Consider the following 70,365-nt stretch of genomic DNA (forward strand, 5'->3'; position numbering starts at 1 on the left):
TTTTACAAGATTTTCTGTCCCTACTAAGTCTTTGAAATCTGATGTATACTTTATACTTAGAGCACGTCTCAATTCAGATCCTAAGTTTTCACTAGAAATACTTTAACCTGTATCTAGATTTCAAAACATTTACAGTTGAAAAAATTGATTTACATACCCAAATCATCCCAAATATACCTAAAAGATTTCAATGACTGAATTGAGTATCAGTTTAAGAACTTAAGCTAATTAAAATGAAATAAAATGAAGATTTGAGTTTCTCAGCTACACTGGCCACACTTCAGGTTCTCTGTGGCCACATGTGGCTGGTGGATCCCACGTGGCACAGCTCAGTTCTAAACCATAGGCTTCCTGAGGGTAGGGATTGTTTCTTTGCCTTCTCAGAGTCGTACATGGAGCCCAGCACATAGAGGTAACGAAATGTTTGTTGAATGAGTGACTAACAGAGTTGGGACTTCTAAGAAAGGTAAAAGCAAGAGGATAACAACGTATTTATAGATCAAAGCCTGCCTGGATCAGTTCAGTTCACCAGGGCATTTCTCTGGAATACAGCTCCTTCACCTAAATCCTTTTAGATTTTAGAGAACCTTCTCCCCACCACCAACCCAGCTCTTGTTTCCGCCCACTCATTTGGCTTCTAAGAGCTTCGAGAGCTTGGTTTTTCAGATCCCCAGGGCTGAGAGGTAGAAACAGATTTCACTTCTTCCCCAGATGTTTCCAGCTAGAGGCTCTGCATTTCCCAGGTCTCAGAGCACCTGGCAGGCCAGGTGGGCAGGAGTGGGTGGAGCCACCCTGGCAGCCCCTTGAAGGGCGGTCCAGGAGGAGTTCTGTGCTCCAGCTGCAGCTAAGGCCAGTGGAAGCATCCGTTCTGTCAACGATGGCCCTTAGGGACAAGGGAGCAGAGAAGACCAGGGGGACATGTCCTCCGAGTCAGTCTCTGTAGATGGGAGCCCAGTGGATGTTTAGGTCCTTTCTTCCAAGCCAGAAGGTGCTTCTTGGAAGGTGGGTGGAGGACAGCCAAAGACACGAAGACGGGAGGATTGTTCACTCCATCAAGGTCAGTGTGGGAGGAAGTAGCGTGAAGGTTTTAGTGTTAGAAGATGAGGTCACATTAATCTCTCCAGGTTCTGAGGGAATTATTAATCCCTGAATCCCCTGCTCATGTTACGCACCTGAGGGCCATCCTGTCTCAGAGACCAGGAGACAAAGTTACAGGAGCAAGTTAGGAAATTCGAGAGGGTCCCAAAACCAGGCTAAGGAATTTTAAATACTCTCTCCTCTAAAGAGGAGTAATTAGAGCCTGGCCCGGCACCTCCCTCATCAAGCTTTATCCAGTTTTGCTGAGTCATTCAGCATCTCCTGCAAGTTACACAGGCACCTTCTGAGCTCCTTTGTTCTCCTGGGGTGCCTCCTGAGTTTGCACCTTAGGGAAGCTGTGGGCCTCCTTCTGAAACAGAAGAATATTGTAGAGACAGAGTGAATGACGGGGCCTCCTGAGGGACAGGGGTGGTTGGGTGGCAGTGAGGGGAGTGCAGTAGAAAGAGCATAGACCTTCGGGAGAGCCAGGGCCAGGCTGCGTTCCAGCCTTTCCTAGCTATGTGAGCATGAGAGAGTTGCTTAACCTCAGTGTGCCTCAGTTTCCCCTTTTTGTTGCAAAGAAGTTGGAAGAAAAGCTGAGATTTAGTTCACAGATGCTGTCTTCTTTGTCATATTAACCCCACAGAGCACAGCTGTCACGGGCCTCCCTGGGCAGTCTGTGTGTTCAGTGCCTGTGCTCTGATGGATTCCAGACCTTGAGTCAGGCTCTTCTCCTTCCCCACACTCAGGGCCTAAAGGCGAATCTCTGCCTGCAGAAAGCCAGCTGCTCCTTCCAGCCCAGGGCAGAACTGACCCCGGAGCCCTGGAGAGTTCCAGGCGTCCTTTAAGGCCTCAGCTGCCCACTTCTCTTCAGTAAGTTTCCTTGCACTTGCCCCAGTTGGCTGTTCTCTTCTGCTGTCAGGGTCACTGAAGGGTAGTACCCTTGCCCAGTAAATGGGTCCCCAACTTAAGAGGGGAGTTGGGGCAAATCCTGTGATTACTTCTGCTTTGAAGAGCTCAACTAGACCTCTCACCTGCTATACCTAACCCTGAGGTTGCTCTCCACTGCCCTGCCAGCCTGGTATGGAGGCCTCATGGCCAGCTGGGCCCCTTACTGCTCTCAGCTGCAGCAGCTGGCCTGGTCCCAGCCCCAGATATGTCTGATTGCCAGGTAAAGGCTGGCCAACACCTGCTGTGTCTTGTCTTTTTCCCTCCTGGCTACCTGGACTCACCAACTGGCCCTGCTGCTGCCAGGAGATTTAAAGGGCCAGTGCCATGGTTTTTCTCTTCTCCATGTTTCACTTTTTCTCCTTTTGGGAACCAGATATTTGAGGTCTAGGACATTCAAAAGCAACCATATATATGGGGGAATTTAGAAAGGCACCACACAGACCTTACATGTACATCTCAGACTGATCCCTGACACAAAGACACCATATAGCAATTGAAACGCACACACACACACACACACACACACACACACACACATATATACACATATATATACACTACAGCAACTTCTGGAGAAGGGTGAGAATCTGATCTTTAGAGTTACCACATTATAAGATTCAAATATCCATTTTTTTAAAAAATCACAAGGCATACAAGAAACAGGAAAGTAAGGCCCATTCCAAGGGGAGGGGGGTGGTAAATCAGTGGAAACTATTTCTGAGAAAGACCAGATGATGGACTTACTAGACTTTAAGTCAACAGTCTTAAAGATGCTCGAAGAGCTAAAAGATGTGGACAAAGTTAGGAAAACAATGAGTGGAACTACCATATGACCCAGCAATCCTACTACTGGGCATATACCCTGAGAAAACCGTAATTCAAAAAGAGTCATGTACCACAATGTGCATTGCGGCACTATTTACAATAGCCAGGACATGGAAGAAACCTAAGTGTCTGTCGACAGATGAATGGATAAAGAAGATGTGGCACATATATACAATGGAATATTACTCAGCCATAAAAAGAAACGAAATTGAGTTATTTGTAGTGAGGTGGATGGACCTAGAGTCTGTCATACAGAGTGAAGTAAGTCAGAAAGAGGAAAACAAATACCATATGCCAACACATATATGTGAAATCTGAAAAAAATCGTTCTGAAGAACCTAGGGGCAGGACAGGAATAAAGACGCAGACGTAGAGAATGGACTTGAGGACACGGGGAGGGGGAAGGGTAAGCTGGGACGAAGTGAGAGAGTAGCATGGACATATATACACTACCAAATGTAAAATAGATAGCTAGTGGGAAGCAGCTGCATAGCACAAGGAGATAAGCTCAGTGCTTTGTGACTACCTAGAGGGGTGGGATAGGGAGTGTGGGAGGGAGACGCAAGAGAGAGGGGATATGGGGATATATATACATATAGCTGATTCACTTTGTTATACAGCAGAAACTAACACAACATTGTAAAGCAATTATACTCCAATAAAGATGTAAAAAAAAAAAAAAACAAGTGCACAAAATGGAAATATCAAAAAAGATATAGAAAACATAAAAAAGGAACCAAAAATAAATTTTAGAACTGAAAATTACAATAACTGAAATGAAAAATTCACTGGAAGGATTCAAAGGAAGGTTCAAGAAGGAAGAAGAAAGAGTCAGGGAATTCCAAGTAGGATAAATTCAAAGAGATACACACCAAGACACATTATAATCAGACTATTGAAAGACAAAGACAAAGAGAGATCTTAAAAGCAACAAGAAGGAAGTAATTCATCACATACAAGAGCTCTCTAAAAAGATTATTATCAGATTTCTCTTAGAAACCTTGGAAGCCAGAAGCAGTGGGTTGACATATTCAAAGTGATAAAGGAAAGAAAAACCTGTCAGCCAAGAATCCTATATCTGACAAAACTGTCCTTCAACTATTAAGTAGAAATTAAGACATTCCCAGATAAGTGAAAGCTGAGAGAGTTTTTTTATCACTAGACCTCCCCTACAAGAAATGCTAAAAGGAGTCCTTCAGGTTGCAATGAAGAGAGACTAGAGAGTTATGTGAAGCCATGTGAAGAAAAAAAGACTCCTGGAAAAGGTAAATACACGTGTAATGATAAAAGCTAGTACTATTATAACTTTGTTTTATAACTTTCTTTTTGTTTTATATATAATTTAAGAGATTAGTCCATTAGAAAATAATTATTAGTCTATGTTTTTTGACACACATGTATAAAGATGTAATTTTGTGACATCAATAATCAAAGAGAGGGGACAGAGCTGTATAAGAGCAAAGTATTTGAATGCTATTCGAATTAAGCTGGTAGATATTCAAATTAGAGTGTTGTAATTATAGGATGCTGAATATAATCCCCAATGGTAACTACAAGGAAAAATAGCTATAGAATATACACAAATAAAAATGAGAAGGAAAATGAAAAGTTTCATGACAAAACATCAACTACACATAAAAGATAGTCATGCAGGAAATGAGGGAGAAAAAACTCTAAGGCAAATAGAGGACAAATAGCAAAATGATAGAAGTAAGTCTCTCATCAATAATTTATTTAAATGTCAATGAATTAAACTCTGTAATCAAAGGCAGAGATAAGCAGAATGCCTTAAAAAAACATGATTGAACTACATGATATCTACAAGGGTCAGACTTTAGATCAAAAGCCTAGATAGGTTGAAAGTGAAAGGATGGAAAAAGATATTCCAAGCAAACAGTAACCAAAAGAGAGCAGGGCTATACTAATATCAGACAAAATAGACTTTAAATCAAAAAATGTTATAAGACAGAAATAAGAACATTATCTATTACAGAGTGTTCAATAAAAGCAAGAAGATATAAAAATTATAAACATTTACACACCTAATAACTGATCAGAAACTGACAGAATTGAAGAGAGAACTAGTTCTACAATAATAGTTGGAGACTTAAACACCATGCCACCATGCTTTCAATAAAGGATGGACAGGACAACCAGACAGAAGAAAAGTAAGGAAATAGAGGACCTGAACAACATAATAAATGAACTAGATTCAGCAGACATATTAGAACATTCGACCCAACAACAACAGTGTACACATTATTCTCAAGTGCACATGGCACAATCTCCAAGATATGTGGGGACACAAAGCATCAGGAATTTAAAAAATAGATATCATATCAACTATCTACTTCAACCACAATGGGATGAAGTTAGAAATCAATAACAGAAGGAAACTGGAAAATCCACAAATTTGTGCAAATTAAACAAAACATTTTAAATAATGAGTCAAATAAGAAATCACAGGGGAAATTAGAAAATACTTAGAGATGAGTGAAAATGAAAACACAGAATGCCAACACTAATGGAACACAGCAAAAGCACTGCTAAGGGGGAAATTTACAGCTAGAAATGCCCACATTAAAAATAAAAGGATCTCAAATAAACATCCTAACTTAATAAATTAAGGAACTAGGGAAAGAATTAAACCCAAATCTAGCAGAAGAAAGGAAATAATAAAGATTATGGCAGGGATAAATAAAAAAGGGAATAGAAAAACAGTAGAGAGTATCAATGAAAAGGTTCAGGAAATTTCTTTGAAATGTTTAACAAAATTGACACACCTTTAGCTAGACTGACTAAGAAAAAAGGGAGAAGATGCAAATTACTAAAATCAGAAATGAAAGATGGGACAGGACTACTGATTCTACAGAAGTAAAAATATCAAAGCAGAATACTACAAACAACCATATGTCAACAAATTGGATAATCTGAATAAAATAAATATGTTCCTAAAAACACAAAACCTAACAGGACTGAAACATGTAGAAATAGAATTCTACATGTTATTTATTTTAAATTTAATTGCTTTCTAAATTCTTGAAGGCTTGGTTTGTATTTATTTATTCTTAATACTATAGACATGTAGAAAATTTATTTTCTATATTCTACTATCACGGAAGCTAATAAATTATGATTTTTATTTTTTATTCAGATTAAAAAATATTCTTTACATCGTGGATTACCAAAGTTTACCCAGACAATATTTTGAAAACCTTTAAAAAAATTAGTATATTGTAGGACACATTTTAATACTACTGTTGGTATTTATTTAGTGTGTTGTTTTGTATTCTGTGGCTATTTTATACAGAATTTTTAATTTACTTTGAGAGTTCATAATGTCAGCAGTATAGCTGGAAGGATGGAATGCAGTGCAGAGTCAGACTAGAGACCAAATTCTCAACTGAATATTGGACACAACATGTTTTGATGTCCTGCACAGTGTTCTCTAAAATATTAGAACTTATCAACACGCTACAGTCAAGAGAGAGCACATGTAAATCCAGAAGATGTGGCCACATAGGCGCTGAATTTCAGCGAGGCAACCACTGGCTGCATCACGCCCTTCAGCCCACTCTCCGGTTTCCCAAGTCCCCACTGCTTGCTACTGCCTTTCTCACACCCACTGCACCTACGGGTGTGACCCCTGGGCCTGGGGGCTGAGTCTGACAGCCTACTCGGCCAGCCCTCCTCATCCTCCTGCAGAATTGTCCTCTTCCTCCTGAAGGGGCCACCTGTGCTCTGGGCCGTCCCTATGTCTGCAGTTCCTTGTCCTACCAGGCACTGCCTCTTTCTCCTGCCTTCAACCCCTCTCCCTCTTAGTCCCTCTCAGTGTTTGAACACTTAAAATCTCTTCCATATTTTAAAATCTGTCCTTGTATTTTCCAGCCTTAAAAAAAAAAAATGAATGGATGAATGCTAATGTAATAATATCTGTTCTACATATTTTAAATATTATGACTGTTTAATGTGAGTTTAAGAAAGTCGTTTTCTCAGTGGAATCTGGTCATGTTTCTTTTCCAAGCTCAAGATGTGTAAAACTCAGAATGACAACTTCTTTATATTGTGAAAAATATAACTATTGAGGGCCCGCACTTTTGTGTGTGCATGGCCACCATCGCCTCCCTGTGGGCAAACCGAACTAGGAATCCACCTGACCCTGAGCTGCATGCTGAGTGTGGATCTCAACCTGGAGCCCTGAGGACAGGCAAGGTCAGAATGGCTGGAAGCATCTGCCATGGGGACTGAGCTCTGCTGGTCTCTGGTGACACAGTCTCCCGGCTCCCCAACTTAGCAGAGATGTGCAGACTCTGACTCTGTGATTTAACAGGGATTAGATACAATAGATCTGCTTTCTTCAAACCCCCACTCCATACTCTATCTTGGTGGTCAGAAACTTTCATTGAATACTGGGTTCATACCTTTCTATCCTTGTAAAGTGTTAGCTAATTTTAAACTTATTTTTCTGTAGTGTACCAACCTTGCATTTTAACTTGTAAAATCCATTTGCTTTTAAAAGTTCTTCTCATCTCTTTTCATATATCCATTACCTTGTAATATACTTTAAACAAGGGAAAAGTGAACCCAGACCAACCTTGTCCTATTCCCCTCATTCTGAAATAACGTTCAAGCTTCAAAGAGGAAAGTTGGCAGGTAGGACATTGTTCTTGAGGAGGTTGTATCACAGAGCGTCATCAAAGGCCACCTGAGCCACCCTTTCCTACACAAAACCACACGTGGGTCAGGAGCCAAGGATCAGGGCAGGAATCCGTGGACCTGGGCAGCCAAGGTGTGCTGGGCCCACTCTGCCTGTGGTCCTGTGCCAGTCCTCCAGGCTCCTTGCTGGTCCCCCCTTCTGGCCCCCCTTGCAGCAGGAGAGGCTCCTAGCTGCTCAAAGGACAGCCCTCTCCCCCCCCACTCAGATCCCTCTGTGACCACCACAATCCAGGTCACTGACCCAGTCAACCCAGTCAACGTGAGGGTCATCCAGCTGGCTGTCGGGACATCTCTGGACTGCACCTGGATATCTTCTTTGCTGGGCCTGGTTCTGAATTTAGAGTCACTATTTAGGCCATAAAGCTACTCGATTAATTAACAGTTGGTCATTATCACTCTTAGGCATACGACTGAAGGGACGAGTCCTCCATAGTCCCTGAAAGGAAAGCACTGACCACATTTACTTTTTCTGTACCTTGTTGTGGGTGTTTCTTGTATACCATTGATAGTCTGTTCTAGAAGATATGCTGCTGTCAGGGATTATAAAGAGTCGGGGGAGCGTTAGGATTGCTTGGAGTCCTTATCTTCCTGTGCTAGTGGCTCGTTTAAAGTTTCGATATGAGGGACGCCACTCTTTGGACTTGACAGTCAGAGCCTCCCAGAGCCCGAGGGAACTCGGCAGCCCAGGAGCAAGCCTGAGCGATTCCTGGGAGGGCAGGGGAGGTGGAAGATTCGTGCTCTTGTGATTCAGGCTTGTTCCCCGAGCGCACTGCCAACTCCCCCGATTTACCTGAGATCTGACTGGGGACGGGAATCAGGCTGCCCTCAGCGTCCTGGCGTCCAGAGCTCGGCTCCCGAGTCCCCGCGCCTGGAGGGGGACACGAACTATTTCCACTGCTCTGGGTGCAGATACCGCGCTGAGGACCCCGGGTGCCCCGGGTCGCAGGAGGCCTCGGAGATTGGGTAGTAGTTGGGGGCGGGGCGGAGAGAGGCGGTGGGGCGTGGCCTCACTCAGGCCACACCCAGGCTTGATCCAGGCACCCGGATGAACTTCCACAGCGGTTCGGAGACGGTACCCCGATCCACGAACCCTGACCATGGCAATGATCCGGGGTTACTGGGAAATCCGCGGGGTGAGCGGGGGTCCACCAGGGCGGGCAGGGAAATGCTACGCAGCTGGGGACCGGTTCGCCGGAAACTTCGTTTGTGGGGCTCTCTGCAGCCGAGCCCCTTCCCTCCGCCTCTCCTTCCCAGGTCGGGGAGAGGGTTGGGAGTGTGGGAGGGGACGCGGAGCACAGAAAGTCGTGCGGTTAAACCTCATGTCTGTCCTTTGTCCCGGCTACCTCTCCCAGCTGGCTCACGCCATCCGCCTGCTCCTGGAGTACACAGACTCAAACTAGGAGGAGAAGAAGTACCCGCTGGGGGACGGTAATGGCATCCTTGTCATGTCCTGGCTTCTGCTCAATTCATGCTGATTTGGTACCAAGCAACCCATGTCCTGGCCCCTGTTATTTCTGTCTGCTGCCCTCCAGCAGCTGGAGAGAGGTCTAACCCTTCCCGAACTCTTTGAGTGTCCAGCTGGCCTCCAAGGCCGGCCATGAGAGCCGATGGCCGGGCCCCTGTATCAGCCATTGGCACGGGTTCCCTTTATTGCTTGCACTAACCCTTTGTAAACCTTACTCATGTGGGTTCCAGAGCCGTCTAATTGTGCTTTCCCCCAAAACTCCATGCTAGATTTAGAGGTTCAGATTCCAGATCCACCTGTTCAGGGGCTCTTGTCTCTGACTCCTTGGTAGGTCCCCCGGGAAGGAGGGTTGGACTCCGGGGCGGTTTGTTTCACTGCATCTACTTTACCACAGCTCCCTATGACAGAAGCCAGTAGCTGAATGAAAAATCCAAGCTGGGCCTGGACTTCCCCAATGTAGGTGCAGGGGCTGGGGTGCTCTGGAGGAAAGTGGATGGTGTCCCTGTCCATCTGCTTACCCAGCTTAGAGGTTTCAGGGTCCGGTGCCTTCTGCTCGGCCTCTCAGCTTCCTGGTTCTCTTCACTGCCTTTCCATAATGCTGTATGTCCCAGCTCATCCCTTCATTTTACAGTATATTATTTAGTGTCTACCATGGGCCAGGCTCTGTGAGTGCCAGGTTTCATCTCTGCCCTTGCTCAAGGGAGTGGGTGCAGGGGAGCCTGGTGGCCCAACCGACCTGGCCTGCTGTTCCTCCAGCTGCCCTACTTAATTGATGGGGCTCACAGGCTCACCCAGAGCAACACCATCCTTTGCTACATTGCTCGCATGTACAACATGTGTGAGTGGAGCTGTGGGTGGGGGAGGGGCACAGGTGGCCATGCCCTGGGCTTGTCTGGGGCGGGATCCTGAGGGTGAGTCCCTGTTGTGTGGCCACAGGTGGGGAGACAGAGGAATAGAAGATTCGCGTGGACGTATTGGAGAACCAGGTTATGGATGTCCGCTTGTGCATGGCCATGATCTGCTACAGCTCTGACTTTGTGAGTCCCCTCCCACCGGGCTGGACAGGGTTTGAAATGCTGGTCAGGGTCGCATCTACACTGGTCTTTTGCCTTTGAACTCCTTGGAGCTACTGATCCACCAAGACATTCCCTTGGAAACTCTTAGTTCCCACCAATCTTAGGATAGAGTCCAGACATCCTTGGGTGGAAATTCAGTTCCTAGACAGGGTGTTTTCCTCGTTAGCCCAGCACCTCCTCCTTGGCATCTCAGGCATAAACACATGTGCCCAGCAGGCAGCCTGGGGTCAGACTTTGTTCCTCTCCCTCCTTCCTTTCAGCCTCTCAGATTCTCCTCATCTGTTCAGAAACTGCATCGGCATTCACACCCTTTCTGTCACCCACGCTGGAACTTAGGACTTCTTTCCTGAGTCATTTGAGTGTTGATCTTCCTGAGGTCTGAGGCCTGCGCTCTGCCAGGTCTCACAACACTGCTGGTCTGACCCACGGCAGGTGTTTGGAGCTGAGTGGTGACAGGTTCATGTACAGTGTGGTTTTGCCCTTTGCCTTCCCATCTCCTCTCACAGATGGGAGGTGGTACCTGGTAGGAGTCTAATGAACACAAGTGGGTTAAATCGCAGCCTGGGCACTGACCCAGGTGTACTTGGCAGCTGGGATCAGGCACAGCCCTGGGAGGCCTGGTCTTTGCCCAGGGAGTCTGTATCTGAGGGCAGTGACAGCTGTTTTGTGCCTCAGGAGAAACTAAAGCCTGATTACTTGAAGGAGATCCCTAAAACGATGAAGCTCTTCTCAGATTTTCTGGGGAAGAGGCCCTGGTTTGCAGGGGACAAGGTAAGGGGGACGGCTTCGGGGGATGGAGAGTTGCCATTTTTCCCGCGTTCAGAGTTTGGTGCCCATTCACGCTTTGCCTTTCTGCAACTCACCTATGTGCATTTCCTGGTGTACGACATCCTTGACATGCACCGCACATTTGAGCCCAGGTGTCTGGATGAATTCCCAAACCTGAAAGACTTCACTTCCCATTTTGAGGTGATTCTCCTGACCCCTCTAGTATTTATATCTCTCTTCTCTTCCCTCTCTTCACTGATGCTTTCCTAGTTGGAACCCAAATGAAGAATAACACTTAATGAGGACTTGGTTTATGCCAGAATCTCTGCTCAGCATCTAACATATATTGTGTCAAATTTAATCTTTATAACATTCCTCCGTGGTAAAAGAATTATCCTCTTCATTTTACAGATAAGGAGTTAAGCTGAAAGGATAATTTCTGAAGGTCACAGGGCCAGTACAGGCTGTGCTGGGCTCCCAGTCAGAGCATCTGGCTTCTATGGGCAGCAGTCAGTGGCTCTCCCTTTCCTGTATGGAAAAGAAAGCTCAGGTCCTTTTCCTGTCTGGTTCACAGCTCTGGAAAGTGTGGAGGAAGCAGAACCTTCAGGAGTTTGCCTGCAGCTGGCATTAGTAGAGTTGAGACACCATAGGACTGATATCAAGTACTAAAAACAGACAATATCTTCTCTAGATCTCCAGAGGGGTCTGCACAAGTGAGTCGCCGCCAGTTGTATTGAGATTCTCAGGACTGTAGTTGGTGCTGGGATTTGAGTACATACATAGGTGTCCTTTGGAAGGATTTTATCTCGACACCTCTTATAGTGGGCACTTTCCTTCCCTCGTTTTCCTTCCTTCTTCCTTCCAGTTACTCAAGATTCCGATCTCAGAGGCGGGATGGTACATTTATTTTTAGTAACATTCACTGGTCTGACCCTCTTCTCTGTATGAGGCACTGTGTCAGGCACAGTGGGGATGAAGAAGTAACACAATCCTGGCGCCCACTTTCTGGGGCTCAGTGCAGCTGGAGAACTACAGGAACCCCGAGCTGTGTGGTGTGCGTGGAACCACTTGGTGCTGGAGGAGCACAGCCTGACCTCACCTCCCAGCTCATCATTGGTCACCCTCAGTCAACCAGTGGGAGAGCAACAAAGTCTGCTTTATGTCAGATTTGGGAATTTGAAGCTCTAATCCAATAGGTTTTTCAGTACAATCTGTTCTCTATTCCCACCCCCACTCCCCACCCGGCCCCATCATCAAATCTGCTTTCTTAGCTAGTTCTCATCAGCTCTGGTTCTGCTCCAGGCTTATTGGCCTTGAGAATTTTGCAAGAGCTGGGGATGACTTCCCGGCAGGGAGGATGGGGACAGATGTGGGCTGCAGTGTGTGGCCTGTTGGGGCCTGGGCTGTTGGGTACAGGCACCCCCAGGATCTTTGAATCCTTGGAACTTATTGGGCACTGTCTGTCTTGGGAAGACTGTGCACAGATACACCTGAGTCTCACTGCCTAGTTGGCTGCAGCAGTACTGGGGATGTGGTAGGTTGGGGCCCAGTGAGACTGGGCTCAAGTCCCAGGCCAGGCAGGTGGACTCTGTCCTTTAAGTGGAATAATTAGAGTCTGGCTTGGCCTGGCCTGTGCTCCACACCCTCATACTGATCTCGGGTGGCCTCGGCCGGCAGCGGCTTGAAGCAGGATCTTGGTTCCCAGCCAGAGACGGAGGTCGGGTCGCAGCGGTGAGAGCACCAAATCCTGGCCACTAGAACAGTGCAGTGACAAGGCCCTGGCCTTTGGCTTTGCAGAAAAGAATTCCCACGAAGATGGAAAGTAGTGAAACAAGTAAAGTGTTTATTAGGAGAAAAATAAGAGTACTGTACGTGTGGATAGACACCCGGGTGGGCTCAGAGAGAGAGTCGCGGCCTTGTGGTAGTTTGAATCACTTTTATGGCGCATTTCTTCCAGGTTTCCTTTGACCAGTCATCTTGCTTTGCCTGGTTCTGAGTCTGTATTTGATGTATCTCAGGGTCCTCCCCTATGTGCTTGCACATCTCTTAGCCAAGATGGATTCTAGCAAAGAGGCCTATGGGTAGTTGACATCACTTACTATGAGTTGGCACCCCCTCGCTTTTTGACCTCCAAGGAGCCTTTCTGCGCATTTGTAGTCAGGGAGGTCTCCTTGACTTCGAGAATGAGGAACATGTGGTCTTTTATCTCTTATCTGGGCAGGGCCCAGCCTCCCCCACCATCCTGCTTTTATGGAGTTTCTGCTATTATGGAGTTTTTGTCCACAGGGGACAAACTTCAGCTCTTTGGCCTGGGGCCCATCTATCTCCTGCCTCATACCCCGCCCTGAGAGACATGAACCCCAAGAAATCTTTATTGGGAGGACGAAAGGCAAAAGTCTGTCTTCTGTAGCTTCTTCAGGCTGTCAAGGGGCTCACAGACCCTACCTAGTTGGGGTCACAGAGCTCTCACCCTGACTCATTAAGTGACCCAGGGTGACATCTGCTGTTATTCTAGCAGGATCTGTTCCAAGGAGTGTCTGGAATCTCTGCATCACCGTCATCTTGTCTGGGAAACCGTTGTGTCCTTAGAAAGAACAAGCTAGGCTTCTTAATCTTAAGTAGATTTTTATTTATTTATCTTTGGCTGTGTTGGGTCTTTGTTGCTGCTCATGGGCTTTCTCTAGTTGCGGTGAGCAGGGGCTACTCTTCGTTGCGGTGAGCAGGGGCTACTCTTCGTTGCGGTGTGCAGGCTTCTCATTGCAGTGGCTTCTCTTGTTGCAGAGCACGGGCTCTAGGCACACGGGCTTCAGTAGTTGTTGCACGCAGGCTCAGTAGTTGTGGCGCATGAGGTTAGTTGCTTCACGGCGTGTGGGATCTTCCTGGACCAGGAATTGAACCTGTGTCCCCTACATTGGCAGGTGGATTCTTTTTTTTTAAACAACTTTATTGGAGTATAATTGCTTTACAATGGTTGTTAGTTTCTGCTTTATAACAAAGTGAATCAGTTATATATATATATATATATATATATATATATATATATATATATACACATATATGTCCCCATATCTCTTCCCTGTTGCGTTTCCCTCCCTCCCACCCTCCCTATCCCACCCCTCTAGGTGGTCACAAAGCACCGAGCTGATCTCCCTGTGCTATGCTGCTGCTTCCCACTAGCTATCTATTTTACGTTTGGTAGTGTATATATGTTCATGCCATTCTCTCACTTCGTCCCAGCTTACCCTTCCCCCTCCCCATATCCTCAAGTTCATTCTCTAGTAGGTCTGAATCTTTACTCCCATCTTGCCCCTAGGTTCTTCATGACCTTTTTTTTTTTTAGATTCCATATATATGTGTTAGCATACAGTATTTGTTTTTCTCTTTTACCTTGCTCTGTACGACAGACTCTAGGTCCATCCACCTCACTACAGATAACTCAGTTTCGTTCCTTTTTATGACTGAGTAATATTCCATTGTATATATGTGCCACATCTTCTTTATCCATTCATCTGTTGATGGACACTTAGGTTGCTTCCATGGTATCAATTTACATTCCCACCAACAGTGCAGGAGGGTTCCCTTTTCTCCACACCCTCTCCAGCATTTATTGTTTGTAGATTTTTTGATGATGGCCATTGTGACTGGTGTGAGATGATACCTCATTGTAGTTTTGATTTGCATTTCTCTAATGATTAATGATGTTGAGCATTCCTTCATGTGTTTGTTGGCAATCTGTATATCTTTTTTAGAGAAATGTCTATTTAGGTCTTCTGCCTATTTTTGGATTGGGTTGTTTGTTTTTTTGATATTGAGCTGCATGAGCTGCTTGTAAATTTTGGAGATTAATCCTTTTGTCAGTTGCTTCATTTGCAAATATTTTCTCCCATTCTGAGGGTTGTCTTTTCGTCTTGTTTATGGTTTCCTTTGCTGTGCAAAAGCTTTGAAGTTTCATTAGGTCCCATTTGTTTAGTTTTGTTTTTATTTCCATTTCTCTAGGAGGTGGGTCCAAAAGGATCTTGCTGTGATTTATGTCATAGAGTGTTCTGCCTATGTTTTCCTCTAAGAGTTTGATGGTGTCTGGCCTTACATTTAGGTCTTTAATCTATTTTGAGTTTATTTTTGTGTATGGTGTTAGGGAGTGTTCTAATTTCATTCTTTTACATGTAGCTGTCCAGTTTTCCTAGCACCACTTATTGAAGAGGCTGTCTTTTCTCCACTGTATATTCTTGCCTCCTTTATCAAAGATAAGGTGACCATATGTGCGTGGGTTTATCTCTGGGCTTTCTATTCTGTTCCATTGATCTATACTTCTGTTTCTGTGCCAGTACCATACTGTCTTGATTACTGTAGCTTTGTAGAAGTCAGGGAGCCTGATTCCTCCAGCCCTGTTTTTCTTTCTCAAGATTGCTTTGGCTATTCGGGGTCTTTTGTGTTTCCATACAAATTGTGCAATTTTTTGTTCTAGTTCTGTGAAAAATGCCAGTGGTAGTTTGATAGGGATTGCATTGAATCTGTAGATTGCTTTGGGTAGTAGAGTCATTTTCACAATGTTGATTCTTCCAGTCCAAGAACATGGTATATCTCTCCATCTATTTATGTCATCTTTAATTTCTTTCATCAGCATCTTATAATTTTCTGCATACAGGTCTTTTGTCTCCTTAGGTAGGTTTATTCCTAGATATTTTATTCTTTTTGTTGCAATGGTAAATGGGAGTGTTTTCTTAATTTCACTTTCAGATTTTTCATCATTAGTGTATAGGAATGCAAGAGATTTCTGTGCATTAATTTTGTATCCTGCTACTTTACCAGATTCATTGATTAGCTCTAGTAGTTTTCTGGTGGCATCTTTAGGATTCTCTATGTATAGTATCATGTCATCTGCAAACAGTGACAGCTTTACTTCTTCTTTTCTGGTTTGGATTCCTTTTATTTCTTTTTCTTCTCTGATTGCTGTGGCTAAAAGTTCGAAAACTATGTTGAATAATAGTGGTGAGAGTGGGCAACCTTTTCTTGTTCCTGATCTTGGTGGAAGTGGTTTCAGTTTTTCCCCATTGAGGACGTGTTGGCAGGTGGATTCTTAACCATTGTGCCACCAGGGAAGTCCCCCAATTCAAGTTTTGCACCAGCTTACTTTTAAAATTCATTTACTCAGTTAAATTTATTTTAAGCTTAGTCAATCCTGACCATTCTCAAAACTCTTTTCTTGGGGTTCACTTTCCACATAGCTTTTTGTCAGTTTCTATATCCATTACTTTACTTTTCCATCTAGAAACAGCCACCTTTAAGTCAGACCTACTTCTTTTTCCCTTAATAAAATGCAATTCCATTCCTCATATCTTCTTTACTAAAAACACACATCCTACTTTCTTTAAGCAACCATGAACTGTCCTTTGTATCAGCACTGTGTAGATTGGTAAACATAAATCCAAATAATAATTTCCTGAAAAATGTGCTTTCTTACAGAAAATATCTCAGTGTGGCACCAAACATATTTATTAATAGTTCTAGACCTTTTGTTTCTCTGTAAAAGGAAGCCAGTGTTCAGTAATGAATGTTTCAGTATCTTATTTTATTCCTAAAAAGTTCACCCGAAGCTCTTATCTCATTTGAAATATTTTCCTTAGAAGTTTCTTCACATTGAGTTACTTTCCTTGCTGACAAATTTACAATGGATATAACAAGATTTTATTTAGCTTATATTAAACCTAGATGCAATAGAAGTGTTATACTTAATGTTGATGACTCTAAAGACATGTCTATATTAATTAGATCACAAACTTAAACATTAATACCAGGTATTAATTTAATACTGAATATTTCCCAGTTCATGTGAACCTGAAATTCACTTAGCTTAATTTCTCTTGTATTTAGAATTGCCTGATTTGTAAGTGCTTACTTTCCTTTAAGCCAATTAAATAGAGCTCATTTACAAATTAACCTCAGCAATATTATCCGAAGACAAAGACATACACTGAGACATATATCCAGACAGATACAACGAGAGATCTAACTTCATTTTCTAAACTTAGTCATGAATTAGATATCACAATGTAAAACTCACTAGTTTATAAATAACAGTTGGAATAAGAAAAATATTAAAAGGCTTCATTCCAGTTTTTTTCCTCAGCTTCAGGAATTAGAGATGGTCTAGATAAGTGTTCCTGAGAGCCCTGGTCTCAAGGCACAGGGAGAGAAAATCAAGTTCTGCTAGTAGGACGTGTTCCTCAGTGTCAGAATTCTGGAAAAAGTAACAAGCTAGCTTTTTCTAATTGCACATGAAAAAAGAACCAGTTTTGGAATTTAAAAAAAAAAAAAAAGTTTTTTTTCTTAACCAGTTTTCTTCAGAGTCTAAAGAATATTGTGGCCACACTGTCAAAACTCATCTTTCTTTTTCCTTGGTCATAGTTTCATAGCTAAAATTTAGACCAATTTAATGCTCAGATTGGCCTGGATACAGGGGCAGACTGGCTGATAAAATGTTGTCCCTGCAGGGATTGTCCCTCCAGAGAGGTGGGGGTCTTAGTTTGATCAAAAGAATCTGAAGGAGTAAGGGAACTTGCAGGAGTGGGGGGAGCTTGGTTTCCCCCCTGAGAGTTGGGAGAAGTTAGAAGGGATCATTTAGAATGTCAGGAGAGTTTTCCCCAGTCCATTTTCCCATACTATGGCAGTAAAGATCTAATTGTAAGAGACCCATTTTCAGGCCATTTTTTTCCATCCCCCTACATAATTAAAGGCCAGGCAATGTTACAGCAGGACCTAAGCTTTCCTTTCTCAGCCCATCTGGCTTAACTGCACTCCTAGAAATGAAGTCCAGCATTCTGGAAACATTACTAGGAGGTACCTGAAGGAGATTCAGAGCGTCCTCTGAATTTCCTTCAAATCCTGTGCTTGGTGGGATTTTGAGTGTCCTCAACTCTCCCACTGATCCCTGACCAGACATCTCTGGTCTACCCAGTCCCTCGAGTGAGGGGTTCCTTGAACCACTGCTGGTGCATTGTCAGGGCTCTCCTTGAGCACTGCAGTCTGCTTGAAGGTGGCCAGCCCAATAGGCTGTCCGTTGCAGTGTATGGACTGCCAACGCCTGGAGTGAAGGGGGAACTCCGGAGGAATTGGAGTTGGCCGCAATGGAAAATGCCATGGGGGTCAGGACCTGAGGGCCTGAGGGGTGGGACTTGAAAAGAAAGTGAAGCAGAGAGCAAGAGAGAAGAGGGCAAGAGTGAAAGTCAGAGGCCCCAAGCCGCAGCTGGGCAAAGCCCGCAATTTACCTTAAATTCCCTGGTTTCGGCACCAAATAAGATCTCAGGTGGCCTCGGCCTGCAGCGGTTTGAAGCAGGGTTTTGGTTCCCGGCCAGAGACTGAGTTCGGCTCGTGGCGCTGAGAGCACCAAATCCTAGCTACTAGAACAGTGGTCAGTGACAAGGCCCTGGCCCTTTGGCTTTGCAGAAAAGAATTCCCACGAAGATGGAAAGGAGTGAAACAAATAAGGTGTCTATTAGGAGAAAAAAAAAGAGTACAGCACGTGTGGATAGACACCGGGTGGGCTCAGAGAGAGAGTCACGCCCTTGTGGTAGTTTGAATCACTTTTATGGGGCATTTCTTCCAGGTTTCCTTTGACCAGTCATCTTGCTTTGCCTGGTTCTGAGTCTGTATTTGATGTATCTCAGGGTCCTCCCCTATGTGCTTGCACATCTCTTAGCCAAGATGGATTCTAGCGAAGAGGCCTATGGGTAGTTGACATCACTTACTATGAAGTGGCGCCCCCTCCCTTTATGACCTCCAAGGAGGCTTTCTGTGCATGTGTAGTCGGGGAGGTCTCCTTGACTTCGAGAATGAGGAATATGTGGTCTTTTATCTCTTGTCTGGGCAGGGCCCAGCCTCCCCCATCATCCTGCTTTTATGGAGTTCCTGCTATTATGGAGTTTCTGTCCACAGGTGACAAACTTCAGTTGTTTGGCCTGGGTCCCATCTATCTCCTGCTTCACTATCACCTTTCATCCAGGTTTTGCTGAGTGAAATCTGGTTTCTTCTGCAAGTTGCTTGGGCACTTTCTGAGCCCCTTGTTTTGCTAGGCATCCATCCCTCTGTGGGCAAACCCTGGGAACCTAGAAGTCTTTTCTGAAAAAGAGAACGTTTTTGCAGAATGAGAAAAACAAGTACTCCCATAACAAGATGTTGACTGGAAAAAAAAAACCCTCAAACTTAAGAGCAGTGAGTTTCAGTTTTATTTGGGGACCTTACTGAGGACTGTAGCCCGGGAGACAGACTCTCAGAGAGCTCAGAGGAACTGCTCTCAAGACGTAAGGTAGGAGACAGTAGGTATATGAATTTTTGGCTGGGAAGTACGTGTAGTCAAGCATGCATCTTGGTAAGAGATTAGTGCTAATTATCGAAAAACAAATATCTCAAGTTAATGATTTTAGTTTTTTCTATGTGTAGGAAGATGCACGAATCTGGGGTGACTGAAATTCTTTGTTCGATATGCATCCTAACTCTTTAAGGTCCCCCATATCCAAAACACAGAATGTTTCATCCTGGTTTTCTCCATCCTGAATTCCCCTCAGGGCGCATTGCAGTGGGTTGCAGCTTACTCCTTTCTAAAGCCGATAATGAGGGAGACTCTTTAGGCTTTTTACTATTCGTGGAAAAGACTTAAGATTTACATTCATTCTTGACAAATGTTAAAAGAGGCTGTGAATTAGATTTTGGGTGAAGGAGGCTTTCTAACCATTTGAATTTAAAAAGGCCTCTTTTCCTTTATTTTTTCCCTTTGGTTTCAGGTTCTACCTTATTAAGTTAATCAGGCTCAGTCTCAGGTCATTGTGGGCTGTATTTACATTTCTGAAATGTGGGGATTCACAAGACAAACATAGTTGCTTTTATTTTTTTGTTTTTAAAAAATATTTATTTATTTGGTTGCACCAGGTCTTAGTTGTGGCAGGTGGGCTCCTTAGTTGTGGCATGCAAACTCTTAGTTGCAGCATGCATGTGGGATCTAATTCCCTGACCAGGGATTGAACCTGGGCCCCCTGCATTGGGAGCTTGGAGTCTTAACCACTGTACCACCAGGGAAGTCCCCACAGTTGGTTTTAATTCCCCAAAGAACTGGGCTGCCGCCTAAATGATACCAAAAGATTGATTTGCCCAACTACATTTTCTTTAATTTGTTTTCTTATATCAGAAGGAAAATTTCCAACTAAACTGGAAATCAAAAGATTTCCATATTCCAGAACTTTAGGGATTTGTGTATCATGCCTTCAAATGTTTGCAGAAGGTCCTCTTTCTGAGTGCACAAGTCAAACTCAGACCAATTTACCCTAGGGACAAACAAAGCAAAACAAACAAACAAAACCCCCAAACCAAACTCCATTATTGCTTTTGTTAGCCCCTGAATATTAGACCCCAGCTTTTACCTCATACTCTGGACTCATGTAACCCTATTGGTTTCCTTTATCATGTTTAATTAACATTGCCTGAGAGACAGATTATATACCCTGTCTTATAACAGGCAGGGGAGCCATATTGTACAGTGAGACATATTGTACATCCCCACAATATATCAGGTAAAAGAGATGAACCATCTTACATAAAGCCTGTTCAAAAACACCAATTTTTTGGGACTTCCCTTGTGGGCAGTGATTAAGAATCCGCTTGCCAATGCAGGGGACACGGGTTCGAGCCTTGGTCTGGGAAGATCCCATAGGTAGCGGAGCAGCTAAGCCTGTGCACTGCAGCTACTGAGCCTGTGCTCTAGAGCTCATGCTCCTCAACAAGAGAAGCCACCTCAATGAGAAGCCCGCGTACCGCAACGAAGAATAGCCCCCACTCGCTGCAACTAGAGAAAGGTTGAGCGCAGCAACAAGGACCCAATGCAGCCAAAAATAAATAAATAAATTTATTTAAAAAAACACAAATACACCAATTTTTAATAGACTTTCATCTCAACTCTATCAACTCTTATACCTTTAACTGTTGCCCTCATTAGGACCCTATTAACCAGTCTTGGTCTTATAAGGAGTCCCAGAAACTTTCCTTTTTATTCCCTGGCCATTTTACCCATTTCTGTATAAAAGGCTTTGGGGTCTCCAGTGAGGGGTTGAGCCAAGGGACCCAGGGCTTTTTGTCAATCTTTAACTTGATTGATTGGCATGTTGCCCCGAGCAATTGCTGGTCAAGTATCTGAATGTAATTTTTTTTACCTTTTTGCCTTTAAAATTTTTCTAAACTGGGGTAAATAGAGTGGACTTGTTTGGGGCCCTTTAACATTAGGAGGACCAATAAGGGGTTTTTTGGCCTCTCCAAAACATCCTTTTTGGTAGTGTTGTATCAAAACCGTTGTTTTAATGCTGTCGAAGTCTGTTTCATTTATCCCATCTCTTAATAACCATCTAAAGATTTCCATCCTATAAACTAAGGGAGTTCTTAAGGTTAGCCATTATATTTCTTTGCATCCACATTCTAGTTTGGCGTTTCCATAGATACCAATGAAACAACTGTTTACAATGAGAGGTCTCTAAAAATTTACCAATTTAGAAGTTTTTCCAATTTAAAGGATCAATTGTTAGGATTTTTAGTTGTGATTCAAACCAATAAGATGTAAGAGGCGTCCCCAAAAGAGAGTGCAAAGGATGTAGCCTTCACCAGAACCAGAAAGTTTACTCCCAAATATAGTCTAAGAAAGTAAAGGCCTTTGTTGTACAGGGACACAAGGAAGGTTGAGACAACAAAGGCGCTTTATGGACTGGGACCACTTATGACACATTTCGCTGAAGCTGGCATAGCTGGACAAAAAGGCTGCTTGGAATCCCAGTCTATGCAACTTTCTGCCAAATGTACACCATATGTGTACCTTCTCAATTGCAGAGACTAAGCTACCAAAACACAGTAGAAGATGCCTAAGATCAGGTAGAATATTTATATCTCAAAGGTATGGGGAGATGATGCACGTTCCTGCTAGAAGGGCATTTGTTTCCTTAAGGTCAGAATCTTGGGGAAAAAAAAGTTTTAAAAACTTTTTGGCCAAAATAATCACAATTTTACCAAGGCTTTTGAATTATTGTTGCTTTCTGTGGGTAATCAATTTTGGTGTTACAAAAACGAAGTTGAGAGAGAGACGAATAGCATGAAGGAGAGCATTGCAGTGGACACTTAGAGGAGCGGGGAGGAGCAAAGGAGAGCAGGTCCACCTTCAGAGGCCTTTTAAAAATTCGGATATAATTTCAAGCCATTTTTTGTTGCTTTTCTGCAAGAAGTTACTTTCTCATTTCCTCTTTTAGAAGCTTCTAAATACCAATCGAAATGAGCATTCCATTCAGTCTGTTTGATCTTATAGCCTGCTTTCTCTAGCTGTATACACCCAAAAAACCCAGTATTGGAACGTCCAAAGAACCCCGTTTTGGCCATTTTTAGGATGAGATCTCCTTTGGTATAGCTTCCCCAATTACGTATTTGCAAGTATAAGCTCCGTATGTAATGTACCTAAACCTGGCTGTGGTGTTAGTCATAGGTTAGCAATCTGTCACCCTTCTTTCTTTTGTTTAGAAAGCTTTGTTTCCCATTTCAGAGTCTGTTTTTCAGGATAAATTACTATTGAAACTGTATGTGGTGGGCCAGTGTGTTGCTTTTGAGCTGAACTCTCCTAGTTGTCACCCTAGAGTCATTTCAGGTCTTTTACACGTCTCAGTTTCTCCCTCAGACAGTCTAAAGCCTCGATGGGCACTGGGAACACTGGATGGCCAAATCTTTTTGTGTGTCCCCAGATGGGCCACTTTCTGTAAATTAAAGAATGGGTTTCCCTATGGGACTGCTGTATGGTATAAAGGACTGGCCTCCACCACTCCTGCAAGTTTCTCAGTTGCCTGAGAAAGCCATACCTGGCCAGGAAGAGCTCTGTCCCTTATCTTTGGAGTTAAGAGCTCTTATATGGTATCTACACTATATTCCAACTAATTCTGTTAAAGTAGTCAATTCGAGGAAAGATGCCAACCAGCCCCTTACCTACTCACCCAGCCTGAACCTTCCCAGTGGCTCTCGACTGGGTACTTTCTCAGTATCTCTGAACTGAGAAGTCAGGTACCTTTTTCATCTGCCACTGAATAAAACTCAGGATTGTCAGCCAAGATGGTAAAACTGAGATCAGGAGAGACTCACCCAAATTCGTATGGACATGTAGAGAGGTGGACCGGCACAAGGGGCCTTGCTGGTACCAAGGCTCCAGATCCTTGTAAAGTTCCGGTGAGGGGAAAAAGTCTCCTCTGGGCCCCTTTGTGGCCACTAAAACTGTCCACTGGGAAGTAAAACCCACACAACGTAAGAGCAGTGGGTTTCCCTTTTTTTGGGGAACTTACTGAGGACTATATCCCGGGAGACAGCCTCTCAGAGAGCTCTGAGGAACTGCTCTCAAGAAGTAGGGGAGGAGGTTTGGGAAATAAGAATAATCAACTCTAAGTCTTGGTAAACGATCACTGCTAATCACCAAAAAACAGGTACCTCAAGTTAGTGATTTTAGTGCTTTTCTGTGGATGGAGAGGTGCACACATCGGAGGTGATTCGAGTTTTTCCTTAGTTATGCATCTTATCTAGGGGCCAGGTATCCGAAATACAGAATGTTTCATCTTGTTTTTTTTCCATCCTGAATACCCCTCCAGGCACACTGTTGGTGAGCAACTGCCCTGAGTGGTGACTTAACTCTTTGTATAAGTGGATGACGAATGAACCTTGTTCTTTTTGTTTTCAGCTGCGAGGAAGGGAGTGCAGCGGAAAGAGCTCAGAATGGAGAGTGAGAGCGAGCCAGGCTGCATTCTAGACATATTACCTATGAGCTGTGTGACCAGGAGGGAGGTGCTTATCCTCTGTGTGCCTCAGTTTCCCTTCTGATAAATGGTGACAGTAGAACCTATCTTGTCAGGTAGTTGTGTAGAGATTCTAAACCTATATTATCATCTCTAGTGGATATACATTACCTCATACAGGGTAGAGTCTCCATATGTGATAAGTCTTATTAAGAAATCAAATGAATTACAGGAAATTGGAAGAGTCAACTTTCCAGAGCTGAGCATCCCAAAAGACTGTCTATTGCCCCAACATTTGACCCCACATGGAAGGGCTGTACCAGGGTACCAAACTTGGGGAGAGCTGCATGAGCCCCAGTGGGGCAGCAGACCTGAGGCCTGGCCTTCTTTTTCCCACCCTCAGGGCTTGAAGAAGATCTCTGCCTACATGAAGTCCAGTTGCTTCCTCCCAGGCCCTCTGTTTCTAAAGACTGCCATGTGGGGCAACAAATACTGCCCTGTAACCAGGAGATGGGAGTGAGGAGCCATTGTCCTGGAGACCAGGTGGACCTCCCTGTGCACAGAACCGTCTGTCTTTTTCTTTCTCCTTCTTTTCACTCTAGATGCCGTCTTGGCCCCCTTTATCTCCCTCCCAACCCCCTTTTCATCCATCCTTTATTCAGTTCCCCACTTTTCTTCAGCAAAGTTCCTCCCCCACCCCACATTATCCCTCCTGCACTAAAGCCAACTAGACTATCCTTCCCTTCCATGGTTGCTTCTGCTCTGAGGAGCCCAACCAGACCCCTGGTCCGCAGAGCTCTGCTCTGAGCTCCCAGCACTGCCCTGAAGATCAGAATTGGCCTGGTGTGCAGGTGCAGGCCCTGCCTCCCAGTGTGGTTCCTGCCCAGCCCTGTCTGATCCCCAGTAAAGCCTTAATGATACCTGCTGTGTCTTGTCTTATTCCCTCCTGGCTTCCTGGAGTCACGACTGACTGTTGGGTGTGTGTGGGTGTCCATTTTTCCTTCTGTTGTCCACTGCAGAGGCTCCGTGGATGGGCATGCATGTGTGTGTGTGTGGCGGGGGGTTGGGGACAGGTGGGATTATACTATTGCTTGCTCCTTTCTATTTCTACTTCATGTACCTCTGTTCTTTAGCATGGGGTCTTTACAGAAGGGGGGCCCTTCTGTGCCTGGCTCCCTCCTTAATTCAGCATTCATGGGAAGCCTCCTGTCAGCTTGTGGTACTCTGTGTCATGGTTCGGGGGGCTCTTGGGTGTGCTGGGGAAGGGGTTTGAGTAGTCTACTGATCGTGTGGGATCCTGGTGGCCTACCTTCTGTCACCGTTTCCTGGAGGCTTTCCCTGCTTTAGATACCCTTCATCTGTCTTCTTATATCTCAATAAAACATACCCCCACTGTATTATAATTGTTGTTTTACTTGTTTTGCTCTCCAACTCAACCATAAAGTCATTGAGGAGAGAATCCATGTCTTATTTGACTTTATACTTCTTATATCTATCATACTGCCTGGTGCACGATAAACATGTAATGAAATTTGGAAATTTGAAAGAATTGTCTCTAGTTAAAGCCCTGGTGAACTCTACAGCCATTATATGGATTTAGAGCCTCGGATATAGCTATCTCAGCCACCTGAGATAAAGAATACATTTCAGAAGGTTTAAAATCTACAGGTCTGGGGGAAAGCCATTAGCTCTCTCTAACTTAAGCATTTAGTAGGCTGTAGGTGCCCCTTGGATATCTTGATCCGAAATGGGCAGGCCTAGAGGGCTGGGTCAAGTGTAGCCACTCTGTGCAGTCAAGAGGTCGTGTGGCCATTTTACGTTAGGATACCTGCAAAGTGTAGGGCTCTTTAGAGTACCATCTTATTAGCAGGTTCCTCAAACAGTGGCTGGACAGTGGAGTTGGGCCATCTTAAGGCACGGCCTCAAGTCTTAGCTCAAAACAGGGAGTAGCTTTAGAGAAGTATCCTGTTGAACATTTGTCCAGATGACCATTTCTTGCAGTTATTACATAAACAGCAGTAAAAATAATGTTAAAGGTCTTTAAGAATTAAGTGATTAAAGATAAAAGTGGTATGCTAAAACAAAGTCCAATAAAGGAGAGCAGCCAAGATGGTGCAGTAGTAAGACTCTGAGTTCACCCTCTCTCATGAGCACACCAAAATCACAACGCTGCAGAAGAACCCATCAATCAAAGAGACTGGGACCTACCAGGAAAGATCTCCGATAACTAAAAGACACAAAGAAGGAACCACAGCAAGATGCGTAAGGGGGGAGGACTCCCGATATAATGAAATCCCATACCCTCTATGTGGATGACCCTTTTTTTTTCTACCAATACCAATACAATTTTATTGGAATATGGAATGTGAACAGATGTTTTCAAACAAACACTCTAACCTTATACAAATATATGGCATTATTAAATAGTTAATAAAGATCCTAAAATGTGACACAGTGGTAGACACTTTGAGCTCTAGCTCACCTAGCTGAGGTGTGTGAGGTCCCCAGAGCTGTGGCATGGCTCTGTAGCTGGGGTCAGGGAACTGCTTGCAAACCATGAGTGAGAGTTCTGAGCCCTGCATCAGGTTCCCCAGTCTGGGGGTTCAGCACTGGGAAGATGAGCCCCCAGAGCACCTGGCTTTGAAGGCCAGTGGGGATTAACTGAAGGGGGAAAGAGATTTCACTCTTAAAGGGTGCACATGAACTGGAGGGACCCCCCTGAAGTGCTGGCCTCAGCCAACTAAAGAGTTCGGGACCTGCACTATCACAGGCACCAAGCACCCTTAGACCAGAACGAGGGGCACAGTTAGGAGGTGGTCTGTGCTGTGTCAAGGGGCTCAGCTGCGCTACAAGAAGTTCTTGGCTTACCCCTGGATCCTGACCATCATGTGGCTGGAGAAATTGGGCATGTGGATCAGGCAAAAGGCTGATTGGCAGCAGGTAAAGTTGCTGCTGTGATCTCCTTCTGGTCGACCGTCCCTACTCAGCAGAGACCAGAGCTGCCCGTCATCTTTCAGCCCTGCTGCCCCCTGTGTTTTCTCAACACCACAGAAAGACAAGAAAGGCCTGAGCCTGTCAGAACCAAGGAAGCTGATAAGAGGGCGAACAGAGACCTCGGTGATCTCTGAGAAACAGTGAAAGGTGACACAGGGTGTGAAAATTTCACCTCTTTTGAAAGGAATCTCAAGAAAGAAATACAGAGCAGAAGCAAGAAGAGCTACAGTCCTGCAGCCTGTGGAATGGAAACCACAATCACGCAAAGTTAGACAAAATGAAATGGCAGAGGAATATGTCCCAGATGAAGGAACAAGATAAAACCCCAGAAAAACGACTAAGTGATGTAGAGATAGGCAACCTTCTGGAAAAAGAGTTCAGAATAATGATAGTGAAGATGATCCAGGATCTCAGAAAAAGAATGGAGGCAAGGATCGAGAAGCTGCAAGAAATGTTTAACAAAGACCTAGAAGAATTAAAGGGTGCACACAAAATATCACACATACGGGGATCCAGAGCAAATGCAGTAATTTGATAGGATCCTGAGTCAGACCTACCTGCTGGTCTTGTAGAGCCTCCTGGAGGTGGGTGGGTGGCTGTGGCTTACCCTGGGGACACAGATACTAGTGGCAGACATATTTAGGAAAATTCAACCTAAGTAAACACTCCTGTTGATTGCTACCATCTTAGCTCAGTAGTACCAAGCCCTGGGCCCCCACCAACAGCCTGTAGGCACCAGTGCTGGGATGCCTCAGTCCAAACAACTAACTAAGCAGGGGCAGTGTTCCGTCCATCAGCAGACAGGCTTCCTAAAGACTCCTGAACGCATAGCCACCTCTAGACACGCCCCTAGACGTGGCCCTGCCCAGCAGAAGGCCAAGACTCAGCTCCATCCACCAGTGGGCAGGCACCAGCCCTTCCTGCCAGGAAGTCTGCACTAGCCTCTAGACCAGCTCCAACTATCAGGGGGTAGACACCAGAATCAAGAAAACTATGATCTTGCATCCTGCACACAGAGTCCACCAATAGCAGCCCATACCCTACCTTGGGACCAGCTGGGCCCTGGCCCTGCCCACTAGCCAGACAATGCAACCTTCAGGACACTCTGGACCCCATACCCAACTGTATCAGGAACTGCTCCCGCCTCCACCCCAATGATCTGAAATGAGGTCTTGGACCCCTGGGCCCTGCAGGCAGGCTCCAGGAACCAGCTCTGCCTGCCAGTAGTATGGCACTAACCCCAGGATCTGGCAACAGTACTGGAGTCTTCAGAAACTTGGCTCTACCAACCAGTGAGACAGCACTAGCTCCTTGGCCCCTAGGCTTCTGTAACCAGCTGCCTCATGGCCAGGCTCTGCTAAACTGCAGTTGGAGCATCTGCATAAGGCAGGACCTGGCAACAAGCAAGCCTACCAGACCACCCACATAGCCTGACACAACAAAAGGACCCATGCAGCCCTCTTAGGGGGAACCCCTAGAGCATATAGTTTGGATGATGAGAGGGGAGTGCACTGCTGGGATGCATAGGACATCTCCTGCAGAAGGCCATTTTTCCAAGTTTGAGAAATGTAACTAACCTACCACATACATAAAAATACAAAGAGCAACTTAGACAAAATGAGGTGACACAGGGATATGTTACAGATGGAAGAATGAGATAAAACCTCAGAAGAACTAAGTAAAGATATCATTCTCTCCAGGAGGAGAATGGATGTACAGAGTGAGAAGTTAGAATTTGTTAACAAAGAGTTAGAAAATATAAAGGACAACCAAACAGAGACGAAGAATACCATAAATGAAATGAAAAATACACTAGAAGGAATCAATAGTAGTCTAAATGATACAGAAGAATGGATCAGTGAGCTGGAAGACAGAGTAGTGTAAATCACTGCCACTGAACACAAAAAAAGAAAGAAAGGAAATGAGGACAGTTTAAGAGACCTCTGGGACAACATCAAGCACACTAATATGTGCATTATAGGGGACCCAGAAGGAGAAGAGAGAGAGAGAAAGGACCTGAGAAAATATTTGAAGAGATAATAGCTGAAAACTTCCCTAACCTGGGAAAGGAAACATTCACCCAAGTCCAGGAAGCACAGGGAGTCCCATACAGGATTAAGCCAAAGACAAACATGCCAAGACACACTGTAATCAAAATGACAAAAATTAAAGATAAAGAGGGAATATTAAAAGCAGCAAGAGTAAAACTAACAGATAACATGCAAGGGAACTCCCATAAGCCTATCAGCTGATTTTTCAGCAGAAACTCTGCAGGCCAGAGGGAGTAGAATGATATATTTAAACTGATGAAAGGGAAAAACCTACAACCAAAAATACTCTACCCAGCAAGGCTCTTGTTCGGATTTGATGGAGAAATAAAAAGCTTTAAGACAAGCAAAAGCTAAAAGAATTCAGCACCACCAAACCAGCTTTAGAACAATTATTAAAGGAAACTTCTCTAGGTGAAAAAAGAAAGGCCATAAATAGAAACATGAAAATTATGAAGTGAAAAAGCTCACTGATAAAGGCAAACATACAGTAAAGGTAGGAAATCATCCACACACAAGGCTAGTAGGGAGGTTAAAGACAAAAATAATAAAATCATTTGTATCCAAAATAAGCAGTTAAGAGATACACAAAACAATTAGATGTAAAATATATGATATTGAAAACAGTAATTGTGAGGGGAGGAGAGTAAAATGCAGGGTTTTTTTCTACTAAACATTTATAGAAGACTTAACACCTATCCTTCTGAAACTATTCCAAAAAATAGCAGAGGAAGGAACCCTTCTGAACTCTTTCTATGAGGCCACCATAACCCTGATGCCAAAACCAAAAACATCACAAAAAAAGAAAATAACAGGCTAATATCACCGATGAACATAGATGCAAAAATTCTCAATAAAACACTATCAATCTGAATCCAATAATACATTAAAAGGGTCACACACCATGAAAAAGTGGGATTTACCCCAGGGATACAAGGATTTTTCAATATCTGCAAATCAATTAATGTGATACACCACATTAACAAACTGAAGGCCATATGACCATCTCAACAGATGAAGAAAAAGCTTTTGATAAAATTCAACATCCATTTATGGTAAAAGTTCTCCAGAAAAGTGGGCACAGAGGGAACATACCCCAACATAATAAAGGCCATATATGACAAACCCACAGCTAACATCATACTCACTGATGAAAAGCTGAAAGCATGCCCTCTAAGATCAGGAACAAGACAAGGATGCCCACTCTCGCCACGTTTATTCAACATAGTTTTGGAAGTCCTAACCACAGCAATCAGACAAGAAAAAGAAATAAAAGGAATCCAGATTGGAAAGGAAGTAAAACTTTCACTGTTTGCAGATTACATGATACTATACATAGAAAATCCTAAAGACACCACCAGAAAGCTAGTAGGGCTCATCAATGAATTTGGTAAAGTTGCAGGATACAAAATTCATACACAGAAATTGCTTGCATTTCTATACACTAACAACAATCAGAAAGAGAAATTAAGGAAACAATCTCACTTACCATCACAGAGAAGAGAATAAAATACCTAGGAATAAACCTGCCTAAGGAGGCAAAAGACCTGGACTCCAAAAACTATAAGACACTGATGAAAGAAATTGAAGATGACACAAATGGATGGAAAGATATGCCATGTTCTTCGATTGGAAGAATCAATACTGTTAAAATGATCATACTACCCATGGCAATCTACAGATTCAATGCAATCCCTATCAAATAATCAAGGGCACGTTGCACAGAACTGGAACAAAAATTTTTTTAATTGGTATGGAAACACAAAAGACCCCAAAAAGCCAAAACAATATTGAGAAAGAAGAATGGAGCTGGAGGAATCAGGCTCCCTGACTTCAGATTATACTACAAAGCTACAGTAATCAAAACAGTGTGGTACTGGCACAAAAACAGAAATACAGATCAATGGAACAGGATAGAGAGCCCAGAAATAAACCACTTATGGTCAATTAATCTATGACAAAGGAGGCAAGAATATACAAAGGAGAAAAGACAGTCTCTTCAATAAGTGGTGCTGGGAAAACTGGACAGCTCCATGTAAAAGAATAAAATTAGAACATTCTCTAACACTATATATAAAAATAAACTCAAAATGGATTAAAGACATAAATACAAAACCAGATATTATAAAACTCTTAGAAGAAAACACAGGCAGAACACTTTTTGACATAAATTGCAGCAATACTTTTTGGATCCATCTCCTAGAGTAAAAGAAACAAAAGAAAAAATAAACAAATAGGACCTAATTAAACTTAAAAGCTTTTGCACAGCAGAGGAAACCATAAACAAAACAAAAAGACAACCTATGGGAGGGGAGAAAATATTTGCAAATGATGAGACTGACAAGGGATTAATTTCCAAAATATACAAATAGCTCATACAGCTCAATATAAAAAAACAAACAACCCCATCAAAAAATGGGCAGAAGACCTAAGTAGATATTTCTCCAAAGAAGACATACAGATGGCCAATAGGCACATGAAAAAATGTTCAACATCACTAATTATTAGAGAAATGGAAATCAAAACTGCAATAAGGTATCATCTCACACCAGTCAGAATGCCCACTATCAAAAAAATCTACAAATATTAAGTGCTTGAGAGGGTGTGGAGAGAAGGAAACCCTCCTACACTGTTGTTGTGAATGTAAATTGGTGCAGCCTCTATGGAGAACGGTATGCAGGTTCCTTAAAAAACTAAAAATAGAGCTATCATATGATCCAGCAATCCCACTCCTGGGCATATATCCAGAAAAGATGAAAGCTCTAATTCGAAAAGATACATGCACCCCAATATTCATAGCGGCACTATTTACAACAGCCAAGATATGAAAGCAACTTAAATGTCCACCAACAGATGAATGGATAAAGAAGATGTGACACACACACACACACACACACACACAGGAATATTACTGAGCCATAAAATAGGAAATAATGTCATTTTCAGCAACGTGGATGGACCTAGAGATTATCATACTAAGTGAAGTAAGACAGGGAAAGATAAATACCACATATCACTTATATGTGGAATCTAAAAAATGATACAAATGAACTTATTTACAAAAGAGAAACAGATACGCAGGCATAGAAAACAAACTTATGGTTACCAAAGGGGTAAGGGTGGGGGCAGGGAGGGATAAATTAGGGAGTTTGGGATTAACAGATACACACTACGTATATAAAATAGATAAACAACAAGGACCTACTGTATAGCACAGAGAACTATATTCAATATCTTTTTATAACCTATAATGGAAAAGAATTGAAAAAAAAGAATGTGTGTTTGTGTATAATTGAATCACTTTGCTGTACACCTGAAACTAACACAACACCATAAGTCAACTATACTTCAATTTTTAAAAAAGACATGAGAGAGTGGGAAAAAATGCCCAGATCAAAAATAAATCTGACATGAAGAAAATAAAGTCTAGTAGAGCTAAAAGTTAATGAAACTGGTAAGATAAGTCAGTAAATGTTTTTGGCTTTGCGGGCCATATGGTCTCTGTGACAATTGGTCCCCTTAGCAGCCATAGACAATACATAAATGAATGGATGGAGCTGTATGCCAATAGAACTTCAAAAACAGGTGGCCTTAGTTTCCCTGCTCATGATTTAGAAGCTCAAGTTAAAATGGCATAGCTACGTTAAAGCTTAAATCTTAGATTTGAAATGTAAAAGGTGATTATCAAGGGAAAAAGGAGCAAAATAACTCAATCCTTAAAAAAAGAAGGAATATGTGATAATGAAGTCAGTTGCAAATGAAGTTCTTCTAATCATTGTGGTCAAAATTATAAAAGGTAAAGACATACATTTTAAAGTCTGGGGTAGAAGCAGTAGAATGTATGTACTTCAAACTGAGGCAAACAAAAAAGATGAATTTTCTTGTGGTTGGGATCTGGCAGAGTTCTTAAGACTTGGGATTCTTTGGCACCTCATGGTAGTGCTCCTACACCATTCAATGTGCACCTTTCCCTCTAGAACGAGAAAACAAGACACATTCTGAGAACATGGCTGCCTGCACTGGGGTCTCCTCCATTGACCTGTAATTATCTGCTGTTAATTACAAGTTCCATGCCTAGTATTCCTCCATTATCATTGTATCAGCAGAGAAAGATGAAGCTGATAGAGATCCCAAGCCAGCAGCCTACAGAAAATGGAAGTTTAGTCTTCCTTCATGTCCCATGGGGAATAGTCCAGGCTGTTGAGGCAGTTTTGCTCTATGAAGTTATTCAGGAACTCAGGCTCCTTCCATCCTGTGGCTCTGCCATTCGTAAGGCTGCTTCCTCATTTCCTTGGTTGCAGCTATATCATGAGTATGGGAAAGAAAATAGAGCAAACCCAAGGAAGCAACTTCCCATTATACAAGTGAGGCGGAAGTTGCAAACATCACAAGTGATCACATTCCATTTGTGATCAGTTGTGTGGCTTTACCTAGTCACAAGGGTAGACACATATTTCAACAGAAGAATAGATTTGGTGGACAGCTGCAGTCTCTCCCACACCCAGGAGACTGAGGATTAAAGGTTAAACTCAAGCAGAAACCTTGGGTTTAAGCCAGTGGTTTCAAGCAGGTAGGATAGAGACTAAGGTATTAAAGATAAGATGTTTATCTTCAGATAGACCTAAGGGGAGTGGCGTATCCTTTAGTGTTCCTTCTTGCTGAAACAGGAAAATAATTTTTTAGAGGTATCAGGTAGCTCCCTGAATCCCTGGGAGGGCCAAGGAGTTGGCATTGGAAGCTGGGTAGCTAGGAAGTGTGCCTAACCACAAGTGGGACTGTCCTAGAGACAACCCCACAGCCATTGCTGGGCACAGACACTGGGACTCCTAACCCTGACATGTGGCACTGGAGGCGAATGTGTCGCCACTGTTGCCCCCAAAATCCTGATCCCTCCACCACTACCCATGCCAGATAAATTCTCAGGGCCTGCCTCTTTGGAACTGAGGTCCTGTACCACCGTGTGCAGTTAACAGAGCCTGGGTCACAGGCCCATGCCTCAGCCACAAGGGAGGCTGGAAGAGCAAGTGAATTAGTTAGGGTTTTAAGTTCTGCTGTATATAACTAAATAATAACAGTGGCTTAAATAGGACAGAAGTTTATTTCTCATGTGAAAGAAGATCTGGAGGTAGATAGTTAAGCACTGAGAATGTTGGCTTCGTAGTAGGTTTAGTGACTTAGTTTCTTGACTTTATGCTTCATCATCTTCAGCAGGTGTTTTCCATTCTCTATGTCACCTCATAGACACAAAACGGCTGCTAAAGCCCTATCACATCTGTGTTCCCGACAGCAGGAGGGAGAAAGAGGAATGGGGCTTGCTCTTTCCCTCTTAAAGAAACTTCCTGATAGTAACATATAACACTTCTATTTATATCTCATTGGCTAGAACTTAATCATTTTGGAAATGATGTCTTCCTGGGAAGTAACATGCCCAGCAGAAGTGGAGATTCTGTGACAACAGAAGATGGGGAGATGGGATATCAAGTGTCAACTAGCAATCTTTTACCTTGGGGAGGTGAGACCCATAATGTGAGAAATTCCCCACCTATAAGAATGATGTTTAAAAGATGCAGAGGATAGATGCCTAACAGAAACATAACCTTTTCCACACGTGCATTTCCAAACAATCATCCCTACAGCCACCACAAGACACTCATGCAACCATCCCTGTACAAACAAAAACACATGCACCCTCTTTCACCCAAAACAGGAACCACCCAAAGTGTCATCAACTACTGCATCCAGTTCCAAGTTTGGCATCTCGGGGTGACATTCAGATTGATATTTTGAAAATGACAGACTAAAGCATAATGTCAGTGACTTCCAGTTCATCCCATATGAAATAGTAAGGGAATGGGAGGTGTAAAACAGGGAAATTAAGCGAGCTCTATAACTTAATAGAAAACAGCCTGCACTCAGATTTGCAGATAAGCTGTTTTGCATTTATCTACAATGCTTATAGGACGTCCTTCTTTGGTGAGAGGATTCCAAAGAGATGCTGCATAATAAGGCTTTTATACTAAACATTGATACCTGCAAACTAAAATTACTCCCTGGATCGGCTCTTGTGCCCATCCCTCTGGTGATCCCACTTCCAGGTTCATGATCGTCCCACTTTATTAGTCTACCACCTGATTGAGAACAGACACAGAGACCAGCCTGCTCTACATGGTAACTCAAGACTTGGAAGCAAAGAAGAGGGTCCAGTCCTGGTGGATTCCAGAATATGCCCATTGTCCTATTCCTATTTAATCAGATCTGGCTTTTCCCAGACTCTCCTTGGTGGGGTAGTCACACCCCCTGAAAAAGCATAGTCCTGCCTAAAAGGCCCAACAGCCACTCTGCATTTCCTACATTCTTCTACTTTTCTTCCCATTTTAAACATAATTTTGGACGGAAGCAGATATAGTTCCAGTCACAGTTCAAAAAAAAAAATCTGTTAATACAGTTGGAAACATTACACCACAAAAGATAATCTCTCATTTTCCCTCCAACTTCTCACACAGCATGAACATTATCCTGTTTATCCTATTCCCACCCCTCGCCACCACTGTAAATACCCGTTCTAATGACAGTAACCTCAGGTTGGCCCTGGGTCTCCATGTGTCCTCTGCATCGCAGCACCGATTCATTTGAAATTCAAACATACTCACGTCTATATAATCTTTTCTTCTGGATTTAAATCTCACGTGTGAAGCACCTATAGTTATTTCTATTGAAACCCCCCCAAAAACACTAAGAGCTCATGCCTGTTGGTCCTCAGCAATGTTTCATTACAACTTGGCCTAAGCAAGGAGCATGCCAGACCACGAAATCTCATCACCCACCCTCCAGACTCAGAGTTCTTTGCTGATCCCCGGGACCTCCCTGAACCTGAACTTCTGTGCTGACTCCAAGCACTTCGGCCATCTGCTTCAAGAACAGGGCATTTCGTGTTGTGTTGTCTCCCAACCAGAACAGAGAGAAATTTTTAAAGTTCCTTGAGAGCACGAAGCACTTTTCTGAAGCAAACTCTTCTTTTCTCCTTCCATTCTCATTAGAAGGAAGGGAATCAATGCATCATTGCGTCTACTTTGTGTCAGGCTCTATACAAGCTCCAAATTTAAAAAAAAAATTGGCTTAAGTCACAGTCCCTGCTCTCAGGCAACGTACAGTTTACCGGCAGAGACAAGACATTTAAACCAGCAATTAGAGTTCAGTGTGGAAAGTGCTGATGGAGGAGAACACTGAATCCTGTAGTAACAGGGATTTTAAAAGTCAGTGCATCTAAATTAGCTGGGGGGAGGTGGAGGAATGTCCGGCAGGATAAGCCAAACCCCAGTGGCTTAATGCATATTTATTTCTTGCTTATGCTTCACGTCCACTGTGGTCAACAGGCCCTGGTTTTCATGGTCTGTCAGAGACCCAAACTGATGGAGGCTTCTGCTTGACACCTGCTCTCAGTCATGACAGCAGTTGGAAGCCGATATGGCCACTCCCACACTAGCTTTTAAAGCTTCTGCCTAGAAAACGTGTATAATTTCCACTGCATTTAATTGGCCAAAGCAAGTCAGAATGTTACACGTAAGTTCAAGAGGGTAATGAAGCTTCCCTAAAAGGAAAACAATCAGAAATCTTTGGTGACCATCACTAATGCTTCCCACAAGGGTTATCAGCTGTGGCTCCTCTAGGCAGGGGCTTCTCAGCTTACCTTACACAATGAATAGGCATTAGGCAGGCTTAGCTGGCCAGAGCAAAAACATTCCAGGCAGGGGGCACAGCAAGTCCAAAAGCGTGAAGATAAAAGAGAACATGGTGCTTCTGGATAATTTATATTTACAAATTTATATAGCATCCATCCATTCTAAATGTTTTAAAAACACTGGCTTACTCCTTACGAGGTCCCAGTGAGGGAGGGTTCATTTGTCAGAGAAAGTACAGAGGCACAGGAGGCCAGAGTTTACTGTAGCAGAGCCAGGACCCGAACCCAGGTAGCCTGACTAGAGTCTAGGGAATTCGGAAAAGCTAGAACCCAGCGCTCCAGGGCACAGAAAGAGGCGGGCGCCTGCCAAGAGATGTAGCTGGAAAGGAAGCAGAGGTCAGATTATGAAGAATTTTGTAAACTGAAGGAGATTGTCTTTTTCCCAAGGCCTAAGAAGCCATTAGCCATATTCAAGCAGGGGAGTGACATGAGCAAGCCTGCACATTAGAGAAATTACTGGCTAAATGTCACTTCCTTCCCTCTCCCCTACCATCCACCTGAACTCCTTAAATCCCTTTGTATCCACATGGCTCATTGTGCCACCTAGTCCTGCAGCTGAACGATAAGGAAAATGCAATTTCTGTACCAAGTCCAGGTGTTTTCATAAGCCCTTAAACGGTCTTTAAAGGCAGATCCATGCCCATACACATCAGAGTCCCTCACTCCACCCATCCCATCAATGAAGTAACTCTACAAATTTTTCTTGAATCACATAAGTTATTTCCTTCTGAACTGGAAATGCCTTAATCCAGTTGCTTAACAATGAATACAAATGAATTTCCCTAATACTTTTTGGGGAACTCCTCCACCAAATTCAATTCAGCTATCACAAGTTTTTTGTTTTAAAAAGTTCTTATTGACGCTGCTTGCACAAACCCATCACTAGACTACTAGTTTCACACTTGTGCGATCTCTGTGCCTCTGGGATGATAGGGCATCCACTTCCCTTCTTTCCTTGAAGGGAACCACTGTGAGTGTTCTCTTCTTGTCCGTCTTAGAATTAGAGTTAGGGGCAGTTGGGACCTGGGGGAGCCACATCTCCTGTGGAATGGATCTGTTCCTGTGACCTTCCCAGCTTTCTTGGTTTTGGATAACCATTAAATGGATTTTCCCTAACAAACATAATGACTAGAAAAATTTGGAACATGTGATTTTTCTACAGTCTATCTGGAATTCAGGTGCAATATGGACCTATGCTTTTAAAACCTCTCCTTTACAATTGCCATGGTGCTCTCTTCTGTCATCACTTTTTCCCAGGACTCTTTTCTCAGGGGACTGCAAGGCCAATTTCCCATTTCCTTGCCTCTTCCCTGGGGTGAACAGACTCTAAAATGGCCCTCATAATTCCACCTTCTGGTACTCAACGATCTTGTGAAATCCTCTCCCCCTGAGTGTAGGCAGGACCTATGATTTCTTCTAATAAACTGCAGCAGAAGTAATGGGATGTTATTTCCTTGATTATATTACGTAGGACTGTAGTGTCCCTCTTGCCAGGAGACTCTTTCTACCTTACTGGGTTTGGGGAAGCAAGGTCATCTTTGTTGGGTCACAGGATATGATTTGAATTTTAGAAGATATTGACAAATTGTCCTCCAAAGTAGCTATACCAATTCACAAGTTCACCAGCAAGAAATCCTTATCAATTTCCCAAGCTTTGCCAACACTTCACAAACTTTAAGTTTGTTCATCTGAAAAATGGTCCTCTTACTGGTATAATTTGCAGTTTCTTGGATTATAAACATTTTTAAAACTTTCTTTGGCTATTAATAGTTCTATTTCCATAAATCATCTGTTCATAGATTTTTGTCCTTTTTAAAAAAAACTGAGTTGCCTCCACAATGAGGTATCACTTCACACCAGTCATAATGGCCATCATCAAAAAGTCTACAAATAATAAATGTTGGCGAGGATGTGGAGAAGAGGGAACCCTCCTACACTGAAGGTGGGAATGTAAATTGGTGCAGCCTCTATGGAGAACAGTACGAAGGTTCCGCAAAAAACTAAAAATAAAGTTACCATGTGATCCAGCAATCCCACTCCTGGGTATATATCCAGAAAAGACAAAAACTCTAATTCAAAAAGATACATGCACCCCAATGTTCATAGCAGCACTATTTACAACAGCTAAGACATGGAAGCAACCTAAACGTCCACTGAAAGGTGAATGGATAAAGAAGACGTGGTATATAGACACAATAGAATATTACTCAGCCATAAAAAAGAATGAAATAATACCATTTGCAGGAACATGGATGGACCTAGAGATTATCATACGAAGTGAAGTAAGTCAGACAAAGACATATATATCATTTATATGTGGAATCTAAAAAATATACAAATGAACATATTTACAAAACAGAAACAGACTCACAGACATAGAAAATAAACTTATGGTTACCAAAGGGGAAAGGCAGTGGCAGGGGATAAATTAGGAGTTTGGGATTAACAGACACTCACTAGTACATATAAAATAAACAGTAAGGACTTACTGTATAGCATAGGGAACTATATTCAATTAAAAAAAAAAACACCTGGGCTTCCCTGGTGGCACAATGGTTGAGAGTCCGCCTGCTGATGCAGGGGACATGGGTTCGTGCCCCGGTCCGGGAAGATCCCACATGCCGCGGAGCGGCTGGGCCCGTGAGCCATGGCCACTGAGCCTGCGCATCCGGAGTCTGTGCTCCACAATGGGAGAGGCCACAACAGTGAGAGGCCCGCGTACCGCAAAAAAAACAAAACAAAAAAACCCAAGTTGCCTTAATGAGAGTTCTTTACATGGTCTCTATACTGGTCCTTTATCTCACTTGTCATTTCGTCACAAAAAATTTTTATGTGGAATAATGTTGAATTTGTAAATCTTTCCCTTTATAGCTTTTTTTAATGCCTTAGAGAAATGTTTCCTACCCTATGATTCCAAACATTCATACGTTTTCATTAATACTTTATGTTTAACACTGGGCCTTAAACTCCAGATGACTTAATTTTAGTGAATGGTATGAAGTAAGGGTCTATTATTATTATTTTTAATAAATTTATTTATTTCTATTTATTATTTTTGGCTGTGTTGGGTCTTCATTGCTGTGCGCGACCTTTCTCTAGTTGTGGTGAGTGGGGGCTACTCTTTGTTGTGGTGCGCGTGCTTCTCATTGCGGTGGCTTCTCTTGTTGTGCAGCAGGGGCTCTAGAACGCATGGGCTTCAATAGATGCAGCGTGTGAGCTCAGTAGTTGTGGCTCACGGGCTCTAGAGTGCAGGCTCAGTAGTCGTGGCACACGGGCTTAGTTGCTCCGTGGAATGTGGGATCTTCCCAGACCAGGGCTCGGATGCATGTCCCCTGCATTGGCAGGCGGATTCTTAACCACTGCGCCACCAGGGAAGCCCAGGGTCTATTATTTTTAATTGCTAAGTAACTGTCCCACTCCTATATATTGGTTAGTCTACCAGTTTGAAATATCATCTTTTTCACATATATAAGGGTCTGTTTCTGAACTCTAGTTCTGTTGAGCTCATAGTACCACACAGTTTTACTTATCTTCACCAGGTCTTCACAGGGGCTCTAGTCTCATTTTAATACACTTGTCATCTACAGCCGTGCAATCTCACCTTTATTTCTAGTACTCTGAAGGGCTGGGCAAGAACCTCTAGCCCTTGAACTCAGGTGTGGGGTGGGGGAATGTCAACGTTGCAGTGATTGAAATAACATGTCCTTACTCTCCTTTGGCCTTTACTCCCAAGAGACATCCAGCTGGACACCAGTAACCGCAGTGCTATTTATTGAAAAGAGCAGAGAAAGTACAGGCTCCCCTAGGGACAGGATGGAACAAAACAAGCAGTGCAAGTATGCCTCCTGCTCAGCATATTCTCTTGTTGCCCCACTGGGCCATCTTGTTGTTGATGGGCATCTTAAGGAAGCGGTCAGACTGCATGTAGGCAGCTATTTTCTCCAAGGCCTGAAGGGAAAGCACACCAAACCTTACAAAGACTCTAACCCAGCCAAAAGCCCCATTCCAAAACAGCAACACTCACATGCTGCCTGACTCCACCCCCAAGCCCCTCACCCCTGCCATTTCTTGTAGACAGTGCCTTCAAGGTATAGAAGCCAGGGCCTTCCCAAGACTTAAAGGCTTAGAGGTGTCCAACCTTGATCCCTTTAGGCAAAAGCTGGTGTTGGGCAAGAATCTACCACAATGGGGTCCCTTGGGGCCCAGGGGGAGTCTGTTTTTGTAAGAGAAAGGTGCAGGGAGCATCACCTCAAAACGGCACATGAAAGCCTTCAGATTTGGAAATTCATCCAGGCACGTGGGCTCAAAGATATGGTTCTGATCTAACACATCATAGGTGAGGAAATCCACAAAGGTGAGCTAGAGGAACGATAAGATCATCAGGTCTGGGGAGTTCATTAACACCTGCAGAGATAGAAAGGGATCCCCTCCTTTTCCTTTCTTCCTACCTTTTCCCCTGCAAACCATGAGTATTTCCCCAGGAACAAGGAGAACTGTTTCAGTTGTCCAGGTAGCTTTTCCAAGTACTGAAGCTTCAGTTTTTCCTGGGAGAGAAGTAAAAGGGAAAGTGAGAATAGCTGTCATCATCTGCAGGCGAATGGAGCAGAAGTAACACTTGGGTTCCTCAATGCTCCTTTTTCTTGATGCCTTCCTGCTGAGGAAACTCACGTGGTCAGCGCTGTAGCAGAGTTGTATCAGTTGCATGCGAAAATCCATTATTTGGTTCTCCATCATATCCACTCGAATCTTTTCTTCTTCAGTCTCACCACCTGTAGGCCAAATAGTCATTTGGCCTTATCCACCCCCAGGTGAGCAGCCCTCACCTCACCAGCCCTACCCCACTCACACATATTGTGCTTGCGGGCGATATAGCGCAAGATGGCGTTGCTCTGGGTGATCTTGTTCTTACCGTCCATGAGATAGGGCAGCTGGAAGGAAAAGGAAAGGCCAAATGAACAACCCGACTCTCTCTTGCCTACCTGCCTCTCTCTCCTGGGAAAGATAAGACTTGCAGGGAAGTGAACAGTAGAGAGAAGATGCTGTGTCAGGAGAAAGAAGACAGTAAGTAAAAGTTAGTAACTGAGTCCACACCTGATTCTAGACAGGGGTGCTTAATCTGTGTGTGTGTGTGTGTGTATGCGTATGTGCACGCCATGGACGTTTTTTTTTTTTTTTCTTAATTATTTATTTCTGGCTGCATTGGGTCTTCGTTGCTGCACGCAGGCTTTCCTTAGTTGTGTCTAGCGGGGGCTACTCTTCGTTGCAGTGTGTGGGTTTCTCATTGTGGTGGCTTCTCTGTTGTGGAGCACAGGCTCTAGGCGTGTGGGCTTCGATAGTTGTGGCACATGGGCTCTAGAGCACAGGCTCAGTAGTTGTGGCCTACGGGCTTAGTTGCTCCGTGGCATGTGGGATCTTCCCAGACCAGGGCTTGAACCCATGTCCCCTGAATTGACAGGCTGATTCTTAACCACTGCGCCACCTGGGAAGCCCTGGACCCTTTCTTAGAATAAGGTTTTTAAACGCATAAAGCAAATTACATATATTTACACGATTTATATAATATTAAAAGAACAAAATTGTAAGAGGAATATGTGCCTATGACTGCATTAAATAGCAAGAGGTAATAACTATCATACTTTCAAAATATGATAAGTGTAAATAATATTTATTTATAATATCTGCAACACATTAATATAATACAAAAATATCCATTTTCTACTAGTGACAAAGTCACAGGCATGGCTAATAATCAAGGTCACTGACTGCCTATACTCACAACAGAAGGAATTGTTAACTTTTAGTTAGTAGTTAGTGGAAATGAAAATGTAATTTTTTCTCCATCTAAGTTCAAGGACCCCTGAATTCTACCTATTCTATCTAGGTTAAGAGCCCATATTCTAGATCTCCCTAGAATAGAGAGGAAAGGAGCAAGGATATACTTGAAGGCCTTCCCTTCTGTCCCCTCTTCTCCTAAAGCCACTTACGTTAGGGAAGTCCAGGTCTAGTTTGAATTTCATATCCAGCCACTGGCTTTTATCATAGTCAGGAGCTGTAAGAGAGAGAATGAAGTGGGATCCAACCTCCTTAATATCCGACCTGAGGGGAGTGGAAAGATCTAAAGACACACCCTAATTCCAATATCTCACATACCTAGACCCCCAAAGCTTAACTATTACTCATAAAGTGTTAAGACAGGGTTGGGCTATGGCAGAGAGAGAATCCCCAGATCTCTCCCCACACTGGACACAGCAGAGAGCTCCCAGGTGATTGGGGCATAAGTCCCATCCGACCTCGTCGTGATGCCACCCTCAGGGCAGAAGACAGGGACATTTGGAGGGCCTGCTCGGCTTAGCGCGGCGTTGCACTGCCACCCAGAGGGGCATTACCTTCCCCGCACGTGTATCTTTTCTCTTCATAGGCTGTATCCGTGAACTCCAGGAGCATGCGGATGGCATGCGCCAGCTGGGTTGTAAAAAAGCTCCCCGTCAGCATCTGCACAGCTCCCAACGGCACCCCCAAACCACGCCCGCCAATGCCCCGCCCCCTTCCGGCCCACGGTTGCCCAGACGCTGCATCCCGCCGAGCGGGTAGTTAAACGGCTCCTGAGACCTACCACGTTGGGCTTGCTGCCCTCAGCCCCTCTCCCCCAGGCCTGCGTGTCCAGAGGCGGGGCAGGGGTCGGCCTCCGCGGCCCGGGAGCTCGGCTGGGGCCGGCCGCGCTGCGTTAAGCGTCGCGGCGTAGGAAGTTTGGCCCCCGAGTAGAACCCCTTCTCTCGGAGACCACTGACCGTGAGCGCCCGGCCACCTCCCCGTCCGTCTACCAGACCGAGCGGCTTGGCAATTGAGACGGCACTCACCCCGCGAATATCCCAGTAACCCAAAATCATAGTTGACTTCGACGACATTCCGTTACTCCGTGCGTGCCTTCGCGGACTGGGGATAGATGGCCAACGGGAGGGGCTTTATACCCGACGTAAGTAGGTGGCACCAACGTGCGCGCCTGACTCCGCCCCCACCGTCGTCTTCCCCTCCCCCCCCCGAGTGTCCGCGTGGCCACGCGCAGGTGCGACTGCTGCAGTCCCTGGGGTTGGGGGCGGACCGTCCCCGGGCTAGGCAGGGGAGGAGAGTGACCCGGACCTGGGTTTGGGTCTCTGCATTCTCCACGCGTGAAGCGGAACTGTGTTTGTTTACTAGTGCCAATTAGCGTGGGAGGAGCCCTAACAGCCTAGGCGGTGAGGGCCCTGGTTACCCCGGGAGAGTGCGATTCATGCCATAAATATTTATCTAGCGGGTGTGGGGGGTTTGGGGGGAGGTGGGCAAGAACCAGGAGGCGACTGAGACTGACCACCAGGGAATCTCTGTCTTTGGCGTGTGCATTGAGGATGGATGGAGAGGAATTCGGAGCTGCTCGTTAGGTGTCCGGCCTGGCCGCTACAGCACAGCTACTTAGAACACAGAGTCCCTGTGTTCTAAGACCCCCTAGCCTGGGTTTGGGAACTCACATTTCCCCCTTAGTTTGGCTGAAGCAAAGATGAGACCTTTTTTTTAGCGGCCATGGCTCACGGGCCCAGCCGCTCCGCGGCATGTGGGATCTTCCCGGACCGGGACACGAACCCGTGTCCCCTGCATCGTCAGGCGGACTCTCAACCACTGTGCCACCAGGGAAGCCCAGATGAGACTTTTTAAAAGGACAGTTCACTAAAAGAAGAAAGGAAAAAAGTACAAACACATTGGGACAGATGCATTTATAATGCCTGATTTCTCCTCCTAAGATAACAGGCCAGTTACAGATTAACTTGGGTATAAGACTAACACTTAAGGAACACCTATGATATGCTAGTCAACAGTCTAGGTATTTCACTATGTTACTAATTTATTGCAATTTAAGCTTCACAACGACTTTGTGAAGTAGGTTTTATGCCCATTAAGATTATTGAGGCCTGGAGAGGTTGGGTGAGTTGCCTTCCTAGGTTCAAGTTTCCATGGGTGGCCTGGGATTCAAACCTAGGTCTGTCAGCCCAATTTGTGCTAGTTCCTTTGCACTTGGATATCCAGACAGTCTCACCTCATCTCAGTCCTTGCTGGGAAATCTGGGGAGCATACTTTTTTTTATCTGGTTCTGGAGGGTTTCCCTGTTTCTAGGACTCCTTCAGCTCCATGAAGCCCCAGAAGGCAATGTGTCAATATCTCCTCTCCCCCGTTCCCCCAAATTAACTTTTCTGGTTAACTTTTGCCCTTGAAAGTCAAACCTTAAGGGTCTCACTTTTGTTCTATTTTGTGAGGGAAGATGTTTGCTTTCTTATTCAGTGTTATCAGCTGAGAGAGATGATTTTCGGAGGCCAGGAACTTGAGGGGATGACATAGGCAGTCGAAAAATACAATATTCTGGCAGTGTTAGGGTCATGGACAAATTCAATTAAGAGAGACTAAGGGAACATCTTAAGGACCCTTAATCCATAAATACATCAAGCCTTATCTGTAGACTAAATCAATGAAAGTACAACCTGTTTTGTAGGGAGGGCAGTCTGTGACAGTTCTGAGATTAAAGAAGGCTATGTATACTAAATATTAGAAGCCACAGACAGTACAGGCTCTTCACTTAACGTTTGAGAGAAAAGGAAGCCAGAGAGTGAAATGACTTGCTAGAGTTCACACAGGCAGTCCAGTGTTCCAGTCCAGCGTTCCCTACGCTCTGCCACTAAAGAGACAAGCTGGGGAGGGGGCTCAAAGTTAGCTCACCCAACAGGAGGGGACAAAAGTATTAGAAGAGAAAGTTGCCAAGTAGAGCGTGGACCACCTGACATGCTTTTTCAGTGCATCTCTGGATCATCAGCCAGTATGGCTGATCAAAACCTACCACTGTCAGCCCCGGTACTCCTTGCTCCTGTGAAGTGTTGTGTCCTCAGCTGTGCTGGGTGCCTTGGAATATACTGGAAGAAGTGTACACAGAAGGATAAAGATGTCAAGGATAGCCTTATTTTGGAGTTTGTTTAGCAAGTAAGGAGAGCTTGGACCATAATTCTCAAATTCTGGCTCAGCTCCAGTGAATTCCCGCTCACATTCAAACAGTCTGGCCCAGTGATGGATGTAGGGCTGCTGCTGTTTCATGCCCAGTGTCCCAGCTCTTCCTGACTCTCTGCCTTTGGCCCCCATCAGGGCCAGAGGAAGCTGCAAGAGAGGCGCATGACAAGCTTGAAGATACTTTTATTGGGGAGGAGGGGGGCTAAACAGAGTCCTGACAAACCTAGGCTTAAGTGCTCCAGGCTCAGGAAAGAGATGCAATAAATAGGTGGCAACGGGGGAGAGCTCTCAACACAGCGAGAAGGGGCACCATTTGTCTCAGCCCCTGGGCTTGCTCATCTTCTTTGCTGTGTGAGCTGGGGTGTGGGGTTCGCTGCAACCTGGGGTCTTGAAAGAAGAATTCTCGGGGCTCTAAAGAGTTATCAGATCCGCCATCTTGCTTGTGAGAAAGTCTTGGTCTTGGAGGTGTTTGAGTTGCTGCCTAAGGGTTCATCTGAGGAAAGAAAAGGTTGAGGTGAGGCTGGTGGCAGGTGAGGGACCCCAGAGCTGATGCCAACAATCAGCTAGGAGCTTCAAGGCATGCCTGAGCACATGAAATCAAGCCCATGGGGGACTGTCCTGTGGCCAGACCTGACACATTGAGTGCCACCCCAGGGTTGGGGCTGCTGGCTTGTCCACCTGACACTCTCACTCAGGGATCATCCCACATTTCCAGCGGGGGTCAGGATCCCAGGGTGGCCTCACCCCCAGCATCCTTCTGACAGCCTCCAGCCGTGCCAGGACCTTTGGGGCCTCATGGGGACACAGCATCTGTAGCTCCCCAGGTCTCATGTGAAGCAGCTGGTGCCCCGGCATGGACCCGAGAGTCTTCACTGTGCTGGGAACAGAAACATCAGAAACTGTCAGTGGCGGGGCGGAAGGACTGGGCCTGGGTGTCTGTGTGGAGAAGGGGCTGTTTGGGCTTGGAGACTGGGGTGACAGAAGAATTCACAGAAAGGGTATCTGGAGGCCAGGGAGTAAGATAAACATATTGGCTGAAACTAACTTCATAGCTCCTGAGGTTGAAGGGAGAAGTGCCCTGGAAGAGACTCTTGTGATGGGGAGGGGTGCCTGATTATTATCTGAGCCCTTTACAGAGGTAGAGCCATGGGACTTGGTACTCACACAGTGGAGAAGTTCTCTGCCTGCAACCAGGCTGTGACCTCCTCAGGCCTTGAGCTAAGTCGAAGCCCTGGAGCCTAGAATCAGGGGAAGTGGGGGTCAGAGGCCATCTCATCTCAGAGCCACCTACAGCCACCATCATCTGGGTCCCTTCTCTGGGCTTCCGTCAGATCACTTGTCTCACTCCATGGTTCGCTTGTCTGATAGGCACAAGGCTTGTTCTCTGCTCTGGTCCCACGAATAAACTCAGGATACAGTAAGCGTGTGATAATACTGATTAAGTTTAACCGGGACCATCTCCTCCACTTGTCACTGGATCCTCCCTGCCCCCACCTCTGACTCAGGCTTTATAGCTTCTGAATAGTCTAGGCTGGGTAGTACCGGAGGGAACGACTTGCTCTGGCTTCCAGGGAGCCCCGACTGCAGGGGCTCCAGGATGTTGCTGGGGATGTAGCCGCTCCGTCCCATTTCATTCTTCACCAGCCACCACCGCTTACTCTGGTCCAGAACCTGCCAAGAGTCACTCCAGCGGTGACCCAAGCCTCCGTCGGACCAGCCTTGCCCCTCCCCCACCAGGCTTTCTCCCTTCTGGCCCTTCCCCACCTTCCCTCTCCCTCTCTAGGCCACCCACGCCATGTTCCCAGTAGCTCCCACCAACCACCACCTCCTTTTATCAGCTCAAGCCCATGCCTCACCTCCAGTACCTCTCCCTGGACCACAGTCAGTTCCCGTGGGTTCCTAGCTTCAAACTCATATAGGACTTGCATTTTCATGGCTGGCTTGACAGGTCCGGGTCTGGAGGGCACAGGGTGGGGTCCGTGGTTGTGTGTCTCCTCTTGAGCAAAGTGCGAGTTGCTCCCTAACCTAGGGCTTCCCCCACTACCCCCGGAGACAGTCAGGATGGCCGGAGAGTGTGGCCTCAGAGACTGGGCCCCTGTCTCAGCCCCAGAGCCCCAGATATCTCCCCCTTGGAGTCTAACGGTGACTTTTGGGCTTCCACAGATTTTGAGGGCAGGTCCTTCTTAGGTGGGCTTGGGGTGTGGGTTTCTATAAGCAGAAGGGGTCTGAAATGTTGATTTCTCAGGACTCTTCCAGCAGTGGAATTTTCTGTATCTGAGCTCTCCTTTGAGCACTTAATACTCAAGCTCTGGGAAATCAGAGGTATGTGTGGGGAGTATTGAAAAAGAAGAAGGGATTGGAGCCTAGGAAGGTAAAAAACTGCCTCTTCACCCTAGGTAGGGGAGAGATGTGCCTGTACATGTATGTGCCTGGCTAAAAGAGAGCCTGGAGGTCAGTGACGTGTAGAATCCACAGATCCACAAGATCAGCCCTGTCCCTCCTTCCCTAGAACCATACGGGCCTGACTAAACCCAGGGCATACCGGAGGGAAGTAGAGTCTTGGCATCTTGAAGGTTCCTGTAGGGGCAGAACAGAGTACGAGCAGGATGTCAGCCAGCGTGGTGGTAGGGAGGTGGGGTGTGAGACCACAGACCCCCTTGCACACAGCTGCCTCATATCCCCTCACCTGTCTGCCCACCGCACAGAACCCACCTACCACTTAGTGTCGCGTGACCATGGTTTGGACTGAGATAGTGGACTGAGAAAGCCCAGCCAGAGACTAGGGCTTTGAATAGGACTCTGTGCTAAGCTCCCCTTACCTCCTCGTAGGAAGGTTCTGGAAGCTGCCAACCGTCATAGAATGTGGGTTGGTAGGGCAGGGGCTCACTGCCTGTCCAGTTGGCCCTGGGGAAAGAACAAGGCTGAGTCCACTCTGTGCCAGGCTGTGGGATGTGGAGAGGGCGGAGATGACAGGGCCTAGCCTGGGGACTCTCCTAGGTAGTGGAGGACGTGGCCCACGTGCACTGATCAAAGGCCCCAGGACACCCACATAGGAGCGAACAGCTAAGCATGTGCAAATCTCACAGTGCAGGTATCCATGGACCAGCCTCACCTCTGCCCGTGAAAGCGCAGACATATCAACACCAGAAGAGATGAGTACTTTATCTCACTGATGGGGGGTTTGACCGAAAGTGGTAGAACCGCAGAGCGTTAGGGCTGGAAGACCCCCGCGGGGGTCTAACTGGTTATAGTTCCCAGCAGCAGATCTCTTTCTAGCGGGTTAGTACGTGGAACTCCGCCTTGTGATCCCAGCACAGCACTCTGGCTGGCTCTAGGGTGGGAGCTGGTACTTGCCACTCAGCCTCCCCCTCACCCATTGCCTAGCACGCAGGAAGAGCAGCACACTGTTGGTGGTCCCCAGTCATGCTCTGCTTGCCGGCCTGGGGAATGCCAAGTCCCCTCTTCGAGGAAGTCCCCTCCCTACCTCTCGGAGGCAGAGGTGAATGCTTCCTCTTTGCACTGCTGCTGAACTCCAGACACCCTGGATTATTGCTCCTCTCGCGCCGAATTGCCCATGATTCTCACATGTCTGTGTTTCTTACTTACGCTGAACTCCTTGAGAGCTGTATCCATAGCACAGTGCATGGGACACAGGAGGCAGCTAATTTATTCAACGGGGACAAGGAAATGATTCCCCCTTCTGAATCGTTTTTATCGGCTCCTTTTCTTTGCCCTAAAAACATGCTCAGGTCTTCCCTTGACTCTGTTACTGTGCCCTTTAAGCTGTCCTTCTATTCCCTTATCTTTGTCCAGTTTTTTGAGGACATGTCCATATGCCCTGCCTACATTTTCTTACCTCTGGTTCTTTCATTATGCCTTGCAACCTGACTTTTACCTTTGTCATTGCTCTGTTGAAACTAGTTCTTCTGAAGTCCTGATAATCTGACTGCCAGATCCAGTGGCCTTGTATGGTCTATATCCTTCTGGATTACCACAGAATTTAGTGTTATTTATAGTTTTGGGTCAGTTTGCCTAAAATCAAATAACCTGAATAAAATTTACCTGAAATTTAACTATTTTGAGAGTTTTTACAACTCTTTAGCTATTCTATTTTCTGTGTTTCTGTCTTTCATCTCATTCATTCGTTCATTTTTGGTTACTTTAAGAAATGAGAAAACATCTTAGGCCACATCTGACTTAATTTTATATTTAAAATAATAAACAGAGTCAGAAAATAGAATAGAGGTTACCAGGGGGCTGGGAAAAGAGAGGAGTGGGTACAGAGTTTTGGTTGATTGTGTAATGGGTACAGAGTTTCTGTTTGGGATGCTGAAAAATTTTTGGAAATGGATAGTGGTGATGGTTGTACAACATTGTTAACGTACTTAATGGCATTGAATTATACACTTAAAATAGTTTAACTAACTTTTATCCTATGTATATTCTACCACAATAAAAGAAATTGATTACATTAAGTTATAATTTATGTCTTTGGATGAATTGGACACAAAAATCCTTTAATGGGGCTGAATTGGAAAAAAAAAGAACCTGCTCATTAGGCAAAAAGAATCCTAGAACCACTGGTTTTTTTCCCAGTTGATTTCTCTTTCTAAAACCCTCTTCTTGGACTTCCCTGTTGGCACAGTGGTTAAGAATCCGCCTGCCAATGCAGGGGACATGGGTTCAATCCCTGGTCCGGAAAGATTCCACATACCGTGGAGCAACTAAGCCTGTGCTCCACAACTACTGAGCCTGCGCTCTAGAGCCCGCGAGCCACAACTACTGAGCCCGTGTGCCACAACTACTGAAGCCCACGCGCCTAGAGCCCGTGCTCCGCAACAAGAGAAGCCACCGCAATGAGAAGCCTGTGCACCGCAACGAAGAGTATCCCCTGCTCGCCGCAACTAGAGAAAGCCTGCATGAAGCAACGAAGACCCAACACAGCCAAAAAGAAATAAATAAATTTATATAAAAAACCCCAACCCTCTTCTCTCTTGGTTTTCACGCTTCTGCTTTTTTGTTTCTCCTTTTAACTCTCTGGAATTTCTCTTTGCCTCCTTAACCATATTTCCTTTCACCACCTTGAAGTTTCCCCAGGCCCTTCTCCCCTGGGGAGAGCAGACCATGCTTGTTAAAGTGAGCTCTGGGGCTCCCACCACAGTGCTTACCTCCAGGTGGCCCCAAATATCACTTCTGTACTGACTGTTCTCAAACTCTTGTAGCCAGGTCGGACCTCTCCCCCAAAGCCCAGGCCACCCTGTCTCTGTGCAGGTTCCATTGACACCTCAGCTCAGCATATCCAAGCTGGCTGTCATCAATTTGCCCTTGCCGCCCAACTGCCCATCTCACGGTTCCACCCGCGTGGAATATCTCTTTCTCTCTTAGCTCCTTGGCTGCTGGGTTGCAACTCTTATTGATGTTACATCTGCAGCATCTCTTACATCAGTAATTGTTAAAATCTGAGCAGGAATTGAGACAGAGTTTTCACTTTGTCCTTGACAAAAATGAGAAAAATTTTAGTAGAAGGTTGCCAACTCTCCTTCCTTGGGAAGAATTGTTCTTTTTTCTGAAATAATGCTTTCCTTCAGTGGTGGGTGATGGTAAGTGGTGGTTTTGTTTTGTTTTCATTGTTTGTACTTAGCCTAATTAAAAGTCGGACACTCCAGGTAGAGTCCTTCAATTTGTTTTGAGATATTTCATAGAATAGAGGTTACCAGGGCCTGGGGAGTGGGAAGAATGGGTACAGAGTTTTGTTTGATTGTTTAATGGGTACAGAATTTCTGTTTGTTTTAAGACACAATGTAGAGCCTGCCACCTCCTGCCCTGTGTGTCCTGCCCTATGCCCCCACGTCCCTTGCCTCTGATTCAGTTAGGCTTTGTCGTCACTTACTGGCTGGTGGTCCAGGCTATGCCCAGCCCCTTCCAGAGGTTACTCTCAGGTGGGCTTAGACAGGACTGCAGCAGATCAATGGCCTTGGTGGTGAGGAGGGGTGAGATCACTTGGACTGCTAGGCCAGGCTCAGGGCACTGCTCCAGGATCTGGGGAGGGACAGAAGGTTTCAGGAAGCCTGGGCTCTTGCAGGGCCAGACAGGAGTGGGGAAGGGCCCGGGGTCCCTGGCTTCCCACTTTTACAATACCACGTTGCCCCAGGCCTGCTCCTTCCTGTCCCCACTGGTGTCCTTGGGGTTAAGGACAGTGCATAGTGGGGATGGCGTCTTGGGGTCAAGGTGAAGAATGTGCTGAGGTGAGCAAGGGGCAGATCCACAGACTCCCTCTGCCCCCTACCTCCCACCCAGGCTTCTGTCTCATCTTAACTTCAGCATGTCCCTCTGCACCACCCTGTCCTCCCCCGACTCACGGAGTTCAGAGTTTGGAAGAGGAGGTGTACGAACTCAGGGGCGCTTGTATCCTGCAGCCTCGTGGCCAGCTTTCCCTGAGGATACAGGGCGAAGCCTGTTACCACCCTTCCTCCCACCCTACTTTCACCAGGACCCCAGGACCCCATTGTTCTGGGCCTTGATGGGGAGCCTGGCATTTCCCCAAAAGTCCCAAGAGTGGGGAGAAGCTGGAGAAGCTTGGGATGTCCATGAGACAAGAGAGGAGGGGACTGCTGAGGTGGGGTGGGGGGAAGGGCTGGGGAACTTGTGGGGAGCCACATACCAGGAGGTTGAAGCTGTACTTGATCTTCTGGAAGCAGTCGATGTAATGTGCCTCTGTTATCCCTGTAGAAAGAAGTGGGAAGGTGGTGGGGCACAGATCATCCCAAGACTCTCCCCCGACTCCTCTCCCCTGGCCCTCAACACTCACCCCCCTGAGGCTTTATCTTTTTCTTCCTCTGTTTCTTCTTCTTATGACTGGTGTTTGACTGGTCCTCCTTCAGCTTTTCCATGAATAGCTCGATGTCTCTTAGGACGTGGCTCAGCACCTCCTGGACCCCAAACAACCCATGGTCTGAGTGGGCAGTTAGGCCCACCCTGGAACTCCCAACCCTGACCCCCCGCCCCCTCCTACCACAAGCCTGAGCCTCAGGCCCAGCCCAGGGTCTGACCAAGGCTCCGTGTCCCTCTTCAGCCCAGGCCCTGCCTTGGTCATCCTGGCACCTGGGTCCTTGGGGTGATGGAGACGACTGGTGTCCTCCCTTGGGCCAGGACCAAAAATCCTCAAGGAGCCCAAGACAGTCTGCAGTTACCTTATCCCGTTCTGGATCCCCGGGGGATGGGGACCTCCTCGAAGGAGGCAAAGTGAAGGCACTTGAGTTTTGGATGATGGAGTGGTGTGGCAGGGGCCTCGGGGTTGGTGGTGTGTCTGCAATGGAAGGGAACCATGGCCCAGAACTTCTTTGACCTTTGATGGGAATCCTCTCCTCCCACTGGCCCCCACGCCCAAGCTTACTGTGCTCTGGGGTCATCCAGTGGTGCTGCTCTGGAGGGGGTCCGCACTCCAGAGGAGGTACCTGCTCCTTAGGGATCGGCCGTTCCAGAAGAGGCCCCCTGCATCTGTCCTGACCTGGGAGAAGGGCTCCGAATCGGGGCCTGTGAGCACATGGTGGGGACACAGCTTTGACAGGGTTCTTGGGACGGAGGCACTGCCCACCCTTCTGCCCCAGGACCCAAGGGTACCACTCCCTCTCTCCAGGAGCCCGACCAGCCCTGCTCCCTGGTCTCCATCTGAAGCCTTCCCTGACTCTCCCCTGCCTCATCTGCCTGCTCTCTGGGGCCAGTTCCTCCCATGTCAGCCTCCGAGGCCAGCCTCCAGTGTTAACTGGGCCCCGTCCCAGCCCCTTCCCCATGCCCATCTGTGCCCTATTTCAGCCTGGCCCCTCCCCAGGTCTATGCCTATGTTATTCGGCCACAGGCTCCTGGGCTCCCCCAGATGTGGGGCAGACCTGAGCTCTGAGGTCCTGCTGGTGGGCTGGGGCAGAGGCTGCCTACCTTTGCTCTAGCTCCTCCTCCAGAGCCTTCTGCAGGCTGGTCTTCAGTTGCTCTGCCTGCAGAAAGCAGCAGTCAGACAGGCTGGGGATGGGGGTCGGGGAGGAGTGGGGGGGTGATGGCTGTGGATTCCACACCTACTCACCCCCACTTCCTGGCACTGGAGAAGCAGAGTGCTAGTGGCTGGCAGGCCTGAATCCTGCACAGTGATGGACAGGACAGAGTTGTAGGAGCAGGTGTTGAGTGCCACGTCCATGTCCTTGATGCTGTCCAGGCGGTAAGATTCCAGTTCCTCCTGGGCCAGGCAGAGAGGTCAGCTGTGAGGTCACTGAGAGCCAGGCTGACTCCTGGGAGCTCCTGACCTGGGTTGCTCCACCCTTCTAGTGGTCTGGGACGGGGCGCCGTCTCCCCTGATCCCTGTGTCTCTGTCCCCCGTTTCTTCCTAGTCCTGAGTATGTATTGTGTATGGGGAGGGGTGGTTGCCATGTGGGACATGCATCGATGGTGTTCATGCCTGGTGCTTGCTTTCCCACGGCCTGGGTCAGCTATGATCCCTTGCGGGGAATGGTGGGAGGCTGACCTTTGTCTCGATGTCCAGCAGCTGGAGCCAGCCACCCTTGACCTGCAGGAGCAAGTCCTGGCTCCACACCTTGCCCTGAGCGTCCATTTCCTGCAGCTTTTGCAGGGCATCCTTGGGCTCCTGGACTCTCTGCATCCCCAGCTTACATGTCAGCAGGTGCTGAGGGGAGAGGAGAAGATGCAGGACTGGGAGAAGGTTTGGAGAAGGGGATCACAGGTGGGAATGCACAGGGCTGGGGGGTGGGGGAAAGGCAGCAGAGGGAGAAGACATGTCCCTGGCCTCCTTGTTGGGGAGTGCCAGGCCATCCCTATAAAGCAAACTTCAGGGGCCTGTGTGATGGCCAGAGGCAGTCAGGCTAGGATGGGGCCCCCAAGTCAGGGTCTGAGGGGCTGTAGGAGGGGGTTTAGGACTCTGGAGGAAGGACAGTCATGGCCTTTAACAGTCCAGGCCAGCTGAGGGGGCTAGATCGTGGTAGATGTGGGCTTCAGCTACCCAACAAATAAGTCTGAACTCCTCTGGGTGGGATATATATAGGATGCTCAAATTCTGTCCCCGGCTTCCTTTGCCCTCTTTGGAATCACCATCCCAGCCTGGTCCATCTCCTCCCTGACCTAGCGTTCCTGTCTCCATGCCTTTTCTCATGCTGTTCCCCCTGCCCAGAAGGCGCGTTCCACTTCTGCTAACCCATCACCTCCCAGTCTCTCAGGAAGAAGTCAAGCCCCCCTTCTCCCTGATTCTTGCCCAGGGAGGTCCATACTGACCTCTCTCTCCACTCAGGCCTTTGCCCCCTGCTAGTCTGATCATTCCAGCAGTGTTTTTATCCTTGAGGAGACCCCTCCCTTCTCCTATCCAAACGTTGCCTTCACAAGTCACAGTCCTGCCCCTCACCCTCGCCTCCAGGCCCTGATTGGGGGGAGGTCGTCTGCCTCCTGCCCCTTGATCCCACCACGCCGCCCTCTGCATAGCTCCCAGCTCCTCTCCCAGTTCACACGGCTGGCATATTCAGGAGCTCTGACAACATGACCAAGTGCCCTGGCATCCTGGACATGCCTCTTCTTGCTCTTGCCTGCTAGACCTAACCGAAGCTGGTTCCTAACCCCCGTCCCTCCATGAAGCCCAGTGCTCCTGGGCCCAACCCAGCTGGCTGGGGGGCCCTGACCTCTGCCGCCCTCTGGAGCCCCCAGACGGTTGCTCCAGCATCCCTCGCTGCTGCTTCTGCTTCTTCTCCGGGAGGGCCCTAGATCTACTGCTGCCCAGGGGCGGTTTCTACCCCAGACCTTCAACCTGACCTGGCGTCTTCTCTTCTCTGCCACACCCTTCCAGTCTGAGCTTTCTCTGTGGTGTCAGCAACTCTCCAGGCAACTAGATGTGGCAGAGCCAGTGTTGTCTTCCCACGCAGGGCCAGAGCTTCCATTGTAGGCTCTAAGCTGTGCAGGCCTGCCCCGGGGAGCTCAAGCCCAGAAAGCTCCACTCTCAGACAGTGGTCCTTTCAAGTCCTCACACAGGGACCGCTAACCTCACACAGTCCTTCCTCCAGCTGTGCCAGATCCTGGGGCAGGGGGTGGACTGGGAGACAGGCGGGGATGGGGTGGTGGCAGGTGCCTCCTGACCCATCCCTCTGCTGCTTGTTCCTGCCCGGGGATAGGACATCCACCACCTCAACCTCTAGCCTGGCCTCCACCACCTCAACCTCTAGCCTGGCCTTCCCTGCCCATCTTCCTTCCCCACATTTAGCAGATGCTCAGTTAGGCTTGCTGGACCCAAGCCCACCTGCTCTGACTGGGTCAGGCCATTGGCTTCTGTGGCAGAGACTTATCTCAGATAAGTTTTTTTGTCAGGGCAGTGGACACACGGGAAAACTTGCGTTGAATCAGGAAAGTGTCTGGGGCCCCCGGGTTACTCACCTCCACCCTGAGCTGCAGGTGGGTGGGCTGTGAGGTGAGATTCTGCAAGTATTCCTTCCGGTGCACTGCCGTGGCCCAAAGCAAGGGAGTGGGGGCAGAAGAAGGAGGTGAGACATATACAGCAATAGGGGTTGGTCAGCTCGGCGAGGGAGGGAATGGAGGGCAGGGGGTTCAGGGAGCTCAGTGGGAGGGAACGGGAGAGGGCACTGGAGGGACAGCTTACAGTAAATGGCTCTGCTGCTGGGCCGGGACATGTTGACGCTGCTGAGATGACTCCCTAGAAGCCAAAATGAACGGAAGAGACAGCAGTCAGGGCTGGGGAGAGGGATACCAGCGCAGAGCTGGGCGGGACAGCTGTTGCAGCCCATCCCTGACCCGGGTCAGAGGCTTGGACCACAGGTCTTTCTGGATCCTTCTCCAGATGTACCCTCTGCTGAGGAGCCTTCCGTCTTGGCTGGGCCTTGGAGGCCCCCAGGCAGGCTCCCAGCTTCCCATTATTTGGCCAGTAAAGCTCATTCCAATGGGCTCAGGAAAGCTGGGTGGACAGGAACTTGGGACCAGATCCCATCCTGGGCCTGAGTGTAAAATATGCCAGATGGGTGTGCCTAACTTCTGGAGGGAAGGAATTAGGGTCAGCAGCCTTCCCTGCCAAAGCAAGCCTCTTGTCCAAGCCTGTTTCAATTCCTCAAATTAGGAGGAGGCCAATGTTTGCTCTTATGCTGGGGACCCGCTCAGGAGGGGTGTATGTGTATGTGTATACACATGCATTTGTATGCACGTTTATGATGGGGCTCTGTAGGATGTGTCAGTGATCTGCACTTTCCTGAATGTCTTACTAAATCTTCTGTCTCGTTGGCTTTCCATTCTCTGAACCCTCTTCTCAGAGTCCCTCCCCACACAACCCTTTAAATTCCAGCTCAAGGGAATAGACATTTTTCCAAAGAAGATATACAGTTGGCCAACAGGCACATGAAAAGATGTTTAACATCACTAATTATTAGAGAAATGCAAGTCAAAATCACAATGAAGTATCACCTCACACCTGTCAGAATGGCTATTAACAAAAAGGCAAGAGAGAAAAAAAAGTTGGTAAAGAAGTGAAGAAAAGGGAACCCTCGTGCACTGTTGGTAGGAATGTAAAATGGTGCAGCCACTGTGTAAAACGATACGGAGACTCCTCAAAAAATGAAGAATAAAACTACCATATGATCCAGCAATCCCACTTCTGGGTATTTATCCAAGGAATATGAAATACACACCCCTGTGTTCATCATGGCATTTATAATAGCCAAGATATGGAAACAACCTGAGTGACCATCAACAGATGCAGGATAAAGGAGATGTTGTATATACAATGGAATTAACCATAAAAAAGATAAAATCTTGCCATTTGCGTGGACCTTGAGGGTGTTATGCTGAAGGAAATACGACAGAGAGAGAAAGATAAGTAACGTATGATTCCACTCTTTTGTGGAATATAAGAAACAAACAAACAAAACAAAATATATAAACAGACCAAACCAAACGAAAATGTAGATACAGAGGACACAGTAGTGGTTACCAGAGGAGAAGGGGCAGGAGGGAGGGGGAAATGGGTAAACGGAATCCCTGTGTGTGTGGTGGTGGATAGATATTAAATTTTTGGTGATGAGCAGGCTATAGTGTACACAGAAATAGGAATATAATGTGTACATGAAACATATAATGTTATAAACCAAGGTTAACTCAATAATTTAAAAAATCTAAACAAATAAATAGATTCCAGGTTAAGGATCACCTCCTCAGTGAAGCCCTCCTTGACCACCCCACTCCACCCTTCCCATCATCCTAATGCCACACCAAACCTTGTACGTTCCTCTCTAACAAGAGCAGCCACCCTGGTTAGTGCTGTGAGCCTAATGCCAAGTGCCTTATGAACCTTATATCATTTAATTTTCACTACCATCGCTTATACTTCCTTGGCCCTATGTGCTGAGCACTGTTCTACAGATGTTACCCCCATCAACTCATTTAATCCTCAGAACAACCTTGCTGGGTGGGTTCTGTTATTATGCCATTTACCAGACGAGGATGCTGAGGTTCAAAGAGGGTAACAGGCCTGAAATCTCAAGTAAGTATTTGATAGAGAATGAACCCAGCCGCGTCTGACTGCAAACTCCATGCTTTAACTGTCTATATATGTGCCTCTGTCACTGGGCTGTGACCTCCTGAGGACAGACTTATCTTGCCACTGCTGTCCACACAGCGCCCTCCTGGCATAGAGGGGGTCTAGAATATGTATATGTTGAAACGGAATGGAAGTAAATGAGGTCCGTGTGTACGTGCAGGGTGAGGTGGGAGTTAGCTGAGTGTGTGGGTCAAGGTAATGTGTTACTTTAGTGATGTAGGTATGCATCACGAATAGGGTGTCAGTTCCGTGGGTGTCCGTGCATCTGCGTGGTGCCTCTGAGTTGTCCAGAAACCTTGGAATATCCTGGGCAAAGTGTCAGAGAGCAGCCCACACCCCTGTTACTAGGACTGTTATGAAAGTAGCAGAAGATCTGATAAGATGACTCAGTGCTGGGGAAATGGTTGCTAGTAAACAATTAAGGGATTGTGGCTGGGTCTCTGTTTTCCTTGTTTGGGAGGAACCCTTTCCTCACCAAGCGTAAGGGGGTACTAAAAGTCTGCTCTCCCTCTCCCCAGCTGCACCTCTCAGGCTGCAACACTTCCTGCTTCTAGATCCAGAAGACAAAGAAGAGAAAATGAACAGTGTTTCGGTTAGCTCCCCGCCAGCCACCTCGCACAAGGATGGTCCCTGTGGGTCTCTGTGAGCAGGTCCAGGGAAACATCTGCTGCTCAAGATCCTGATGACACAGGCAGGGGGTGGGGGGATCCTCAAGGTGGGGCGTGGGGATGGGGGGATGAAAGGTGGGGGGTGGAGGAGCGGGGGCCTCCTTGCCCCTGGGAAGGGGGGATCTCTGGCAGCCCAGTTTCCCCATTTATCCCCCAAATTTAGGGACCTGGAGTGGGGAAGGTGTTCGGGTCTACATCACGGACCCTGGGAGAAGCAGCCCAGAGATGCGGCTGGAGCCCTGCTTGCTGGCTGGCTAGCCCTTGGCTGAGTCCCAAGCTCTTCTTAGGGCTGCTCGTCCTGGCTACATCTGACAATGGGCAGGAGACCCTGGCCTGGGAAGCCTCACTGAGTTGCATCCGGCATCCCCCGCGGCTTGGGTGGGCCCTGATCTCACCGAGGGCCAGTCCATTACCTGGGTCCCAGTGAGGCCTGGTGGCTGGTCCCCCCGAAGGCGCAGTTGTTTGAGCTGCTGGTCTGAGGCTGGTGGTGGGAAGGCAGTGGCTTCTCTGCTAGAGGCGCAGCCACAGGCAAAGGACCTGTGATCAGGTGAGCCCTGACGGTGCAGACAGGTCTTAACGCTGGTGAGGCCATGAGGCAGCCACACCTGTGCTCTTTGGACTCTGATGGGTGGGAAGGCCTCCTAGGCCACCACCTGCCCAGCACCAAAGCCTGGGCCTGTGGCAATGCCTGCGCCGACATGTGTCCCAAGCTTAGCCAGACTCCTGCTTCCCAGCTTCCTCCTCTGCTTGCCTCTGCCATTAGTGTGTGGCCCCCTCTTGCCTCCCCCTTTGGGTACCTCCTCTGAGGCCCCAGGTCAGCAACAGGCACCAGGGTTGGGACCAGAAGGAGAGGGCACCCATGGTTCAGGAGAGTCTGGCTTCTGTGGTCAGGGCACAGGCGGCTGGAGGTGGGCCCCAGCCTTGGGGGCAGCTGTGGGCTGGCACGTGTGCCAGTGTGTGCTGTGCATGTGGGTTCGTGATCGTGTGTGCCCAGGTGGTGCCTGCGAGCAGGATGTGGAGTTTGTGAGAGTAGATGAAGGCTGGGGGCCGGGACCACCATGGGCATTAGGTGGAGGGATAAGACTTCTTCCTGGCAGGGCCCACCTCATTCTGCCCTTTCTTCTTTCCCCTCTGACCCAGCAGGGAGCCCTCTCCCTCATCCGCTCTTTCCTGCCCTACCCTACCCCATGCCCTCAGACCTCTGGTTGAGCCTGGGTGGCTTCAGCAGAGATAGGAAACTGAGGTCTGCCTCTGTGCCTATTCATGAACGTACCCAGTCCTCGTGCTTCATGGTATTTAAAAGCCTTCCTTGGCACCCAGGCTGCCTGCCCTCTGGGGGCTCACAGTCTAACAAGGGAGGTAGGGTGTAAACAGGGAGCGAGGCAGGAGGGGAGAGGAGGGAGGGCAATGCCCGTGTCCATGCGGTGGTGGGTCTCGTGGGCACAGACCCGGTACCCGTCGGGTTAGGATCTGTGCTGGAGAGCCCTGTGGTCTGGGGGCAGAGCCAGCACGCCCACCCTTCGCTTCCTTGGGTCCATTCCAGGAGATCTCAGCCTCCTTCCCTGCCTCCACTCCAGCCAACACTGCCCTGGATGGCCTGGAGTCCAGGAAGGGGATCCTGGCTGGGGGCCTTCCCCACCTAAGAGAGTCCACTGGGCAGCCAGCTTTAGGGGCCCAGGGACCAGGTGGCTGCTGAGCCAGCCCCCAGCCGTGGCCACATGGGACCAGCTCTCCTGACCTCCCTGGCTGTTCTGTTCCCTGGGTCTCAGCCTCTTGGTCCTTCAGCTTCTTTCCAGATAGGACAGCCTGTCCCTTCGTTGCCTCCCCCAGTCCCGGCCCCAGCCCCGGCCCAGGTGCCTAGCCAAGACTATGTCTCTTATCTTGCTCAGCTCAGGCCAGGCCCTGTCCTTCCCACAGGCTTCTTCCCATTTTCGCATTCAGGGGCCAGCACAGCTGGCACTCTCATGGAGGATGGGGGAGGGGGCCGGGGGAGGGGCACAGCCCACTGCAGAAATCCGTGTGAAATCTTCAGGTGGAGAAACAAAGAGCTCCATCTTCATCCTCAACGTCTTGCATCTGCAGGGGCCTGTAGGAGTGCCCTTGGGAGCAGTGTGGGTATCCTCAGACAGGAGCCCTTTGCAGCTTGGGTGGGGCTGGGCCTGGGGCTTCTTCAGTGCCAGGCATTGCGGAACCACTCCAGTAAAGAGGGGCATTAGGAGAGATGGAGAGGCCAGGCCCCTCATCCCTGGGGACTGGGGGACCAAACTGATGCTTCTGCACAAAGAAAGCTCCAAGTGTCAAAGCAATTCTTTGGCAAAGTAATCCTGGCTGGGGCACCAGGAGCCAGGACACAGGTGGGAGGGGAAGGGATTAGGGACTCATTTCATTCATTCACTCATTCATTCATTCATTCATTCACTTATATGTTCACTCCACAGCTAGATACTGAGGGCTTCCTCTCTGCCAGGCACTGTGCTACATGCTAGGGACACCTTGGAACTCAGCTTGAGTTCAGTGTCTCCCTCCAAACCGCCCAGCCTCTCCTCCCATGTTCCCAGCTCAGCAAAGGCACCAACACCAGCCAAGCATCCAAGCAGGGCACTGGGGCCACCCCAAGTCCTCCCTCAGCCCCTGTAACCTGGCCCATCACCCATCCTGTGGGTCCCATCTCCTTAGCAAGTTCATACAGATCCATCTTCCTCCCACCCCACTGCCGGGGCCTGAGTGTCCCCCACTTGTCAAATTGTCTGCCTGTGACGGTGCTGGAGTCTCCCACCCTCCCTGCCTCCAGTCTTGTTATTAGTTCCCCTCCTCCTTGCAGACAGGGGATCTTCCTTAACTGGAAATTTGATCATTCACTCCTCTGTCTAAAACCCATCACTAACTCCCCGCTCACCTCAGGATAAAATCCAGATGCCTTATCATGGCACTTAAAAAAGATGCGCAAATTTATTAAAACTTGAAGATACCTAACAATTTATTGGATAAATTCTTATTAATTGTAGGAAACCTAGAAGGTACAGGAATTCAATTTCAAAGGATTTAGAAAGAATTCCTTCTAAAAGCTTTCCCTATTACATTCTTTGTTAAACTGGGACTTGGATCGCTTTGGGCATCATTTCGCCTCTGAACCGTTGCCTTGATAAATTTAGTCAGCAGCGCATGAAATGGTGGCTAGATGAGAGCCTCGTATTCTCTCTTACCCAAAGGTAGCAAACAGCGCCATAGGTCCTACTTAATGGAATAGGAACTTCATGAACTTGAGGCTCCTGCCTCTGATTATGGCCTTATCTCCCCCTACTTGTGCCACTTGCACCTTGCACTCAGCTTAGAGAATGATTTGTGATTCCTAGACACGTCATGCCTTGGTACCTAGCTACCTGCTGTTCTCTCTGCCCATGGGAAAAGCCCACTATGCTTCGTGTCTACCCATAAGCTCTGCCTCTTCCGGAAGCCTTCCCACTGCCCAAGGCTGGTGGGGACTCTGGCCCTGGCTTCCCAGATGCCTTGTACACATGTCCCTCCACTACTGCAGGTGTCACCTTGAGGGGTATGTCCCCATCAGACTGGAATGCCTGAGACCCCAGGGTAGTTTATTACCACAGTCTGTAGAGGAGAGGAGGACCTGTGGACAAATACATACACTGTGGCATCCCAGGCACAAAGGACCATACTCTGTTTGGGGGCATCGGAGAAAACTTCCCAGAAAAGGGGATGCTGGGGTCAGTGCTTAAAAATCACGTAGGAGTTTGGCCCAGCAATGAAGTGGGAAGGGAATGCCAGGTGGAAGGAGTAAAAATCCCGTTGGATGGATGGGTGAAATGGAGTATTAGAAACTGGGAATGGCTAGAGTGTGTGTGTGTGTGTGTGTGTGTACGCATGTGTGTTTGAGTATGGCAGGCAGGTGGTGGCAGGTGACAGGGGATAAGTGTGTCTTTATCATCTGGTGGTAAGTGGAGTCACTGAACGCTTTTTTTTAAAAAATTAATTAATTAATTTATTTGGCTGCTTTGGGTCTTCGTTGCTATGTGCGAGCTTTCTCTAGTTGCGGTGAACGGGGGCTACTCTTCGTTGCGGTCTGCAGGCTTCACATTGCGGTGGCTTCTCTTGTTGCAGAGCACGGGGTCTAAGTGCACGGGCTTCGTAGTTGTGGCTCACGGGCTCTAGAGCGCAGGCTTAGTAGTTGTGGTGCACGGGCTTAGCTGCTCCGCGGCATGTGGGATCTTCCCGGACCAGGGCTGGAACCCGTGTCGCCTGCATTGGCAGGCGGACTCTTAACCACTGCACCATCAGGGAAGCCCCTCATTGAAAACTTTTGCACAAAGGTGTGACAAGGATGTCGTTGGTCCCCGCCTCCCGAGAGGGCCCTGCCACTTGCTTGTTCTTAGGGCATAGAGAGAGGCTGCTGAGGAATGGTGGGTAGGGATGGACCCAGGTGCACAGGTTTTAGACTGAAGGGGCCAAGGAGCCCCTCCAGGCTACCCTGGCCTGGCCCGGGAAACAGGCCTGGGCTTCTCGGAAATTCCAGAGCAGACCCTGGTCGGTAGTGGGGATCTCTGGAGGGCTCTGGGGAAAGAGAGCTCTGCTTTCCTGAAGAGCAGTGAGGGAGATAGGCCAGGGCTCTGGTTATTTGAGGAGAGAGGCCTATTTGTGGCTGAAAGGCCTCCAGCGGTGGGGTGCCAGCTAGGAGCACCTCAGGCTCGTGGAACTGAATGCCAGAGCAGCATCCAGCCCGAGCTCTGGCTGGCATCCTGCACAGACGAGGCACGGCCTCCACGTCAGATTGGGGGCCTGGGGCCTAAGTCATGGTGGTCACGGCCAGGGGCTGGTGCCTGGCCCCCGGGCTGCTGGGAGTCACAGAAACAGACCCCATCTCTGCTGCCCCCAGTGCTGGCATGCAGGGCAAATTACTTCTATGAGCCAGACAGAGTAAATAAGGGCGATGACATCCCTGCACTTGGAGCTTACATTCCAGGGGTATAAGAAGCAGACAGATATAGAGTGGGTCCAGGGAGTAGCTGGACGGGCTGGCCTCGCTGGGAGAAAAGGGGCCTGATCCAGCGGGAGCTCCCTCGCGCACGGCCTCTGCTCTGGTTCTCTGGAGCCTCCACCTCCCTCCCAGCAGAGGCCGAGGAAGGAAAGGGGTCTGGCAGCAGGAGGAGGCTGGGAGGGGGTGATCTGAGGGCAAATGATCAACTCTGTGGGGCCTGTGTGGTGTCGGAGGATTAAGTTTTCAGGAAGGAAGGCTGGGCCTTAGGCGCTCCTAGAAACAGCCCCATCCAGGGACTGGGAGACTGGGCTTAGAATCTCAGGCCTGCCCCCATTTGCCTAGCTCACTCTGAGTTCCTCAGTCTCCTAAACCCCCAAGCCCAAAGCCAGTTCTCAGGCCTTGTTTCTCCTTCCTTCTCCTAACTGTCCATGGCAGCAGGATGTCTCTCTAGATGACAATCTAGATGACATTCTCAGTACCCCTCACCCCACTTCTGGCCAATTGGTTCCGCCTCCATATCCAGCCTTGGATCTGTTGGGTGACACTCCCATACATGCCTCCTCTTCCTTCCCCTCCATCTTGCATCCCACCCCTTATCCAGGGAGGTAGGTGGTCCCAGGGGCCCAGATTCATCCAGCCTCCCCTTACCCAGACAGCCCTGGCGGAAAGGCCCTCAGGGACGTCTGGAAAACTCCTCACCAGAGGCCTGAACCTTGGACTGTGATTCAGAGCAGGCTGCCGGGAAAGCTGGCGTAAAGAGGAACCATGGGTCAGGCCGGGGAGGGTTGCTTAGGAAGGGGCAGTCTCTAAGAAGGGCCTGTCCTTGATGATCTCAAGGGAGGGGACGGACATGGGCCCAGCTCACTGTCCCAAGAGGGACAGCAGCCTGGGTCGCCCTCCCTGGGCCTGGCCTGGCCGCCTGTCATGGGTGTGCAGGGCAGCGGGCTCACCCAGCGCCTCTGTCATGCACTTCTGCTCCTGTCTCCATTTCAGTCCACTGCCCAAGGCGAGCACGATGCAGCCATTCAAAACCGCGTGTAAAAGTTCACGGTGCAGCATTAGATGGAAACAGCAGGCCACACGATGGTAGATACTGTAAGATCCTAGTTTTGTGAAATAAACAAAGAAGTACATAAATTGAAATCATATAAATGAAAACAGAAAAAATCTAAACAAAACTTGTAATCATGTAAATCGAAACAGAAAACATTGCAATCGTAAATCTAAATATAGAAAATGTTCATGATTTTGTATTAGGTGAGAAAAAGCTTGTTACAAAATGGTAATACTCAATTTTGTAAAAAAAAAGAATTGTAATCATGAAAATCTAGACATAGAAATAAACGCCAGCATGTGAATCTAAACATTTATTCGGCATCCATTCTGTGACAGGTTGAATGCTCACAGCAACCCTTTGAAGTAGGTTCTGTTATTTTCATCTCCAAGTTAGATAGGAAGAAACTGAGGCACCAAGAGGCGAGAGGTAATTTATCCTGGGTCACAGCCCAGAGATGGCAGGAGTGCCATTGGAACCTACACAACTTGGCTTGAAGAAAAGGTACTTAAAGAAACAATGTCAGTTATCTTTAGGGCTTTTTTGCAGGGGGGCTTCTTCTTTGTGCTTTTCTGTATTTTCCAACTTTTCCCCAAAGAGCATGTTACTTTTGTAATCATTGTCTCTCCATTCCTTCTCCACCCCATGCAAAATAAATGGGAATTTTTAAAGTAACAAATCAACACAAAAATGTCCAGGAAGGTGTTTCTCCTGCAGCCCTGGGACTCAGTCCTGCCCAGGGGTGGCTGCTGGTGGGTGAGCTCAGTAGCCTGGGGCTCCAGGAGAGCCAGCGGGAGGGCTCAGCCCTCCCCTCTGCGCTGTGTGGTCCCCGAGGGTCCCAAAGGCCTTGGGCTGTGACCCTGAGGAATCTCAGGTCTCTCCACGGAGGCCACCCAGCACTTGGGCTGGGGCCAGGCCATACCCTGGTTGGCCTTGAGAGGTGCTGGACATGCTGTGCTGTCCTTCCTGAGCCTTGGGTGGGGGCGGGCATGGATGGGAGCCTAGGGCCAGCTGAGCAGTCTCCGTGGTTTCTTGGCCCTCACACCCCTGCCACATAGTCCCACCCCACATGTCTCCTCCACAAGAAGCAAGGTGCCCTTCTGCAGCATCCAGCTGCTATTGGGACCCTCTTAGTGACCAGGGCCTCACTACCTCCCCAGCAATGCAGGCTGTGTGGGACCCTCCACAGTCCAGAGCAAGGGCCGCGGAGCCAGAAACACTCAGTGTGAACCCTAACTCTGGCTCTTAGCTGTGTGGCCTTGGAACCTGAGTTCGCTGAGCTTCGGGTTCATGGTTCATCAAAAGGGCTGATGATGACGGGGAGGATTACACAAGACAACATAGGTCACATGTCTGGAGCAGGGGAGGGGCTCCGTAAATATGCTCCCCAGCACTGGCCTCCCTGTAAGTCCTTCTTGCTGCTCCCAGTTCTCCCCGCAGAGCCACACAGAACAGACCTGATACCTCCAAGATGTCTCTTCCCTGGCAGGCCTTCCCCAGCTCCCTCGGCAACACCAGCATAGCACGGTGCCAGGCAGGCTGCCACTTTGGTCTCTCCAGAGCACTGTCTCAAGTCCCTGGCTCCATGGGAATCCCTGGGAAGCCTGGTTGAACATACAGAGTCCTAGACTCCACCCATGGAGAGTCCAGGAACGAGTCCCAGAGTCCAAAGTTTTACAGTCTCTCCAGCGGTTCGATGGGAGCCAGTGGGCAATGTCCTGCCTTAAGTGTGTCAGCCAGAAGAGACCAGTGCTAGGCTGCTACCTGACCAGCTTGGGCCTGCGAGGCTGTCCTTCTGGCCGCTTCCCACTCTCCCCATTCAGTCCCCCCCATGGGGTGCGCTTGTGCCACAGACAGGCAGCATCCTTCCAGAGAAGAGTCCCACCATGCTCTGCTCTGAAACTGGACAGCAGCTCAGGCCGGAACCCCAGCCTGCCCAACTCTGACCCAGAATATTTGTCCAAAGAGAGGTCCGAGCGCCAGCCTCACCGGGCTCCCAGAATGAGCCCGACGAGCCTGATCTGTGGCTGCACTGCCCTCCCCAGCAGGCTGGCAGGGCCGTAGCCTTGTGCAAAGAGCACAGAACTCAGGCCACCAAAGACCCTGCCCTGAGAGGCCTTCCCTGGATTCCAGAACAAGCCTCAGAGGGAGGGGCCAGCTGCGGAACAGCCAGTCGGGGGGCTGCCCCTTGGCCTGGGACTGGGATCCAGAGGCCTGCAGAGAAGATGCTGGGCATCTCCAGCCCTGAGGCTGACCATGTCCCAGGGAGAGTGTGGACAGCTGCAAGGCCCCGCGGTGGCGGGGTGGGGGGGTGGGGGGGGGCGGGGCGCTGAGTGGTGTCTGTGACTCAGGGCAGGCACCCACTGTACCAGGCCCTTCAGTCCTCTCAGAATGTGGTCCCCTGGGCTGGAGGGGGCCTTAGGGAGATCCACAACCCCTTAATTCCTGGCCCCCTGAAACACTCCCTTGGAGAATGTGCTCACAGTCAAGGCAGTCCCTGTTCCAGCCAGCCAACCCTGACTGTTAGAACATTCTTCCTTAGGCCAGTGTCAGGCCTGCATTCCTGGAACAATCACCTAGTGTGTCTCCTCTTTTAAGGAAAGCTCTTCACGTGTTAAGAGATAGTATCAAGTTCTCCCGGAGCTGCCTAAAATAGTCATCAGTGCCTGAACCCCTGGGGGCAAATTTAACTCTTGGAACCTCAGTTTCCTCATCTGCAAAATGGAGACAATCATGGCTACTACTTATTGAACGCTTGCCCTGGCCTGACACTGCACTAAGCATGTCCCACGCCCGGAACAGCGGTGATTTAGTAAGAAGTTTTCCTCACCCTTGGCCAGCCTCCCAGGCCGAGCTCCGCGCTGGCTGGGAAGAGGTGTGGGCTCCCTCTGCTGGTCAGTAGGTGGATTGCAGACAGGAAAAGCGAAGACACGGTGGAATCATAGGCAGTCTTGGTGAGTGAGACCTCAAAGGTGGCCTGGCCCCGCCTGGTATCTTACAGATGAGGAAACTGGGGCCAGGGCTGCCACCTCATTGAATGAAGTTTGCCTGCATGGCCTCTGGCTTGGGGAGCTCCCCCGCCTGTCCCCCACAGGGAAGCTGGGCAGTTCAGTCCCAATGGGCTCTCTGACTCCTCCACTGTCCCGCACCTTTTTATCCCATCCACCTCACTCGGTCTGGGGCTGCCCAGAGGAAGCGCAGGAGCTTGTGTGGTGGGGAGGACACAGCTGGGCACAGACACAGGGCAGAGGCTGAGGCCCCAGTTATGCCCTTCCACCAGCAAGCTGCAGTTCCAGGGAAGGTCCTGAAGGGCGAGGCAGGGGTCAGGAGGGGTGGGTTGTAATGTCCATCCAGAGAACACCATCCCTGGGGAGAACAGGGGCCCCAGAGGGCTGGGTCTCCCAGCCTGTGGCCCTCAGGGACACAAGTGGGAGCTTCAGGGACATCTATGTCCTGCCTGGATTCGCTTATCTACCTGTTAACAACATTGGCAGGTGAGGCTCAAAGGGGCTTCCAGTTAGGCGCACTAGGAGACTTGGAAGATTCTGGAAACTTTGCACCTTCTCCATGTTTGCCATTTATAATAGTGGCTTTCATTTACTGAACATCTCTTTGCCAGGAGCTGTGTGATGTGCTTTACGGGTATTATTATTTTCCCTTTCAATAATGCTACAAAGTAGGTATCATGAAGGCCATCTCACAATTGGGGAAACTGAGGCTTGGAGAGGTAAGGAAATGGGCATGTACCTGAAAGAGCTAGAATATGAATCCATGTCCTCTGATGTGAACGCCTTTCCACTAACCACACTGCCTCTAGTTTGTTCTCTCCTCCCTGTCCCTCGGTGGTTGGCTATAGCACCTCTAAAATGAGCAAGACCTTCCATCTCCACCTCCCTCCTCTCTCTTGCCCACTGTCCCTGGCTGAGTGCAGCCACTCCCGAGGCTTCAGCCACGGTCTGGGAGATGCCTCCACTGATGGCTCAGGCCCAGTCCTCGGCACCTCTGACCCAAGTCTGGCCATCCCTTGGTCGGCTTTGGCCAATGTCCCCCAAACATTTCGGGCTCACCATGCTGCATACTGAGTCTGTTCCTCCTCACGCATGTCTCCTTATCTCAGTCTGTGGTCCCACCATCCATTCCCCACATCCAGTCACTGAGTCCTGGGTTTTTCTTGTTTAAAACTCCCGAATGCGCTCGCGGTTTTCCATCCCTGCTGCTACTGCCTTAATTCAGACGTTCCCCACACCCCTGCACCTCACCCCTTATTCCACCACAGCCTCCCAAACCTCCCACGTGTCTCCTCCTCAGGGATTCTCCCTTCTGCTGCTTCCCCACCTCTGCCCAACAGATCTTCGTAAACTTCAGATCTACACACATTACTTCCCTGCTTATAAATCCTTCAGTTACTCCCATTGCTTTAAGGGGAAAAAAAAAATTTTTAGCTTCGCCCATGGCTCTTGAGATCCGCTTTCTGCCTTCTCTCCCATTCACATCCGTCCCACCCTAAAGCCACCTGCACAGAAGTACCTGGAAATCCAGACCTTTCTTCACCTTCTGCCATCCCATCTTTCTAGCCTGATTAGTGCCTATTTTCTTCCCATCTCACCTCCAACATGCCCTCGTCCTGGAAGGCTCCCTGGATTTCCCTTGCCTCTCAGCCGGTTCAGGGGTTGTGGTCTGAGAGGACATGCCGCTTCTTATCTCTGTCTGAAACCTTAGCCCAAGATATTGGTGAAGACCTTCATTTTCTCTTCTATTAGGCAAGGAAATACTCGAGGACAGGGTTTTGTGTCTTTTCCGTGTAATACCCACAACCAAGCCAGTGCCTGCCACCTAATAGAGGATCACTGAGTGAATGAATGAGTGAGTGAATGAATGAATGAAGGTAGACAGGAACCAGAAGTTAGGAAAGCAGAAGCAGAAGTGGCTGTGAGTGGAGGGAGTGCCCTGGATCCTGCTCTGAGGAAGGGGTCGGTGTCCCTTGGACACATCTTTCTCCCAAGTCCAGCTACATGTCAGGGGGCCTCCCCCTCTTTGCCACCTCTCCCTGACAGCTGGCGCTGCCAGGATACTAGTTCTGTGACAGTAAGGGGGCTGGAGGATGATCAGGGACCTACAGTTTAAACTGAGACCATCCTTCCCCTCCCGAGGGACCCTGCCAGCCTCCTCAAGGCTTTGGGGGCTGATGGGAGAGATGGAGGTATGAGGCGCTGGGATTGATCACCTGCCCCACCCAGCACTGATTATGCACCGACTGTGTGCAGGGCCCTGTGCTGAACCTCTGAGCTTGTGTACATTCCAATGTGAGCACCCTTTGGTCTAGTTGCAGATGAGACTAGGGTGAGCACAAGCCACAGGGGACAGGAATGAACTCTGGCCGAGTGCTAGAGTACAGATTCGGCAGGGTGAGGACGTCTGAAGCTGGGGCGGTCGGCCAGGAGGTGAGACTTGTCCAGATCGTGAAGCAGAGAGAAAAGGCAAGGGCATTGCTAGAAGGGGGATAGTCTGCATTGAGGCTGGAGGTCAGGACACACTGGGAAGTGTACTCTAGGGTCAAAGAACAGATGCTTTACCTGGGGCCAAGGTCTGGGGAGGGAGTGGTGGGA

The 70,365-nt window shown here is 47.6% G+C and overlaps 3 protein-coding genes across 3 annotated transcripts; 1 reads left to right on the top strand and 2 right to left on the bottom strand.

Moving 5' to 3' along the window:
- Positions 1 to 8,666: 8,666 nt before the first annotated feature.
- Positions 8,667 to 26,804, top strand: LOC136133674 (glutathione S-transferase Mu 1-like). Its single transcript, XM_065890974.1, is given in 10 exon segments — positions 8,667 to 8,702; positions 8,922 to 8,997; positions 9,429 to 9,490; positions 9,791 to 9,872; positions 9,971 to 10,071; positions 10,786 to 10,882; positions 10,970 to 11,079; positions 24,070 to 24,165; positions 26,454 to 26,606; positions 26,718 to 26,804. Coding segments are annotated over 10 exon segments (900 nt in total).
- A 13,403-nt stretch (positions 26,805 to 40,207) lies between these two features.
- LOC136137650 (glutathione S-transferase Mu 3) lies at positions 40,208 to 43,376 on the bottom strand. The gene is made up of 8 exons (XM_065896083.1): positions 43,304 to 43,376; positions 42,833 to 42,908; positions 42,431 to 42,495; positions 41,293 to 41,374; positions 41,115 to 41,215; positions 40,895 to 40,990; positions 40,695 to 40,805; positions 40,208 to 40,394 (listed from the first exon to the last, which is right to left on the bottom strand). The coding sequence occupies exons 1-8, from the start codon at positions 43,349 to 43,351 to the stop codon at positions 40,296 to 40,298; spliced, it is 678 nt and encodes a 225-aa protein (XP_065752155.1). The 5' UTR covers positions 43,352 to 43,376; the 3' UTR covers positions 40,208 to 40,295.
- A 2,778-nt stretch (positions 43,377 to 46,154) lies between these two features.
- On the bottom strand, positions 46,155 to 56,134 carry EPS8L3 (EPS8 signaling adaptor L3). Its single transcript, XM_065891100.1, has 17 exons — positions 56,104 to 56,134; positions 55,881 to 55,945; positions 53,977 to 54,135; positions 53,542 to 53,691; positions 53,400 to 53,455; positions 52,861 to 53,000; positions 52,658 to 52,773; positions 52,276 to 52,396; positions 52,129 to 52,190; positions 51,827 to 51,901; positions 51,358 to 51,506; positions 48,287 to 48,371; positions 48,010 to 48,044; positions 47,324 to 47,507; positions 47,010 to 47,138; positions 46,632 to 46,705; positions 46,155 to 46,344 (listed from the first exon to the last, which is right to left on the bottom strand). The coding sequence occupies exons 1-17, from the start codon at positions 56,132 to 56,134 to the stop codon at positions 46,155 to 46,157; spliced, it is 1,821 nt and encodes a 606-aa protein (XP_065747172.1).
- Between the last annotated feature and the right edge of the window lie 14,231 nt (positions 56,135 to 70,365).

Source organism: Phocoena phocoena, chromosome 1, assembly GCF_963924675.1.
Source record: "Phocoena phocoena chromosome 1, mPhoPho1.1, whole genome shotgun sequence".
NCBI classification, from domain to species: domain Eukaryota; kingdom Metazoa; phylum Chordata; class Mammalia; order Artiodactyla; family Phocoenidae; genus Phocoena; species Phocoena phocoena.

Excerpts from the sequence above, each read along its gene's own strand:
- EPS8L3 (XM_065891100.1), bottom strand. The coding sequence starts at position 56,134 with ATGTCCCGGCCCAGCAGCAGAGCCATTTACT. Across the intron at positions 54,136-55,880 it reads ACCTGCAGCTCAGGGTGGAG|CACCTGCTGACATGTAAGCT; the intron begins GTGAGTAACCCG and ends CTCTCCCCTCAG. Across the intron at positions 51,507-51,826 it reads TCTTCCAAACTCTGAACTCC|ATCCTGGAGCAGTGCCCTGA; the intron begins GTGAGTCGGGGG and ends GTCCCTCCCCAG.
- LOC136137650 (XM_065896083.1), bottom strand. The coding sequence starts at position 43,351 with ATGTCGTCGAAGTCAACTATGATTTTGGGTTACTGGGATATTCGCGGG. Across the intron at positions 40,991-41,114 it reads TCTGCTACAGCGCTGACCAC|GAAAAACTGAAGCTTCAGTA; the intron begins GTGAGTTTCCTC and ends CTTCTCTCCCAG. Across the intron at positions 40,806-40,894 it reads CATGGTTTGCAGGGGAAAAG|CTCACCTTTGTGGATTTCCT; the intron begins GTAGGAAGAAAG and ends TCGTTCCTCTAG.